The sequence below is a fragment of the Hydractinia symbiolongicarpus genome, chromosome 13 (assembly GCF_029227915.1).
Source record: "Hydractinia symbiolongicarpus strain clone_291-10 chromosome 13, HSymV2.1, whole genome shotgun sequence".
Lineage (NCBI taxonomy): Eukaryota > Metazoa > Cnidaria > Hydrozoa > Anthoathecata > Hydractiniidae > Hydractinia > Hydractinia symbiolongicarpus.
In genome coordinates this window covers 15,330,642-15,392,697 of record NC_079887.1, presented here as the reverse complement: position 1 = coordinate 15,392,697, position 62,056 = coordinate 15,330,642, and the positions used below count along the sequence as shown (strand labels likewise).

At 33.2% G+C, this 62,056-nt stretch overlaps 9 protein-coding genes across 16 annotated transcripts in view; 5 read left to right on the top strand and 4 right to left on the bottom strand.

Moving 5' to 3' along the window:
* The first annotated feature begins 3,211 nt into the window (after positions 1-3,211).
* LOC130623842 (uncharacterized) lies at positions 3,212-4,551 on the top strand. The gene is made up of 2 exons (XM_057439370.1): positions 3,212-3,600; positions 3,927-4,551. The coding sequence occupies exons 1-2, from the start codon at positions 3,251-3,253 to the stop codon at positions 4,009-4,011; spliced, it is 435 nt and encodes a 144-aa protein (XP_057295353.1). The 5' UTR covers positions 3,212-3,250; the 3' UTR covers positions 4,012-4,551.
* Positions 4,552-6,268: 1,717 nt separating this feature from the next.
* LOC130622894 (phospholipase A2 group XV-like) lies at positions 6,269-8,729 on the top strand. The gene is made up of 5 exons (XM_057438355.1): positions 6,269-6,427; positions 6,640-6,799; positions 7,117-7,328; positions 7,789-7,974; positions 8,128-8,729. The coding sequence occupies exons 1-5, from the start codon at positions 6,352-6,354 to the stop codon at positions 8,688-8,690; spliced, it is 1,197 nt and encodes a 398-aa protein (XP_057294338.1). The 5' UTR covers positions 6,269-6,351; the 3' UTR covers positions 8,691-8,729.
* A 5,661-nt stretch (positions 8,730-14,390) lies between these two features.
* LOC130623119 (uncharacterized) lies at positions 14,391-15,296 on the top strand. The gene has a single exon (XM_057438612.1). It carries the CDS (start codon positions 14,391-14,393, stop codon positions 15,294-15,296), a length of 906 nt encoding a protein of 301 aa, XP_057294595.1.
* A 3,975-nt stretch (positions 15,297-19,271) lies between these two features.
* On the top strand, positions 19,272-19,693 carry LOC130622895 (uncharacterized). The gene has a single exon (XM_057438356.1). The coding sequence runs from the start codon at positions 19,386-19,388 to the stop codon at positions 19,665-19,667; it is 282 nt and encodes a 93-aa protein (XP_057294339.1). The 5' UTR covers positions 19,272-19,385; the 3' UTR covers positions 19,668-19,693.
* A 1,703-nt stretch (positions 19,694-21,396) lies between these two features.
* On the bottom strand, positions 21,397-28,633 carry LOC130622891 (probable tRNA (uracil-O(2)-)-methyltransferase). Of its 2 annotated transcripts, none has more exons than XM_057438352.1 (12): positions 27,658-28,633; positions 27,124-27,229; positions 26,601-26,835; positions 26,445-26,513; positions 26,130-26,237; positions 25,551-25,622; positions 25,326-25,426; positions 24,363-24,423; positions 24,152-24,274; positions 23,395-23,707; positions 23,193-23,309; positions 21,397-21,693 (listed from the first exon to the last, which is right to left on the bottom strand). In XM_057438352.1, the coding sequence occupies exons 1-12, from the start codon at positions 28,115-28,117 to the stop codon at positions 21,488-21,490; spliced, it is 1,971 nt and encodes a 656-aa protein (XP_057294335.1). In that variant the 5' UTR covers positions 28,118-28,633; the 3' UTR covers positions 21,397-21,487. The 2 variants fall into 2 exon arrangements, with proteins under 2 accessions (XP_057294335.1, XP_057294336.1); XM_057438353.1 differs by having other exon boundaries at positions 27,850-28,633.
* A 152-nt stretch (positions 28,634-28,785) lies between these two features.
* On the bottom strand, positions 28,786-35,462 carry LOC130622893 (elongation factor Tu-like). Its single transcript, XM_057438354.1, has 11 exons — positions 35,308-35,462; positions 32,486-32,532; positions 32,372-32,405; positions 32,158-32,292; positions 31,102-31,268; positions 30,867-30,971; positions 30,713-30,784; positions 30,078-30,218; positions 29,640-29,832; positions 29,406-29,557; positions 28,786-29,227 (listed from the first exon to the last, which is right to left on the bottom strand). The coding sequence occupies exons 1-11, from the start codon at positions 35,342-35,344 to the stop codon at positions 28,967-28,969; spliced, it is 1,344 nt and encodes a 447-aa protein (XP_057294337.1). The 5' UTR covers positions 35,345-35,462; the 3' UTR covers positions 28,786-28,966.
* A 1,926-nt stretch (positions 35,463-37,388) lies between these two features.
* On the bottom strand, positions 37,389-41,750 carry LOC130623730 (uncharacterized). Its single transcript, XM_057439243.1, has 3 exons — positions 40,852-41,750; positions 39,432-40,177; positions 37,389-38,672 (listed from the first exon to the last, which is right to left on the bottom strand). The coding sequence occupies exons 1-3, from the start codon at positions 41,709-41,711 to the stop codon at positions 37,495-37,497; spliced, it is 2,784 nt and encodes a 927-aa protein (XP_057295226.1). The 5' UTR covers positions 41,712-41,750; the 3' UTR covers positions 37,389-37,494.
* Positions 41,751-45,369: 3,619 nt separating this feature from the next.
* Positions 45,370-58,065, top strand: LOC130623575 (ADP-ribose pyrophosphatase, mitochondrial-like). Of its 7 annotated transcripts, XM_057439075.1 has the most exons (10): positions 52,219-52,238; positions 53,163-53,262; positions 53,626-53,673; positions 54,026-54,076; positions 54,327-54,531; positions 55,366-55,464; positions 55,703-55,789; positions 55,952-56,063; positions 56,637-56,774; positions 57,273-58,065. In XM_057439075.1, the coding sequence occupies exons 2-10, from the start codon at positions 53,208-53,210 to the stop codon at positions 57,510-57,512; spliced, it is 1,035 nt and encodes a 344-aa protein (XP_057295058.1). In that variant the 5' UTR covers positions 52,219-52,238; positions 53,163-53,207; the 3' UTR covers positions 57,513-58,065. The 7 variants fall into 7 exon arrangements, with proteins under 7 accessions (XP_057295060.1, XP_057295061.1, XP_057295056.1 ...); XM_057439077.1 differs by lacking the exons at positions 52,219-52,238; positions 53,163-53,262 and adding an exon at positions 45,370-45,509; XM_057439078.1 differs by lacking the exons at positions 52,219-52,238; positions 53,163-53,262 and adding an exon at positions 45,414-45,436.
* Positions 58,066-60,573: 2,508 nt separating this feature from the next.
* LOC130623456 (tectonic-like complex member MKS1) overlaps positions 60,574-62,056 on the bottom strand; it is a 9,628-nt gene continuing 8,145 nt past the window's right edge. Inside the window, exons 7-8 of the mRNA XM_057438943.1 lie at positions 60,807-60,847; positions 60,574-60,732 (exon numbers count right to left, since the gene is read on the bottom strand). Of these exons, the coding sequence (XP_057294926.1) occupies positions 60,668-60,732; positions 60,807-60,847 (106 nt within the window). The 3' untranslated portion in view covers positions 60,574-60,667. The remainder of the gene's footprint in view (positions 60,733-60,806; positions 60,848-62,056) is intronic.

Sequence of the window (62,056 nt, the reverse complement as noted above, 5' to 3'; positions counted from 1 at the left end):
AAGCTACCATTTTGCGTGACAGACAGACAGACGTATACGGGTAATTTAATATAGATGTTTCGGAAGATGCAACATAAGTATCCATCCAGATTTTCAATTAACAGTTTTTTTCAACCTAGAATTAATTATACAATCACAAAGTTCTCTATAACTAGCAGAGGACCTAAATTGTGGAATACATTTCTTGATAAAGACATGAAAACTATTACATCACTTAACGAATTCAAACATAAACTAAAACATAAACTATTGACTACTGACAATCTATATTTATTTTAGAACACACGACAGTTACAACGTACGAGACATATAACACAACTCCTCATCATCTTCGATGCTAACCTTTTATATAGGTTGGGGGCTTGGTGATAAGGTTATTATAGCCTTCTTCTCGCTCCTGCCAATTTTTAACCACTTTAGCTAACCTTTTTAGCATATGCAATCATATCTTTAGATTATACGATATAATAGCTTAAGATTTTTATCTTATTTTTGCGGAAACTGTAAATTCTTTAACGGCAAAAAAATTTGCGAAAAATATTATTTTTAAAAAATGCAAAAAATATCATTTTTAATACATCCCTTTAAGGTAACTGTATAGATAATTGGAAAAGGAAATGGTTTTGGTGTTGCATAAAGGAAGAGTTACACTTGTGGAATAATGGAGAAATAAAAATAACTTTGCTTGTGTAACCTATTATTTTATTTAACATAATTATTTTTTTAGAAGTCAAAAATTTGAGTGCCCATTTTGCGTATTTTAAATTAAATTGAAAAAATCCAATATGGGAACGATTTTTTTCTTTATCTTGGAAAATATTTTATAATCTTAAAATATGTTCCGCCATGATAGACAAAACAACCTTAAAATATTGAAAAATTTTATTAAAATCGCACAAGTGTAACTCTGCCATTGGACAAAAGGCACACACATACCGTAACATATGAAAAAGCTAAACAAAACTTTGTTTTCTTCTGCAAAACTTGATTAGCTATGTCTTTTAATGTTGCTCTTCTTCAAATTGTTTGGCGGGACAAACGAGCTAGAGATCGTTTTAAATGTTAGAGTCTTGATGTGCGCGTATTAAATTCATTGTTGGTATTCCTTGTTCGATTCTAGTAATTATATATTCCGTTTTGTATCTGCATCTGCTGGCAATAGGATAATTCTTCTTTTAGCCTCTTCTTATTCATTATATAACCACAAAAGCGGTAGGGAACTAATATATTAAACACAATATTTGAAATTTTTAACTTCAAATTTTCCCCCAACAGATTTGTTTTAAATAAAAAACCTACAGAGACCTCGCAGCTGCAAGGGTGTTCTTAAAAAAGGAACACAACGGTCCATCCCAAAAGCTCTTGGAGATTAGGCTCTTGGAGATATCCCTTGTATTATTTTATACCAATTTCACTATTTAAAGATAAAACATTGTTCTTTCTAATTGTTCTCTTCGCCATAGTAACATTATTATATAAAAGAACATACAAAATCTACAATAATATAACGAAGCTTTTCGTTAATAAAACTTTTACATCGTCAGGTAAGTCACTTACCTGACGATGTAAAAGTTTTATTAACAAAAAGGTTTTGGCGGTTTTTTTCACCTAAATTTAATTTTTCGTTTTATATTAAAATTGTTGGTGTTTTTCCTAAAAATAAAGAATGGCTTTCAACGTCAAAAAAAGTACTTAAGAACTAATTTTACACCATAGTTTGCTAAAACAATTTTGAGAGATAACCATTCTGAGCATGCGCGTTGGCAATGTTTCTTCTCAAAAAATTTTCAACTCGCATTAGAAATCAAAAAAGGGAAGTATTTTTTGTCCAATCAGAAAGTGTAAAAATTATTATTCATGCAAAAATGTAAAAACAACTCCGAATAAATAGTTTGTCTGCTTTTGTTTTGTTACTTGTAAATAAATAGATCACATTCGTTTGACATTTACCAATTATTATTAAAAAGACATTTTTTGCCAAGAATTTTTTAAAGACATGAACGGAACAAGTTTTGAACACTCGCGTTTACCGCGATTGAATTATAGCTACTCTACTATTTTACATAAAACTTGCGATATTGTGTTGCGAGAAACAAAAGCTAAATTTACAAGCAATTATGTATTTATCAAAAGTTTAGCTACAAGTGAAAAAAAAATAACAACAAAAGGAATTAATTAGAAATTTTATTAACATGCATAACCTGTTATTAACACACGCACCCTTTTCGTTGAGATTTGGGATTAGTCAAAGTTACATAAAGCCTTCCTTTAACAATTTTATGTATTTTTGTTGATTAAATTAATTAAATTAAGATGCTTTTTCTTCTTTTTGGAATTAACACAGCCGAAATTTTTAGAGAGTTTTTAAGTTTATTTATTAATTTTTTTTTATTTCTATCATTATTATATTATTATTACTACTATCATTATTATATTATTATTACTACTATTATTATTATTATTATTGTTATTGTTATTGTTATTGTTATTGTTATTGTTATTGTTATTGTTATTGTTATTGTTATTGTTGTTATTGTTATTGTTATTGTTATTGTTATTGTTATTGTTATTGTTATTGTTATTGTTATTGTTATTGTTATTGTTATTATTATTATTATTATTATTATTATTATTATTATTATTATTATTATTATTATTATTATTATTATTATTATTATTATTATTATTATTATTATTATTATTATTATTATTATTATTATTATTATTATTATTATTATTATTATTATTATTATTATTATTATTATTATTATTATTATTATTATTATTATTATTATTATTATTATTATTATTATTATTATTATTATTATTATTATTATTAATTATTATTATTTTGGTTTCGTGTGGACTGATTTATCCGTAATAGGAAGACAGTTTACGGCTGGGAAAGTCCGTATCACTTTTCCACAGATTGAAAATTCGATATCAAGTTTTAATCGTTTTCAAAACCGCGAATCTCAATTCCTTTAACCAAGTGTTTTATTGATTACTGATAATCAATTACTGCTCTTAAGCCAATTTGCTTTTTATTATACATTTTTATTATATTATAACCAAACATTATGTTATTATTCTAATCTGAGAATCAAACACATTGTTTAGCGAATTTTCATTGAAAAGCATATTAGAAAGAGGAAATAGATAATATTTATTTAACAAGGGTAAATATAAAAACCATAAAGTATTATAAGAAGAGAATTGACGATTGCAGTAAAAAAAATTCCTTGTCGCGATGAATTTCTCAACAATACAATACAACTGCCAATTCACATCAAGTATTTGGCAACTCACTGGGAAAGGATATGTCATTCAGATTGTGCTCAGTGGCTTTGTCATGATAAATATTTCAATTTTTAACGTCATCTTTTTGCACGGTTTATGGAAAGCAAAAAAGAAAAAAACCACCTCAACAAAGCTGTTCATGATGCTGTCAATTGCAAATTTATGCTTAGGATGTGTCACATTGCCACTTGTTCTCGTGATGCACCATCTACCGCCTTGCTTGTGTGTCATGGCGTTATTTATATGCTCTATTCCACCCAACATGACTGCTGCAATAACAGTTGTTCTTGCTTGCCACAGGTATCTCGCCATCGTACGCAATTATGCTTTACGTCTATCAAGAAGCTGTGTCGCCATATTTATTCTGTCAATGACACTTTTGGTGGCAGAAGATAGTAGATATTTTTTAACCAGGATAAAACAATCTTTTTACTCCAATGGATACTCCTTTTATTTTAGTATCTCTGTAGGCACAGTAATTTTTTGGACTTCCGTGATAATGTACATTCATTTAATGTTCTTTGTAAAGGAGACACAAGCGAAAGTACGAACTGATACTAATAGTGCTTCTGTTAGAACACAACACACACGAGCTACATACACTGTTATATTTCTTCTTACTTCAGATTGCATATCGTACGGCGTATATATCATACTACGGTCTTACATCACATTCTTTTGGGACAAAGATATGGACTTAGATATGCTTAAGATCATGATATTTGCTGGGTACTACGTGCTGTGGTTGCATTCCCTCTGCAACACATGCATATTAATCGTAAGGAGCAACGAAATATGCTACTACTATAAAGGCTTGATGCAGCGAGGAAAAAAAGTTCATCCGATATGCAACAGCGTCGCCTATGCCGTAAGCATACAAAGAAGAGAAGGCAGAATTGGACACTTTTGATATGAATAAAATTGTTCGGAACGAAGGGTTTAACATTGACTAATGTTGTGTTTGTAGTCTTCCTAGTGGCTCTCCCCTCACAGCTCTTGGGGGTTTTCTCTGTGTGGCTTTCCCCAGTGTGCGTTCGCCATTGGCTTGTTTCTGTACATATACGCACAGTCACACAACTGGTGTGTCGATTGGGCGTAGGCGAACAGATGTGCAGTGAAGTCTTATCAACACGTGTTATCAGTGATATTGACACCTTTAAGGTTTGGGCTTATTTTTAGTATTTTGGTAATTTTGTGAACCTGGGAATATTGTGTTATTTGAGCAATTCAAGAAAGAAACGATATATTCGAGTTATTTTGTTTTACTCGGATCACTCTATTTCGTTAGAGACAAAAAACGCAACACTAATCTATTTTTACTTATTAATGCCAATTTTTCAAAGTTTTTAACTGCTAATAATTTGTGCAAATGAGGTCTTCTGCTACCTACTTGAATTATACTCAACACGTTCACATTATTCGAAAAACATTGAACCGTTTCATTTTTAAGATGAGAGCCTACAATACGAATCTTGCCATTAGATAGTCAGTCCTTGAGTTACCAACACGTTCTGTTTTCCTTACGATTTTCTTGTGCAATTCCTACTATATTTGCTAGCATTTGAAGCTGGGAATAGTCACATTGGCTAGGTGGAATCCAAAACTGGAAAAAATCAGAAGAACATTCTTGCAATAAATTTTCATGGCTTTGTTTTCACAGTGACTAACTAACGCAAATGGCTGGGGTATGAAACGTAGCACATCAATCAAATTCAATCATAAGAGAAGATAAACTGACAAAATTAAATTTATTTACTTTTTGAATGTGAGAAGTTTATCAAGTGCTCTAGGTTTAAGGGATTACGGTCCTAAGGGAGTATAAAGTTATTGACACTCCCTAAAATTATTACACTAAAATTAGTAAGGTCAAGGTAGAAAAACCTTCCCTTTTTATTTTTTTTACAACCATTTAAGGTTTCATACGAGATTCGACATTTAAAATTTTGGCAGCAAAAATATGGCAACTAAGCCACACAACAGCCATATCCACCAGCTTGTTTCTACACAGGAAAACATTTCTTATACAATGCTACAACGCGAATTTTATTCGCCTTAGACATATTTGCGGACATCGCAATTTTGGAACATTCCATTACCGCAAAAAAAAGAGTAATCAGAACACCATGAAGTAGTTGAGTATATGTCGATTATTCAACGTGTTGTAAAGCATCTTCGTATTGTAAAAACCTTCAATGCTGACTGATAGTTATGGTGTGCTGGTAACGGGGGAAGTGTCTGCAATTTTTTGTGTGTATCTAGGTATAAATACACAAGCATCTTCTTTTAAAGTTAAAGGTGAACAAACTTACTATATTAATTAAGAACGATTCGATTTGAACGATCAAGTGGGGTTCGAATCCACGCACTTTCTGGTTTCAAGTAACAGCTTTTCCAGAAAGTGATGTCTTAGACGGCTCGGCTATTAATTACCGGGGCAAATCGACCTACAATCAGTAACCAAAATATTGAAATAATGGCATTTTTTTCGGCCATTTAGCCGAGTTGCAATAACTTATTTTGATGCGAAGGTTAGGTAGAGAGCGTTTAAATTGCGCTTGTAGCATTTTTTAGCACGTGCGCTTTATGAAGTAACCAACCTAGGGGTTTTAAAGGAGCCGGGAATTCGAGCAGAATGACCATGCTGAGGCCAGCAACAATTAGCACTATAAACAATGACAAGTGAACTTTGGAAAGTTCAAATTGTGTGAACGTAGTATAGAAATAACATATAACCACTTGTCAATATAATTTTTAGGTTCAGATATTTTTAAATTATTTTGAGTGTAGAAGAAAACACAAGTGCATTCAGTCTCAGCTAAAATTTAAAGTTAGCCCGTCATCACATATTGTTTACAAAGTGCATGCAAAAACGTAACATTTCACGTTAAAAAAACTCATTGTTCAATTTCATTCATCATGTGTTCCCGTGCAGTAAAGCGAAAAGAAAAATATTATGACAGCTATGTACTAATCAAACAAAATTAAAGTAGCTAGATAAGTTATATAACATACACTACTTTAAATTCACAACAACTCAAGAAAATTGTGAGGATGGATGCCACTTTGGTGGGAATAATTCTTTTTAGCGCATTACAGACATGCAACGCACTTTCGCCTGTTGTGATAGGTAGGATTCACGAAATGAACAACTACAAAAAGATTGAGCGAATCAAAAAAACTTTTATTTCATGATTGGGTTCAAAAATAGACTTTTTTATTTTTGCTTTTTTGTTTTTGTTGTTCAATATGAATAATGTTCTGACCAAATGTAACATGAATTATGTTTTTTTTATTAGGAACTTTTTGTTAACCAAATGAATGAGAAAACTATATTTTTAGTTCCTGGCACCGGAGGAAACCAATTAGAAGCTAAACTTGTCAACAAACCCGCGAAGCCTGCGTTTTATTGTTACTCGTCAACTAGCTCCTATTTTCGGTTATGGCTTGACATCAAATCTTTGTTGCCGTATGCTCTGACATGTTGGGTGGATAACATAAGGTAAGATTAATATATTAAATGGTTGTAATCTAAGTTTTGCATAAGCGCTTTTTTCTGTTATCGTAAAAGATTATTGTAAAATTTAATTGTTGGACCATGGAAATATGTGAAGGGGTAGGTAACGGCATGGATGGGATTTTAATACTTGTTATTCGCATAGGAATATCTTCATCTCAAGATTGGGAAAACTTGATCTAGTTTACCTTAAAGATACTGTCCACTAATTTATTAGAAATTACTAACTTTATATTTAATGTAGTACACCGATAGCTTCTAATGTCTCTGAATTAAGAATAATTTCCGTTTTAAAATTTTAGGTTAGAATGGGACATGCAAAGTATGACAGTAAAGAATCCTCAAGGTGTATTGACTCGTGTCCCTGGATTTGGTGACACCTCGTCCATCGAGGCATTAGACAGTATGGGTTTAGTGAAGTATATGAAACCACTGGTAGATTACCTTGTTCGACTTGGTTACAGAAAAGGAAAAAATATACGAGGAGCTCCTTATGATTTCCGATACTCCCCTGGTAAGGCATTAAAACATTTAGGATTATACTAAACATTTAAATAAAAAATATTTTAATTACGCTGTCAAAATTTTTCTTTCCCGTAAGAAAAAAAGACAGTATGGCCTAACAAATGCTGATGTTAAGTCTACTGCATTTTAACAGACGCGAATTTTACAGTTCTACAGTTTAGAAAATTAGTATTTATTAAACTACCCACTTCATTAGGCAATACAATCTGAAGAAATTATTAATGATCAGACTGAGAATTAAGTTAGCATCTGAGAAATTTTTTTGCTAAAAATGTCTCAATTAATTAGCAAGAGACTTGATAAAAAATGTTCAGTTGTGAGATGTTATTTGATTGATATATTGTTGATACAGAAAAGATGTTAGGAAACAGCACACAATTTTGGACACCTTCGTTTATACGCTCATTCCTTTGTTCAGTCATTTCGTATACACTTTTTGTCTGTTACAGACTACCTCCCTTCAAACTACCACAACAAGCTGAAGAATCTGATCGAAGAAACCTACACTCACAATGGCAATGAAAAAGTGACATTGATCTCACACAGCTATGGGTGTCCTGTCACTCTTTACTTCTTGTCTCTCCAATCCACTGAATGGAAAACAAAGTATTTGAAACAATGGATTGCGTTGTCTGGTGAGTTGGGAGGATAAGAGCATTTATTTTTTAACTAAGTTTTGGCGAATTTACTTATTTACATATTTTAAAGAAAAATGGAATTGAAAACGATTGCATTTCAGTGGACAGATTCTTAACCTATTGAATTGATAATATTGATAATATTCTTAGGGGTATTTGGTGGCTCTAAACAGCTAGTACTCCTATACTCCAGTGGCTATCTGGAGGGCATACCACAAGTTATTATCGATAGATTGACAATTAGAGCAGAACAAAGATCAAGCACCAGTAACCTCTTCTTACTACCATCAGAAACGGTTTGGAAACAAGACAACATATTCGCCACAACACGAAAACGCTCTTACAAACTCTCCGACATGGATGATTTTCTCAAAGATATTGGTTTCCCTGAAGGAGTCGCGATGAAAAAACATATGATTAATACAACTCATCTCATGAACACCTCACCAGGGGTTCCAATACATTGTTTTCATGGTAACATAGCAGATTCGACAATAAGCAAATTAGTCTTCGATGATGATTTTCCAGATTCACCATCGCAGTTAATTTTGGGTCCTGGGGATGGCACGGTCAATCAAGAATCTCTCACGTTGTGCAGGAAGTTTACTTCGTTACAGCAACAGCCCGTGACAGTCAAGGAAGTGAGTGGAGCTAACCACAATGGAGTGATAGGACATACTGATGTTCTTGAGTCTATAAAGAAATTGCTTTAATATTTTACGACTTCTGATTTTTATGAAATAAGACAAAAACGAACATTAATAATTTTATTAATTTTGCAACCTCGTCCCAGGGCATCTTGTATTTTTTTTGACATCGGGACGGTGATACAAACATGGCCTTGGTACAGGCCTTTTCACGTAGCTAACCATTTTACAACCCAGAATCTGGGTTGTAATAATTATTACGATTTCTCTAGATAACCCAGGTTTTTCTTAGACCGTTAAGTAAGCAAAGGCCACGCAGCGTCAAGATTAAACTAGGATTTCTGGCGAGTGAAAAAGTGATGGCGTAACGCATACATTAGTGACATCACTTCGTCTATTCACATCACAGAACCAAGAGGTCAGCGGCAGGGTAATGTTCATGTACCGTCCCTGATGTCAAAAAAAATACAAAAAGCCCTGGGGACGAGGTTGTTACTTTGTTCTAGTCCTCTAATCTAAGAGTTGATGTTTTGTAAATTGATCCAACGAAATAATTTGCCGCAAGTATTCAAGCTAAATTCCCAAGATTATTCATCTGTTATCCAAAAGAAAGAATTTGTAATTATTAATTGTGATCAAATATTTATCCATCTTCAAACCTAAGAAACTTAAATGTGCGATGACCCCAAACCAGCCCTAATGATCCCAACCACCCTAAATGACCCCCAACCAGCCCTAATGATCCCAACCACCCTAAATGACCACCAACCACCCCAAAGACACTCCTAACCACCCCAAACAATCCGTTAAGACCCAGACACTTCAAACAGACTTTTCTTTCACCAAAAATCACTCGTAATGGCTCAAGACGGCAGCAATTTCAGTCCCCCTTCTTTTCCACACCTTTTTATGTGTTTATAGCCTTGATATATTCTTTAAATGGGTTACGAAACAATTTAATAATCTCAGTCCTAGCAATTTCTGAACAATGGGGTGTAATAAACGCATTCAGGATCATATGTAAAAATGTTTCTTCTTGGGATCTACATTTAAGTATAGGGGGGGAAGTAACCATTACGAAAATATATCTAACTTGCATTTCTCTTTAAATCTTAAAAATATACCATTGAAGCGATTTACAATGAGTTTTTTCTCAACATAATCATATATTAAATAAACAGCATAATATAACAGAAGACACAACTTTTAGGAAAGTAATAAACGCAAATTTAATTCACAAGATCAGTGTGGAATTCAAACATTTTTACAGTAAAGAAGATACTAGCATTGCATCTGAATTGTGCAATGATTTACATTAAGTAACTGTGCTGTATTTCTATTTTTTGACTGCAGATTAGGTGGGTGGGTGGGTTAGGTGGGTTTCCCCATAGCCCTGACAATTTGCTTGTGCATGAGCAATGACAAAAGAACGGTGCTGATTTTTGTAACAAGGGAGACAAAAAAAGCTCCCCTAAAAAGCAAAACGAATTCAAATTTATAAGGGAGCTTTTGAGCGATACCCAGAGTACTCAAAATTGCTTTACTAAATTATTGTTCTTAAAACAGTGGAGACAAATTGAGAAAAAACGCTAGTAGCAAAAAACAACTACTTAAAGTAAGAGCAAAAAACAACTACTTAAAGTAAGAACAGCATAACAGTGCAGGTTTTTCATCTAACCATGAAAAAAATATCTTAATGAAAAATATCGGAAGTAATATCAGAAATATATATCGGAATTAATATCGGAATTAATATCAGACATGACAATTTCTTAGCAAAGGAGGGGTTATGCTACTTTGCTTAAAGTTGTTACAGTTATTGGTAGTGACTCAGGAAAATGTGTTAACTACCGAATAATGTCAAGCCAGAATTATATGCCACCCTTTTGAGAACTCATAAATGCTTGATTAACCACAAAGGATCTACTGGATCCATAAAGAAAGCCAGTATTGTTGACTGTTTAAAGTTTCAAGACAAGTAACAACATTGATCATTTTTATGACTAATGGTAGCTAAAAAAAAATCTTTTTTTTTTCTGTGCATTGGTTATTATGGGTGAAGAAGCATATTCATGAAGCAACGAATCTCACACATTTAAATATTGATGGTATTCGCCGACCCTCAGAAGAATCGGGTACAAGTATAGGAAATCACGAAAAAAAGGACTTCTTAACGAAACGAGAAGTGGAAGTTTGCCCATGAAGCTGAAGCCTGTAGGTGGATTATATACAATAATAATAATAATGGCTATACTTCGACTCAAATTAAATAATACAAATTGGCTCTTCTTTCAAAATAACGTTTCATATGTGTGTATGCTTAGTGTGTAGCAGAGCGCCACCAGGATATACTCACAGGAGAGTACTTCTAATACTGACTGCATACTACTCTCCAACACTTACACAAATGTACAATCCCTATACAATACTAAACAGTTAACCACGGATTGTGGCGTTAACTAAGTTAAGACCCTACACCCTTTAAGTACTCAGAGTAAAAATTGCACTGAAATACGAACTACTTCTAAATAGCAAGATGGAATAACATATTGACATAGGGGCGGATTCACACATTGGAGAACTCGGCACTCGCCTAAGGAGAAATTTAGCCTCCCCGCGCTTTCTAGAATCGTTACAATTAGGTTCCGTTTTCACTTCGCTTTTTTATATTATTTTTTCTAGTGCTACGGTACCGATTTAATATTTTGTCCTATTTCATACTTTAGGCCATTTCCAAGTGACTCCATAGGCTACCGTAAAATTTGGTAAAGTTAGGTAAATTTACGGCAGCTTCTATAGGCCGACACAAAGTACACCTTACAAGGACAATTATTTATTTTAATCGTTGACCGTTACATATGACAATCTCGGCAAGGTAGGCTGAGATTTCCCTATTTCAATTCTGTCTGTTTATTTTTAGGGAACGCGTAAAGTCTGCTGTAAGAAGCAATAAATTCAACGATGTTAAATATTGCGCGCGAAAAAGAAGAAACATTACTGGAAAACATTTATTCTCTGTGTCGCCTGTGATTGCAGAAGAAAAGCAGTTTGGCAGAAAAGCAGGCTTTGACTTTACAAAAATAATAACATTAACTCGATGACTACGCTTTCAGGTACATCTGTTTACTTTTAATTCTATTCATGTTTTCTTGGGTATCTTTTCTTACTTAAGTAACAAGACATTTTATCACATCACAATAAATCGAATAGCTTGCCAGCTGGTTATTTTTTGTAGCTGGTAAAGGTGTAATGTATATAACAATTTGTTGACTTCGTAACAACTTTGTATGTTTCCTTTTGTAGATTCAAATCTTCTGGCAGTAGACACTTTCCAAACCATTTTTTAACATACCACAAGGCCAAGGAAGAGAACACTAGTTTTGGGAGGAAGACTTTGACAAGACTTTATGATGTTTTGGTGTAAAATCTCGAGCCTCGTATCAAAATAATACCTGGAAATGGTGCTAATTATATACAATTCGAATAAGAAATTGCTTTATTCAATGGGTGAAATAACAAAAGTTTTTCACATTTTCACTAAAGAAGATGTCTTGCCGATAGACTTGAAAAATGTTTGTGATTCTACCAACATGGCGAACATGACTTAGCATATATACTTATTACAACCCTATCCAGATTGACACAAAACGTTCAATAAGGTAGTTAACGATATGTACTCTTGAATGATTTTGTTTTGTTAAAAATTTAAATTATTTATACTAATGATCGCATAACAGCCAAAAGGTATTTTCAAGTTTGATTCAACATTTAAGAGTCTGAGCCAGAAATAGTTACCGAAAAATAAAAACAGTGTTTTTCTTGCTATTAGGCTAATAGGGCTAAACATTTTTTGACTGAATGTTGTGATTAATCAGTGTTCATTCTTTCGTTTTTGTAGGTTGTTGTGTTGTAAGGTTGTTTTTAATTGCTATATAATGTTGTCATTTTTATTTTATTGTATTTATCTGTTGTTGTTTATGTTGTTGTTACTATGATCTAAAATTACAAATAAACCTGTTTAAATATGTATTCTTATGATGTTGTTTTTTCCTTATTTTTCTTTCAGGCCTCCTCTTTCATCTTATTAAATGCTTTGAATAGATTAAATATGAAAATTTTTTATTAGTAATATATACTGCTTTACCGAATTGCAAGAATTATATATGTCTTTTTTACTGAATCTAGTTTCCGAAAATTTGTAGCCTTTAAGAGCTATTATATTCACCCATAACTTGCAATAAAAATTTCTGGATGTGGAAGGAAGAAGAAGTTTTGCTGGCTAGCTAATTTTAGCCTTAATTAATCTGAAAACATTATTTGGGTTTCATTTAAGAATTTTATGGTTTCTTTTTCAAATAATATGTAAGAAATGGACTTGTAAAGGTACTGTCTGCTGCATTTTGGAATTCTGAAATAGGTAAATAAGACAAAGCTTCTTTGACTTCGCCCAAGACCCCACTTGCGGGCTTACAGCGCTCGCGCTACGCAAAAATTGCGCGTTGGCTTCGCTTCGCAAATCCGCCTAAGGAGAAAAAAATCCTGTATCCGCCCCTGTAATAGCGATAATGCAAAATGGATACTATATTCATATGTACGGAGATATTAGAATGTATATAATATTCATTTCTCAAGGAAATGGATATAATAATAAATTTGAAACAAAGGGAGGTTCCTGTTTTGAGTACAAATCTGGCTGAAAAAAGTTCCAGAAACTGTTCTTTCTTTTGCGTTTGCTATTAGATTAGAATAGGTTGAATTCAAGTTAATTTTGTAAAAATGTAGTGTTGATTTATGTATGTTTTTGTTGGTTAGAGGTTTCTGCATAAAGAGCAATTAGATGTCCTGACTCTTAGTGGGTGTGGTGTGGCAATTGTAAACACAACTTCATCCCATATCTGCCCATTTTTTTTATTGTTTGCATATTTTTAACAGCAATGTTAGCTACCTATAGCTAGCTAGCTAGATAGCTAGCGACGTGATACATTCACAATGACTTCATTTAGGTAAGGCAGAAACACAGCTAGCAAGGGTGTAAATATAGTGTAAATAAGCCCTCTTAGCTAGCTAAACCGCAGTCACATTAGTAAGGGTTGACACAGGGAATAGTCAATTTTCCTTGTGTTCATATACAGAACTTTGTACACAGTGGCAACTCATCTATAGTTGACTGATGTAGGATAAATGATATAGCACTTACAGTAAAATTAGCTGCTCTATGATGATATGGTATGTACAGTAAAATTAGCTGCTCATACCACTGATTATACTGAAAAGATTTTATTTTATTTCTCACAAAGTATAGCCAGCATAGTCGTATACTAAACAGAGCACTACTCTGAGTTCAATATAGTTGCACATGAAGAACATTAGAAAAAGGCCTAAACTACGATCAATATCGAAGAAAAGTATGAAAATTTAAAACATCTAAAAAGCAAGGTTACATTTTTATTGCAATCAAAATGACCAACAATGATTATATTTATTAAACAATATATTTCGGAAATTTATTCCATCTTCAGGTCTAAAATATAAAAAAAATATTCAGTAAAAACTGTTAAAAACATTAAAATAATAAAGTTTTTTATCATACATATCATACATAGCATCATACACTGTACACAAATCAGAAAAAAGCTGATGGTAATTAAATCGTAATTACCCACGTCATAATTAAAATTTAATCACCAGCGGCCTGAATCTATATTCATCCTTTGTATTCAAAGATGGTTTCAATTGATTGATGAAAAGAGCCTCTAAAGTCATTAAATGATACGTTTCATTCAAATGACAAAAAAGTATCTAAAACTCAACAACTTGATAGCAGTTCCCTTCGACAAGGGCATCGGCATTTGTGTTATGAAAGTTGAAAGTTATAACAACAAAATGAACGACATCATTGGTTTACCCCAATTTAATAAACTTACATCTAAAAGGAAAAATGAGAAGAACCCTGTGTTCAAAGAAGAAGAAAGAATTACATCTGTCCTGAAAGAGTTAAAAGTGAAGGGAAAAATCAGTGAACAGCTTTATGATAAACTAAAGCCAATAGGAAGTCAACCACCTAGAATCTACGGACTTGCTAAAGTACACAAAAATAACACACCAATGAGACCAGTTTTATCGATGCCAGGTTCTCCATATTACAAACTAGCAAACCAGGTAGCAAAGTGGCTGTCAGTAGTAGATGAATGCAACATCAATTCTTCCACGAAACAAATATCCGATCTAATTACACATCTCCAACTTGCAGAAAATGAGGAACTTGTGAGTTTTGACGTCACATCCCTATATACAAATGTACCACTGAACGAAGCAATTGATGATTGTACCAGTCTTTTATATTCTGGAAAATACGAAAAACCTCCAGTAGATCGAGAAACTTTTCATAAATTAACCTTACTATGTAGTAGCAATGTAGTTATGTCGACTCATGATGGATATTACCAACAAGTCGATGGATTGGCAATGGGGAGCCCACCAGCTCCAATGCTTGCTAATGGTTGGCTCAGTAAATTTGACGATATTATCAAGGGAGATGCAGATTTATTCGCGAGATATATGGACGATATTATCAGAAATATCAACAAAGATAAGATCCAGGAAAAGTTGAATGAGATTAATAATATTCACCCATCACTAAAGTTTACTATCGAGCGTGAAAACAATGGATAAATTGCATTTCTAGACATGTCTATAAAAAGAACACACGGAAACCTTGTCTCAAAGTGGTATACAAAACCAACTGACACTGGTTTAACACTAAATTTCCACGCCCTTGCACCAAAACAATACAAGAGATCGGTTGTGTCTGGACTTGTACATAGAGTCTATAGAGCTTGTAGCAGTTGGGAAACATTTCATGAAAGTCTGAAAAAGGCTAAAGGAATTCTAGATAACAACCAATATCCCGCTGAATTCTATGACCCCATTATTTCAGACACATTGAGAAAAATCATTGAAAAGCCGATTCCACAAACTGATCAGGACGAAAAAGAAAAAAAAAAAGAAGAAGAGGAAACAGAAGAAAAATTGTTATTTATTCAGTATCGTGGTAAAGTTTCGGATAATTTCAAACGAACGCTTAACAACATCAAAGCTCCGTGCAGAATTATATTCACGCTGAATAAACTGAAAAGCTGTCTACCATCACTAAAGCCAACAGTCGAAAAATCTTTGAAAAGTGGCGTAGTATATAAATTTTCATGTCCAAGATGTTCGTCTTGCTATGTCGGTCAAACAAGCCGTCATTTGATATGTCGTTTCAAAGAACATCGACGAAATGGCCCGGTTGCGGATCATTGGAAAGAATGCGAACGTGAATTGTCGATTGATGACGTAACGATCTTGTGCTCAAACTCAAAATCAACGTATCATTTAATGACTTTAGAGGCTCTTTTCATCAATCAATTGAAACCATCTTTGAATACAAAGGATGAATATAGATTCAGGCCGCTGGTGATTAAATTTTAATTATGACGTGGGTAATTACGATTTAATTACCATCAGCTTTTTTCTGATTTGTGTACAGTGTATGATGCTATGTATGATATGTATGATAAAAAACTTTATTATTTTAATGTTTTTAACAGTTTTTACTGAATATGTTTTTTTATATTTTAGACCTGAAGATGGAATAAATTTCCGAAATATATTGTTTAATAAATATAATCATTGTTGGTCATTTTGATTGCAATATTACATGGAACCACAATGTTTCTGACTTATTCGTTACATTTTTACTTGTAGAATTGATGTCTTCTGTCAGATCACGATTTTTTTTAAATTTAAACATGAAGTAAAAAACAATCAAAAATTTTTATATTTTATTAACCGGTTTTGAAAAAAATTAATACCTTCATTACTAGTACATTTAAAAAGATATATTTGTTGATGGTCCCTTATTTTCCTTTCTTGCAGGGCTTTTACATCTTTAACCGTATTAGAAAAACCCGTGGTAGTTTATCTTCTGACTAAACTTTCTTTATAGAACTTAAAAACCAAAACCGAGATGGGACCAAAGAAAAAAGCTTAGAAGCTGAGTGACTATTTAGCTGTGCCTAGTCGCCACTTATTGTTAAAAATGCAAGAAAAGAAGGGCAGGGTTTTTAAAGATCCCAATATTCTTAAAGCAATCCACCAAGTAAAATTAGAGAGATCAATGGACAGTAGTGGCAAAGCTTCAACGCCTAATTCTGCTAACAGTTCTAATTCTTTCATTAATAGTACACCTTGTTTACCAAATTTAAAATTATCACAAAGGTATAAGCACAAAATTAACATGTAAATGTTGATAAAATATATATATTTTTTATTTAAGAAATATTTGTTCTATTGCGTATTGTGCGTACAACTTTATCTGAGTGTAGTATAGTATGAATATAATAGCCTTTTTATAAATATGTAATTTTATTTAAGTTAACAATCCTTGTTAACATCAAGCATGGTAGAGCTTCTAAATGAAAAGAAAAAAAAATGTGGCATTAAAGATATAAATAATTCCCTTTGTAACGCCAAGAAGTGAAACTTACAAATCTAAAAGATCAGTGAAATTAGTAAATAAAAGGGATAGTTGATGTGAATGGTAAGTTGGAATCTGTGAGAAGTATTGAAAGATATCCAGTTGTGGATGCTATTGATCAAAATAAAGACAGTTCTTCAGGATTGACAGTAATAGATGTTAAGGAAGGTAATTTTGCATTTAAACCTACGAAAAATGACTTGATAAAATAATGACATTTTGGCTGTTTAACCTCCAGGGGACGATGCTGAAAAGTTTTGGGTGATGCGTGTCGATAAATTAGCAAAGACATCTATTCATGGGAATTGGTTTAACCAAACTGAAAGGAATGGGTATGGATTGGGTGATAACTGTAAAATCACCTATAAAAATGAAATCCGCAAGGGTAAACCACTGGGGCATTTTTTTTGTGCGAACACGATGTATATAGATTAAGTTCTGCTCTGAGTTATATGATCACTAATGCTGTTGACAACGTATGAAATTCTATTGTAGTTCCTAGAAGTTTGATTAACTCTCAAATGTTTAAACTTTTTTTTCTTCAGATTTTGCACTCTGATAATTGATCATCCATTAGGTAGCACAGCCACCACCTCAGGCTCAGACAGACAATGGACATTACTACCATAGATTTCGATTTGCCCTTAACATTATCTTCACAATTTCGTATTGTTATAAGTTGTATATTAAGAACTGCCAGTACAGATTATTTTATATTTTTGCACAAATAATTTTTATATAGTTTCATTTATTTCTATTTTATGTAGAAATTAACTATAAGTTACACAAGAATCGACATATGGTTATAAAAAAATTGACCTATAAAGCAGCGTCTGGTGTTCTTCTCTCAGGAGCTATCAAACAGCAATCAGTGATATCCGATATTGGTTTATAGCTAACTAGCTAGCAACACACCACAACTACTTCACAACCCAGCCAGCCAGCCAGCCAACCAGCCAGCTGGCTGTAGTCCTTAAATTGGTAGCAACGAAAGAAGGGCAGTACAGGTCTCATTCAAACCATCCAGTTGATGGTGTACACAGCTCAATACGCCATCTTCCATTTTTCCAATAAACGGAGTGGTTAAAGTTGACGAACATAACAAAGAATAGCTGCTATCGGCTATTATGCCCATTTTCGCTAGAAATTACTATTATATTCATTTTATGAAGCAGTGCATATGGATATAATATCTATTTTGCTTTATTGTTTTTATATCCATTTTTCTTAGGTTAATATGTTGTGATATACAACATCAGTATTGACACAACTAAGAGACACTATGCTGAAATATCATAAAACACAAACAAACAAATTTAGACAAAAATATACACCTTTAAAAACGTCTATCCAGCCCAGAAACTAAACAACTGAAAGACAATTTCATAGACACACATTGTAAATGCTATATCAACATTCACTTGTTCTATATTCAAGAGACGAAATAGAAAAAGAAGTTGCAATTTTTTTAGAATTCACTGGTTAAAAACTCATCTTTTATGGATAAGGAGAAGCTTTTATGCTAAGAAGTGGAAAGCACGGAGATGTAAAAGAAAGCAGCAGAGCTATGTAACATGTTCACATAATCCCCCCTTGCCATGTCGAATGGAATGATTTATCAGCACAATATAAAAATTCAATTTAAAAAGTGTGCGTAATATTATTTTCTTAAGAAGTGTAGCCACAGGCTGCAATACTTTATGTAATTTTTTCTAAGGGAAGATTGATCCTATTGATGCAGTACCTATTGATGTACCACCGAATAAACGCACTGTTCTGAACCGAAAGTGTGCTTGCCATGCTTCACTGATTACGAAAAAATGCTCCAGAACATTAAGAAACAGTCCAACAGCAGTTATAAACCAGCTGACGGAAATCCACAGCGAGGAGTGGATGAAAAGACACATAGCGTACCTGTACGATTGCCAAAAAAATAGTAACGGACCAGATGGCTTGATGAATTTAGACAACGACTACGACATTGTGGAAGCTTTTCAGCTACTTCCTTGCGCTAGATGGTTTCTTTCAGCCTATATGCAGCCTAACGTCTACCGTCCGTTAAAGCGACAATTACATTAACAGTTGGCGAAGTATTGAAAATAGATTCAACAAAGAAAATTCTTCGAAACCTGGCAGGGAAGAACAGAAATTCAGCTAATTTGCAGACAAATGTTGGCAATGAATACGGTGCCATTTTAAAATCCGTATTGACTAGCTCGGAGTCAAATGATGCAATTTAATCAATGCCAAATGGTATTGCTGCTAGCTACGCCACTGCAAATGTGTTACGACCAACGTTGTTGTACACTGACCGAGATTGCTGCAATGAAAATGGTCTGTCAGAATATCAACAGTTATTCAGTGCCTGGAAAGACATGGAAGTTCGACTCGACATATGGCATTTCATGAGAAGACTTGCCCGTGGATGTACTTCTGAGTCACACCCACTGTACGGACCATTCATGGCAGGCTTATTTTCAGCAAAACTGATGCAAGCAAAAAAAAATAAGCTAAAAATTGCCTGAATTACTAATCCCTCTGAGGACGCAATAACAAGAGCATTGCGCAGAAAAGAAATGGCAACATTCTGCAACAGAAAAACAACAGGGAAACGGAAAAACAATAATAGGAAACAAACAGCTACTTGTACTTCTTTTTCTACTTCCATGCGCTAAATGATTCCTTGCTGCCTATACACTAGATATTTACCGACGTCTACCGTCCGCCAAAGCAATCATCATTACACCTACGTTTGGTGATGTACTAAATTGATTCCACAAAAGAAAATCCTTCTGAAATTGGCAGAGGAGAACAAAAACTCAACGAGTTGGCAGACAAACGCTGGCAATAATATGACGCTATTTCACAATCCGTATTGACAAGTTCGGAGTTAAAAGATGCGCTGCAAATGGATGACAACAGTTATTTCATGCTTGGAAAATGTTTAAAATTCGTCTTGATATATAGCATTTCTTGAAGAGACTCGCTGCGGATGTACTTCTAAGTGACACCCGCTTTATGGACCATCATTGGCTATCTTTGAATAGGATAGGAAAGATCTTACAAAACTGATGCAGGCGGGAAAAAAAATGAGTTAAAAAATATCCGGAATTAGTCATCCCTCTGAAGACGCAGTAACAAAAGCATCGCACAGAAAAGAGATGGCCATTTATTGTGAAAGAAAAACAAAGGGCACCGACGAAACAATAACTATTATTGAACTGGTGTTACTGATTCGTTAGGAGTACATTTCCCAACGAAAAAATGGTGAGCAGACAGACAGAAAAGAAACGTCGTTTAAAAAGCATCTAAGAACTGTTGGACTTTCCTCGTCGCGTACGTGAAAGTATCCCACTGGAATCCTTTCATAACCACCTAGGTAATTTTATTTCAGGTGCCAGAATATATACAAATAAATTGTATAGACAATATGCTTAGATAAAAAAAATTCTGCTACAGGTAATTTTACTGGCCACATTTTTGTATTACTTATTCTCAAATATTACTGTCCACAAACGAACACCACAAAAAATATGAGCCAGTAGACATACTCTTACATCCAATGCTTTTCAACTAAAATTAAAACTTTTATTTCGGTTTATTTGTGCTACAGCATTGAAACTTAAATCGTTTGTGCCTCAAAGAACAAGGGAAAAATCAAACTAAAAAATACTACTTTGGAATAAAAAGAAGAGGTTGTGGTATGAATTTAAAGCAGTTAACAATTCCAGTTTGTAGAAAGTTTGCCAATGCAAAATATGAAATCACACATTTTTTTTTAGCACCGTCTTTTGAAACTCAACCTCACAGCAAAAAAAGGTAGTAGTTATGGATCGTAAAAATGAGCCTTGTAATGAATTCTTTAAAACAATCCAAATGGTATTTAGCTTTGTAATAACTTTTGATACCACCTAGTAAGTTTATAAACGTAAAAGTATTGCTTTTGAGCCACTTTCCGTTTGAGCCACTAGCATTTACGACAAGCTGAAATAAAATGACTTGACCCACCCTTCAGTGTAATGTACTACCCACCCTTTTTTAAGTATATATAACGGCAGCAAAGCATTTTAGCAAGTGCTAATTAAACAAGAAATGCAACTGCAATAAACAATGCAACTGCCAAACTAGTGTTTGTTTGAAAAATCTATTATTATCATTGTTTTATATTTTATACTTTTGTTTTTTTGTTGTTTTTGCTCTTATCACTTTGGTGAAACTGATCAAATAAACAGTGTTACTTAAAAAAGCTTAGAAAATATTGTATTGTGTCTTCCGTTAGATCAGAGGCCTAAATTTCATCCATATAAATAAAAATAGTATATCATATTTAAAAGGAAAGTCATTTTCATCTTACACAATCAGCTTCACCGTGAGCATATTTACACTCAATTGTTGACAACACACAGCCCTGTGGATGATGAGTGTAGAACCAACAGCATTTCGTTTTGTATTTATCCTTTTTGTTATTTTGCGATTTTTGTAAGGACTTCTTTGAAGGTTTCATGTCTGTTGGGTTCCGGTAATCACGTAAACATACCGCACCACCAACAACTAGAAGTAAAATTAATCAGTTTTTTTTAGGACCTTATGTCGTATTGAGGTGGTGGGGGGAGGGAGGGTGGAGGCATAAAGTGCCCACGGTAATTTTAAAAGTTATTATTTTTGTTGTTGTTGTTAAGGTCACAAATTATAAGATATTGGTCAAAACCACCATAGTAAACGCTAAATTAAAAATGCTATAAATGCTGACCTAATGATGAGTATAAAAATTTCACAAGGTTTCATTTCTGTTAAGTTTTGCCATCTGTCGAATCTATTTTCCCCAATTTTCACATCTATTCTAATCCAATATATGAAATATATCAGATTTTTTCAGAATTTTGCTAAAACTTATCCATTTTAATGAACAAAAAGAATATATTTTAAAAACGCACAGGATAACATTTTTCATGCTAATGATAAACTAGCTATCACAAATCTGACACAATATTTTGTCTAATATTTTTGGGGTTATTCCAGACCTAAAGGGCTCGGAAAATAATAATAAAAACCATCAGAACTTAAAAATATCTATGTGTATTGGAGATGAATTAGGCATTGGAAATGAATTTTCACAATTTTTCCAACTTGAAGGCAAATGTCTTAAATACCCTAATGATACTAATTTTTGTGAACGTTAATTTACTTGTTTTTCGCAGATTTTAGCCATATTCGTGAAATTACAGACCTGCAAAATATTTGTCTGGATTCATCAAAAAGTAATAACAAAAAAAAAAAATTATCCGAAAAAAGAGGGGCAATTTTGAAGTAAAATTCTATGAACGGTTAATCAAAAAATCGATTTTCTTAAAAATATTTGATAGCCCTCTACGTCATTTTAGATATTGAATACCTGTAACATGTTTTTATTTTGATCAACAAATTATCTACCCACAAAAATCAGTACTCTAAAGGTACTTTTGGCTAAAATCTGTAACTGTAAAAAAGGTAATATGGTGGTTTAGCCTTAGTTGCATTTACTTTGATAAGTTTAGTATAATTAATGAGATAGGACCAATCACCCTCTTATACCCACGATTTTATAGGCATCCAATTTCTACTAATTATAACCTCAATAGTTGGAATAAATGTATTTTTTGTATAAATTTGGTGTTACGTGTTGCAACGTCATTTTGTTATGGTATTTTATTGAAAATACAAACACAGCCTTTTTATTTGGTGTCGACACTCAGCATTTTTCGACATAATTGCCACCGTATTTTAAAAATATATAGGCTTGCGTTAAAAATTGCTTGTGTGGGTAAAATAGAACACAAGCTGTCTGTATGACTTGTGTGATTGCTTCCTCAAGGAGCCTATCAAGTTTCTTCTACTAAAGCTTATAGTTGTTGATGTTGACAAGGTTCCACACTGGAGTAAAACAAGCACATGTAAAGCAAGCATGGAACTTTTAAATGTAACAACACCATAAAGCAACTTATAAAATCAGAACACAAAATACTTCAACATAAGTTTGTCTACTGGATATTGATGTGTAATACGAAGCTCACCTTTAAAAACATGTCTGTTATTTTTCAGCAACGTTTGTAAACCACCACATTGTGACTTTAGTTCTTTCAAAGTAGAACTATCAAACAAATTTGCTAATTCGTTAAGATGTATACAACCTGAAAAGAATAAATAATTTTCTGGCTAAAAACTTAACATTGAAAATTTTCTCCTAATACAGAATTGCACGACATAACAAATTACCTCCAATTTTCCAGTCCTTCCAAGAAACACCTTTTGAAGAAATCTTTGTACTGTTATATTTTTCTTTGATTTCACTTTCTTTTTGCAGCAAGTTCTCAAAGACTGTATTTATTATTATTGCTTTAACCTCAAAATCAACATGAGTGCAATTTTTGGGATCATTAAGCACAACTCTTGGTTTAAACAATTCTTTATCATTTCCATCGCAAGCGTTTATGTCATGTGAATGTGAAGAGAGAACTTTCGAAATAACTGTTTCAATATTGTCATAATCTTTCTGTACATATGTTCGTCCATACCCTATTTGACACACCTTAAAACAAACACGAGGAAAGTAACAAAAATAATAGAAATAAAGTAGATTACTAGAAAACATACCTTAATAATAGAGAACAAAAAAATACTAGATTACTAGAAAAAAATACCTTATTAGTTTAAATTTTATAAGTATTCATTTTTCCTAGGTATAAATCTTTGCGATTTTTGTGGATTTTAAAGTGAAAAAAAACTTTGAATAAAAAAATGGTAAACGCCGTCATATAAAAAAAGATGATGAATGTACGTGTGTGACTGCTTCATTAAGAAAAATGATTTTCTTTTCACATTAGTTGGTAACATGTTTCACCATCCACAAAAACCAACGCCCACAAAATGTTTTGCACACAATCATTCGCAAAACTTAATACCCACAAAATGTAATTTTTTCTGATCTGCTAAATTAACTTAGAACATACAGAAATTAAGTAACAAAATATACCCTTTTCGTTGATGGTATCCTAAGTGTATCTGCTTTGACAGTAAATCCTAAATCTAATCCAATATGAAGGATGTAGTCCAAGTAAGACTCATACTGAGGTTTCCTCTGGTCAACACGATGGAACTAAAATGGTAACATTCACATGAAACTGACTGTCAGCTAATTCATTTAGTTAATGCAAATTATGAAAAAATTAACATTGAACACTAACCTTTGTATGAAAATCAAAGAAACAGCATGGCAGCACAAAATATCTTGTACTATAAGATGACCTAACAAATAGATAAATATCTAACTTGATGTAGCTGGAAATGAAAGTCTCATATTTCAATGCAATGTGGAAAACCCCCCAGCAAAATTCAAGATTTAAATTTTTGCTGATTTGGTCCAAAATTTAAAAAATCTTTGTATATTCACAAAATTTGCGAAGTGTCTTTCTTTATAGCATTGAATTCATAGCATTCCGAATTTAGATTTAATTCTTGTTTATGTAACAAGGAAACATGTAAGGTTTGTCTCCACAAATTAAGGAAGTTATAGTTTTGTGTAAATGAAATCCATGACCACTCACACTTTTTATAAGAAAGTCTTGAGTACTTTTTTATTGGAGAGGGATAGTTCAGAGTAAAGAACTGGACTTGAAGATTAATGTTTCGAGAAAAAAAAAATGTTGGCATGGTGCTATTACACGCAGGCTGTAATATGACATTTTGCATTGGCTTGAAAGTAATAGGTGTCATTAAATTTTCATATCACTTCCATACATTTCAGAATGCGTTACACCAATCTCTAAAGCCACTATTTTATCTGCGATTTAAAAATGCATGACACTGTACTCTAAATATCAAGTGTATTTTTTTGGTTAACTTGGAATAGGAACGAAGTTACTTTTAAAAGTAATTACACACTAAAACCCAAATATTGCATGGGATTTTATTGCATTATCTTCTGGCTATTTTTGTACTTTTCGTAACATGATTGTAAATTGAGAAACTGAATTTATAATGAATGACATAATTTCCCTCTATCAATATTGTGTTTGCTTTTGATTCTGTTTTTGTACAGGATTAAGTTAAAACATGATCATGTTTACACCACAGTTCATAGTTCAAACTAAATTTAAGCACAAGCCAGTAACAAAGTAGAAAACAAGGTTTAGTAAACATAAATTTACCTTGATGCGATAACTGGAATCCATGGTGTAAGCTCATCAGAATGATTGCCAATTATCCAGTCTTCCTTCACTGTTAAGGCGTTAGGTTGAATAGCTTCTTCCTGATGTTTAAAAATACAAAAAAATATGAACTTTCTACAGAAAATCTATTTGAATTTATTAAAGAACATGTCTCTATTTTGTGTATAACACCTCATTGTGCTTTGATATACATAATGTGTCCACCTGCAAAGTTGTTGCATCACCATACAAACTCCATATTTTTCTTTTTGATATGTCAATCCCACGACCAGGATGCTACAAATAATAAATATGAACGGCAATTTATAACACGCAGACATCAATATTTCCCAATTAAGGTCAGTATTCGACATTTGTAGGCAAAGTGCTGCTATGACAACTGTTGTCATTTAGGATTTAAAACAGCTAATTTCGCCAGTTAATTACAAATTTTAACATTAAGGTAATTTCGCTTTTATTGTAAACATTAGAAATACTTCAAGAAATGCATCAAGTTTTGGGTGCATGTGTGTATTTACACTTTAACCATTCCAATCGCAATTTTATTGATGTGCCTTAATATCAAGGTTTAAAAAAATTGAACTTTATTTGGCCAAATGCTACATTTGGCTGTCCATATCATTCAATTTATGTAGAAAATTTGTCTTGCAACGGCTCATATATTCCTCCCTTTTGAGTATTTATATTCTTATAAGCATTATGCTCATAGTGCAACAATAACAAAAAGAAAATTACAAAGAAATCTCCTGCTTTAGGAATTCATAAACTTTAGGTATCACCTACACCCTCCTTTGACAGCAAGTGCACCAACAAACCATTACCACATCCTAAATCAACAAATGATTGCATAGTTGATATGTTTTTCTCCATTCGCTCCTGTTTCCAAAGAATCTGTAGAAAAAAACACGCTAATATCATCAAAATATACAGCTAGCTTTGCACAAGCTGACAATATTGCCTCAACATTTAGCCGTAGCTATATAGGAATATTGCTTTTTAAACTTTCATGCCTTAAACTGTTGACAACTAGCAATATTCCAACTCTACTGATTAACAAAGAGCTGGTGGCATGCTTACACTTATGACAAAAATTCTTACCAATAAATAGGTAGCCAGAGCTATATCTTCATACACAAATTTCAAAGGATCAGTACTTTCGGGCCAGATCTAACCAAGAATAGCAAATATTACTAATTGAACAAAATAGAATTCCAGCCAAATGCCAACTTACAACATACAAAACAGATCACATACTTGAATAAAATATGGTCCATATTTTTGCTTAAGTTCTGCGTACAAATGCGTGTATTCTTCGATATTTACCAATGCCAGAGACTGTCCCTTTCTTAAAGGCGTATCAGAGGAGAAAGAGGATTCTGCCCATGCTTTTAACTTTGTAATGAAAGTTTCTTTGAGCCAAGATGCCGATACAACCAATGCACTTTGTGATGGGTCATTATTAAAATCTTTGTGTGTGTAATAATCTAACCTAGGTTGAATATTCCAATAATTAATGGAGTACAGTAACCATCACGATATTAGCTTGTCAGATACATAAACCGGGACACAAGACCTTTAAATGATAACTGCATAATGTCCTCAACTTGACTTCTAACTAAGCTAAAACTTTCTAGTGAATTTGGCACGCTAAATGCTTTTCCATATATTTTCTAGGAAATCTCAAGCGTTTTGTATTAAGCATAATATTGATTAAAAATTATGTGTATATTGAATACATATATTGGTACGTTTTTAAAATAAAAAATGCACTACAAACCTTAAATTTCTAGCGTTAAATTGTATACAATATGTTTTGTGGCACAACAACTCCAAACTTCTAGTGGTGCAAATAGGCATAAAAGAAACAGATGCAACTGCAGAATCTAAAATTAAAAGAAAAATTATTTAATTTTAAAATATACATAAATTATATGCATATATACTAAATGCATATTGCAAGCTAAGATGCATTTGCAGGATCTAAAATTAAAATATTAAAAGATTACGAAGTTGAAGGAAAGCTAGAATTCTTAATCAAGACTAATAATCTAAAGGTCCGAAAAAACAATAAGTTAAAGATCAGATTAATTTGTTTGCATGCTAGGAACAACTTGCACAAAAGTTTAATTTCATCTCTGCCAAATAATAGTTAACATTTCTTCTATTTTCTTAAATTTGCAGCATCATAATTTTTCCTCATTAACAAATTCATAAATTAAAAACTTTTCAGTTGAGCAGTGTAAAAAGGAAAATCTTTTTTTGCTGCAGCAGTGTGGTGTTAGTCACTAATTTTATAAAAAGAACACACCACCTGTGCAGGTTAAAACTATAACTTCATACGTAGCAAAATGCCGGCCAATGTGACGCGGCAATAACCTTCTAAACAAGATTTTCAGTTTAACAATACTCCCAGTTGACAGGAAACGTATGCAAGAATTCAAGTATATAAAGATGTCACTTTGTAATGTGGAGAGATTTAGTAATCCAGATGCATTATTCTCACTCAAAGTTTCGGTCAAATCTATTCCACTTTGTGTGTTGTCTATGTTTGCTGGTTTGACAAGTTCAATTGATTCAGAAATATGTCTGGTTATATCTGCTACCAAGTCTTCTTGAATATTGTTTATAGTAACTTCTTCTTTCCATAACTCAACACAACCAGCAAGTCTTCTGTTAACAACATGTGGCTTAACACACCAAACGTCGACAGCATCAATCAGATCACTAATTTTGCAGGAAACATTTATTGATCCAAGCAGTGGAAAATCCATTATTAGCTAACCTGTAGTAAGAAAAACATATTACTACGTTTAGACCATGTTTTGTAATAGCATTAGCATAGTTTAGCATTATTTGCTAATCCGGGTTTCCAACCTAAGGTGGGCAACCACAAATATTCACACCTTACCATGTAACTCAATACATAAGTGTTGTGCTAGATTTATTTGGACTTGTCACTCAATATTTTGAAAATATATCTCATATGCAGTTTTTGCTAGCTCAATGTAGAGCTGAATTAGATTGATAATTTAAAAGATTTTTTCTTAAGAAAAGCATACTTAAAGTCATCTATTATATTTGATGGTTTTGTTTATTGTCAAGTATGTTCAGTTTCCTCAGAAAATTATTTCCACATCCCTGATTGTGTTGAAAACTACAAAATGACTATGAATAATTATCCTAAAGTTTAAAAGCTTTAAATGTGTTTTATTGGGCAATTATTAATAGCAAATTTATAAACCACAAAGAAAATCAGGCTTATACCCAGATAAAAAAAACACAAGAACTACATATAAAGTCAGCGTACATTGCAAATATTGCAACATCATGTAAAACTGTTAGAAGTCAAATTACCAAAGAATGATAGTGTCATTAAAATATAAGACCAGATTATAATGAGATTCGTAAAAACATGGAAAAGCAAAGGAGGAATAAAATATCTGCAGTATAGTACCTTCAATTTTACAAAATATACCAATAAAAATAAATCTAGTGCAAAAAAATGAGAGGTTTTACATTGTCAACTAACAAAACAGATTTCAGCATTTTTAAAACAATTTTTTAGTTGTTGTTTAACTTGATCTGTTGTTATATTTTTGCCAAGATAAGCAATTCACAATTTACTCTAAAATTTCCGTCACTACACCAGTACCAACTGTCCGGCTACCTTCTCGCATTGTAAAACGAAGTCCCTGTTCTAAAGGCACAGCATGCATGAGAGTTAATGTAAAACTTGCATCCTCTCCTGGCATAACAAATTCTTTTCCTTCATCTAATGTAATTATCGATGCTACGTCACCCGTTCGAACATACATTTGCGGAGTGTAGTTGGAAACGAATGGCTTGTGTCGCCCACCTTCTTCTTTTTTTAATATATAAACCTAGAGAACGAAAATAAATGTAAAAAGCTAGATTGCTGTTGTTTCCAAAAGGATTCGTTAAAAAGGATTCGTTAAAAAGCATTGCAAACTATTAAAATATACTGTGCAAACAATTTCTGAACTATTGTAACAAGCATACATATTATCCAATAACAAACAAAGGACAAAATATGTGTACCTGAGCTCTGCATTTCACACATGCTTTCGCAGTGCCTGGAGCACATAACACCATGCCCCTTCTCACATCCTCCCGTTTGACACCACGTATTAATGCCCCTAAATTGTCACCAGCTTGTCCTTGGTCCAAAGATTTGTGGAACATTTCCAAACCTGGTAATAAGTAATGCAAAATATCAAGGACTTATAATGGCTTGATGAAAGCCATATGTTAAATATATCGAATTATTCTCACCTGTAGCAGTTGTTTTGATGACGTCTTTGCCATGACCAATCAATTCAACCTCGTCTCCTTTCTTAATCACACCTCGCTCAATGCTTCCAGAAATGACTGTGCCTCGACCAGGTATAGAAAAACTATCTTCCACTGGCATTAAAAATGGCTTGTCTAGATCACGCACAGGTAAGGGAATATGATCATCCACTGCCTAAATTGTAACAACAATAGTAAATCACAAGTAGCAGCTTTTTTTTTTTATTTATATAAGCTTTTGGCAATTGCCAACATAAATTCACACTAGTCAAACTTCTGCCTTTATTTTACCAACTGTAACAAAGCTAGATTCCTGACTTAATCCAGTAAAATAGTTTCATGTAAATTATACTTTTGCTTATGTAAAAAAAGCTTTCAAACCTACTTGGTGATTAATAGTTAGATTCAAATGTAACTCACAGCAATTAATTCCTTGATTTTTTCCAACCCCATCTCAGGATTTTTATTTTCCAAAGCACACAGAGCAGAGCCATATATAACCGGAGTTTCGTCACCGTCATAGCCATACTCTGTTAACAACTCCCGAATTTCCATTTCAACCTAAAATTATAAATTTCGAAGTTTAAAATAAGATACTCTTGAATGAGTTATATGCCTATGGATTTAGATTTAACTTTCAGTGACAAGATCAATGTTTGCTCAAAGACAACTGACCATGAAATTCTGGTGCACCTCAGCAATACAGAAAAGTGAAAGAACAGTCACTACTTAAAATTTCCCATTCTTATACACAAGCCAATTATTGCAGGAAATATCTGTTGATATTAATATGTTGTCTCCATAATATAGACTGTAAACAATAGTGAATGTTCTTGGTGGGGCCTCAAGTGGTTGTGCAGTTGTGTTGATATCCAGTTGTGTTGTTGTGTTACGGATCAAGTTGTGTTGTTGTGTTCCTGCTGGTTGTGTTTGTGATACCGCTGAGTAATCAAGTGAGACAATCAAAGTAAGTCATTATTGTTACTTAACAATATCAATAACATTAACAAAGCTTTAGTGAAACTATATAATTAAAACACACACTATATACTCACTAATTCCATCAGCTCTTCATCATCCACCATATCAGCTTTATTTATAAAAACACATAAATTCTTTACACCAACCTATATGAACAATGAGAGATAAACAAACAAGTTGAAATCTCAACTTAAGCGTATACAAACACATTATTTATTAAGTTCCTGCCTGATTAGCTAACAGCAAATGTTCTCTTGTTTGTGGCATCTGCCCATCAGTAGCAGCTACAACAAGTATGGCTCCGTCCATCTGTGCAGCTCCTGTTATCATGTTCTAAATAAAATAAATAGCTACAATAGAATCTTAACATCAGTACAATATAGGCAATATCACATAACTTATTTTAAATAAAAACTAGTTTAAACATTTATAATTACAAAAAGATGACTCCAACAAAACGTACCTTAATGTAATCTGCATGACCAGGGCAATCGATGTGTCCGTAGTGACGATTCTCAGTTTCATATTCAACATGTGCAGCATTTATAGTAATTCCCCGTGCCCTTTCCTCTGGAGCGTTGTCAATGTCAGCATAATTTTTAAATTTAGCACCACCAGCTTCAGCAAGAACTAAAAGGTTAAGGTTAAAAAGGTGTAAGTAAAATAAGCTAACAGCAAAATGTTTCTTAACAAATTGCAGTTATCCTGGTTTTTCATCAAGAACAGGTTAGGTTTTTTTTGCTCAGATATAGCTTTCTGTCCCACTCTAAAAATCTAAAAAACCTAATTCTATACTTTCTTCATTTTAAATAATTTAAATTGCCCTTAAAATCATAAAAAGATGATATGAATAATAATAAAAAAATTATTCTTTTTCATTCTTTTCATTATCAAAGTCACCAGTCATAATTTTTTCCATCCATAAAATATGCAGGAAAAAAGTGGACATTGCATGCAATGGTTAGCAAGTTACAGTGGTTAGCAACAACATATCAAGGTAATAATTCTTCACCCAGGAAAATACAAGGTTTTTTTGGTCCAGTAATGAGAATGAGGTTGAAAATTTTACTAGTACAGGTGAACTAATGAAATTGGTTTTATTCTATTCTGTAAAATATGCAAGGCAGTCAATTCATAAATCTTATCTACATTGGACCTGAAAACCATATTAAAGTACAGTAATGCGTCGAATAAACGCCCGGGCTGTTTATAAATTTTTTTGACATTTTTGGGGGACGTCTATTCGAGGAGGGCGTTTAATAGAAGGAGGCGTTTATTCGAAGCATTATGGTATATAATTCCAACTTTTTAATGTTTGATGCATTGATAAGGCTTCTCATCTAGTATGTAAAAAAACCTCACATATAACAGAAAAACTTTCAATGCTTGGTGCATTAATAACTGTGATAAAAAATATATCTCCACAATATGATAATATTTTCCCCAAGTTTTCTGAGACAAATGAAATTTTTGTTCAGTCATTTTCACATAGGTCTTTGCAGAAAAATATTTGTTTTACCTTTGGTTATAGCTGCAGTTAAGGTAGTTTTGCCATGATCAACGTGACCAATGGTACCAATATTTACATGTGGTTTGTCTCTGGAAAATGTCTTTTTTGCACTTGCTTCAGCTGCATATGACCGGTTTTGAAAATCTATAATATATAGATATAACAAATATTTACAATCAATGCACATAGAACAAAATACAAAAATATCAAATAAAATTCTTACTATTTAAACCTTGTGCAAGAAGGACTTGTTGTGCCTAAACATGTTTTTAAACAATAATTAAACATTCAGAGCTCACTTTTTACATTCACATTTGAAAAAAGTTTGCTTACTCACCCTCAGTAACTTGCTTGAATACAACCCCTTCAAGCCACGACAAACTCCTGTATAAAGAAGTTACAATTATTCATTTATGTTTAATACACAAATCTACTAAAAACAAACACTATTTTGTTATCAGGCCAGAGTAGGTCAGGGTAGTATTGGTCATCATTGGGTACATAAACAAGGTAACACAAAATGAGCTTAGGCCACTTACGATTTTTATCCATGTCAATTTGTTGCAAATGCATTCATTATTCATATATATAATATATATAATATAATATATAATAATGAAGTGTTGTGATATAAAATAACAACTACACACACAAAAACAGACCCCATAACTTACAATGACCCCGTAACTACGACGACCCCATAACTTGGCATCTGCATGCACATCCCTTAACAGGTCTAAAATTACGGATGACAGAAAACGTCAAAATTTGCTATTACTCAAATTGCCATTTGTTATGACATCATAATTTGTGCAGCATAATCAAATCTAAAAGTCATTATATGCAAATATTTTAAAAACTAAAAGAGCTTTATAAAAAATTTTTCACAATTATTTTATACCTCAGATTCTCTTTAAGGAAAGTAATCCAAACTTATTTCTTGTGAGTCAAGTAACTCCAGGGTATATATACATATCTTACTTGACAAGTGTTAAGAAACTTGCTTAAAAAATAAACTTCTTTTACAAATATCTAATCATGCGTGTACATTATATATATAAAGCAGTTGTTTGACTTGGTTTTTTAATTATTACAAATAAAAATCTATGTAGCACATGGTAATTTTGACTGCTGTTAAAGTTAACTTTTCGTTTTTACTTCAACGACAGCAATTTTTTAAAATGGAACTAAAAAGGTATTTCTCATGAGTTTTTTATGTTTTAATGTTATTGCTTTTATTTTTGTGTGTTTTGTTATTTGTTTATTTGTTTGTTTCTGTTTGTTTGGATGTTGTATGGTAGTATTATTATTATTTTAGCTTTGAGTTGAGCAGTAACTTTTTCTGTTTTCTTGGTTTCTATTTCTTTTAAAATTTTATAGACTTGTGCTCTTATCTTGCATTTAACTACTTTTCTTCTTCTTATACTTTTAAGATACAGACCTTGTGAGGTTTTTTATCCATTTCGGAAGCAGGAGTAGCAATCAAGCAGGTCAAACTTGATACCAATACCACCTTCATAGCTTACAAAAAAGACAAAAAGTTTGGATGATCTGGTAATTTTTGAATGTTCTTTCAAACTAGGTTTTTATAAAAAAATACCTATCAATGTGTTGCAATATTTTTCTAGCCTACAACTTCTTGACTTATAAAATGCTTTTTGAGGAGAAGAAAACTCATCATGGCGAGAAGCAATCATCATTTCATCATCATTCTCGGCATAACGTCTGTTTTCCATGCTAGCATGGATTGGACGGGGTATATTAATGACCCTCTTCCAATCTGATTTAGTAGACTGTGTTAGATCTAAACTTAACTTCCTCTGTATCAAGTCTGTCCTTATAACCTCCTGCCAAGTCTTTCTGGGTCTGCCTCTGGGCTTTGCCACCGGAACTATCAAGTCTCTACACTTTCTTACCCAATTATCCCCCTCCATTCTTTCCAAGTGCCCCTATCAATTCAATCTTCTTATCTGGATAACATCTTTAATTCTACAGATACTTAGCCTGCTTCTTAGCTCATCTGAAATCTTTCTGTCTCTCAGACTGCCGTTACACATCCAACTAACCATTCTTGTATCATTCCTTTTCAAACGGTCAAGATCTTGCTGCTTCACTTCCAATGTCTCACTACCGTACAGCATAACACTTCTTACACATGCCTCATACAACCTACCTTTAAACTCAATTGACAAGACTCTGCTAGTCAACAAAGGAAGTAACTCTTTGAACTTTTTCCATGCAGAACCTATCCTGCAAGTAAGACTTCTTCCAACACCCCCTTCACTGCCCAACATATCACCTAAGTAACAGAAGTTCTTAACTATCTCTAATGAGCCACTGTTGTACATCATTGAAGCTGGAAATACTTCATTCTCTATAATCTCACCTTTGCAACGCTTGCATTCAAACTGAATGTCAGCTGCAATGCTACTAATCATGACTTTAGATTTTGCTGTGTTCACCCTTAGCCCTTTCTCTTCTAGTCCTTTCTTCCACTTCTCAAACTTTTCAATTAAGCAACTAAAATTTAATGGAATTCCTTTTATAATCATGGGCAATGAATTACAAGATTGCACTGATGGCGTGAACCATCAAATATCTAAGAGTCAAATGTCGACATCGGAAAATTTAGAGAGTAAAGTATGTTTTTTTTTTTTGTTTTTTGTTGCTTTCATGACTTATTGTCTACAAAAACGATTGACTGAGAAGTCATCTTGTTAGCTTTCTCGAAGGCGGAATGATGCAAAAATTTCCTACTCTAACAATTTTGTGACGAATTGTACTATAGGATTTGCCGTGCTGCTAATTATGCACGTATATGATCAATATATATGTTTTGGACTACTGTCAGGATTGGGTTTTGGGTAGAGAGTGTCCCCATTTCTTGTCTTTGCACCACTAAAGAAATCGACTGCTTTTAAAGGTGTTTAGCAATCTCCTTTAATTCAAAACAAACTGGATATGTCTGTGATATCAGGCAAAGTGCTGAAACAAAAAATAGCTCTAGTCAACTAGCTTTAGACCAAAAATCTGTCACACCAAAATTTCCACACACAAAAAAAGTAAATGGTTCATCTTTGGTCACTTGCTCTGACAAGCGTTTGAAATTAGCCATAGAAACAATAAGATTTACATAAGATGAATAAATTAAAATTATACCATTTCTTGCTACAGCAATCTTCAAAATTCCCTGCATATTCTGCGACAGATGAGAAGAATTCTAGGACTCACTGCTTCCTCCCTCCTGTTTTTTGTAGCTGCACACATGGACCGTTCCGCACAAAGCGGTAACACATACAAACTTGGCTCAGGGTTTGTTGCTTGCCGCCAAAGCGGCTTAGCGCTCACTTTTTACGGAACAATGTTTGGCTGGCCTTAATGTGGAAAAGGCTAGAACGCATGGGGACGAAGTAGCAATACAAAAGCTAAGCGCTCAAAGAGTTGCTTGCTAATTTGTGACTAAGTCCATAGTGTCACACAGTAACTTTGCTAAGTTGTGTGTAGATAATTTCAGCACTAAAAGTTTTTTTTTAACTTTTTTATAGTTGCTAAAGCTTAGTACTAAAAAGTTGCTTTAAAAATTAGGCATCCTGGCACCATCACCAACTGCTTATTAGAGGTTTGTTATAAAAAAAGTGTACCTTGTATTCCTCACGCGGGATTAGTGTCTCATGCACGCAAATCAGATTAGTATTATTTTCAACGAAAGAAGTTCAGGTCGCGGAATTATGATGCGTTAAAAGCATTATTGTTTGTTATTTAAAAAAAGTTAAACTTTCGTTTGAACTTATTCTCTAAGTTATTAAACTATTTGTGGATACGCTGGGACCATTCTTAACCTCAGAGCTCTATAAGCGTAGAAAGTAGTACTTTCGAGGTTTTATCTGAAAGAGCTCTGGGGACGAAAATGCCTGGAGACAATAAACTTATTGACTTCACATTAGGTCTTAACGCAACTTGGCAAAATAACATAACAGATGTCAGAGCAGCAAACGACAGAGGAATATTTGAGGAAAATGCAGTCATCAAAAGTACACCGACAGCCAAGGTTCACGAACATGGCATATGACTTTTGTGTATTTTATTGTAATTGTATATTTACACTACCCCACGTATGAGTTATTAAAAAGAAAACCAGACTTGAAGGCAGACTATATACGGGTGGGCCGAGACTACCTTCAACCAGCATTTTTAGAAATTGGGGCCGAAACATGGCTACAGAAATTCTCTTAGTGTTAAAAATCTCGTTTTCACTGTTCTTAAGGCAAAAGTTTACAGAACATGACGAACTTTAAGCTGTTTGACATTTTATGAAAATTTTCCGGGAAAAGGAACTGTTAAGCTGGTAATTTCCACTTCATAATACCGCATACATTTTATTACAGCTAATATTTTTCAACCTGTTGTTTCCGTGCACAACGCAAAAAATTCAATTTAATTCTACTTTGCCTAGAACGGACAAGAAAATTTTGTATCCCACGCGATGTAAACATTTTGAGTACGCATGCTCAGAAGCAGCCTGTAACTCATTGGTCGAAATTGTAAAGTATATACGTTATGCATATCCAACACTCATGAAAATTTAAAAATGATTTTTACTTTTGAAAGGAATAGCGCAAGCAAAAACCCCTACATATGCGTGCATGCTTATGCCGACGTTCAAAAAAGCTTAAAGGGATTTTCCTGCCCCATTCAGGGTTCCTTTTCCATAATGCTCCATTTTACTGTTTCATTTCCTCATTTTCTGATAACACGTTAATCAAGGTTTTGACAAATCAAGTCCGTACAAACTTCGTTTCCAGGGCTCTTATCTTAACCGCTGTCCCAATATTAAAAAAGGCTTTTGAGAAAGTCGTAACAAATACTATTTTTGTGTCCCAGTAAATTGTGTATTCATGCAGATGCATAACTATCGAATGAAAGAAAAATACAACAAATTGCTGAGCAGATCATGTAAAGAAATTCGAAAAGCCATCTTTCGATTACTGCTTTTTGTATACTTTCCTATGTTCCCAGCATCTCCCAGTATCCAAAAATCTAATTGGATTAATCCACATTGTGGTGTCATGAGACACGAAGTTGTGGAATATTGTTTTAGTTACTTTGCTTATCCAATCCCTATTGCATCAAAAATGGTAGTCACATTCTCCGTTGTTAGAAAAACTCTGTCTTATGTCTGTTTTTTATAACAAAAAGGATAACACGGCCTGGGGACAGGGTTGCAGCAAACACAACAAAACTTGACCCGCACACATCTTAGATATTTTTTAGAAGAACGAGCAATGTGTTAGATTTTTTTTAAAAATATATACATATTTTAGTTTGAACAGAAGAAAATATACCGCATCAATACACCGGTAAACCGTTTAGTAGCGACTGAAGTTTACCTGCTTCGTTGCGCAGTCGTTTGCTTTCTGCATTATTTCCCTGCATTAGGTGTGCTACAGCGAGTACAGTTAATGTGCGCACAACCTCTGGGTGGTTTTCACCATGTAAATTGCGATGGGCAGAGAGAGCTAAGTCAAGTATTTTCTTTCCGTACAGCGGCATACCCATTGAAACGTACGAGTGACCAAGATCGGTTAAAGAGCTAGCGAAATCCGAGCCAAAGTCTTTGCTTTTTGCTTCGTCGGCAAGGTCAGGAGGCACTGCTTGTTTCAACATTAACGACCTCTCTATCGTTTCCTTACTCTCGGATTTCAAGTTCAAAGCAGCGTATACGATCCCCAGCAAACCGAGTAATTTGCCGAACTCCAAGCATCGCTTATACTCGCCACATTTTCTTCGGTCCGCCTCGTAAATTTCGACGGCCTCAAGAAGTAGTAACTTGGATTTTTCGTACTCGCCAAAAGAGTTATGTATCTCTGCCAGTTTACCCATTGTTTTAGCCACGTCTAACTGGTTCACGGTTGACGAAATCTTTTGTAGTTGCAGCACATGCTCCAGAACGTGTTGACTTCTCGTGTAATCTTTATATAAATCAAAGTAACATTTTGCCATGGTTTGCAAACTCTGCGTGTACTGTGGAGGGTGTATCAATTCCTCCGGCTGGTTGTTGACTATATATTCGAGATGCATTAGCAAGTACCTTTTGACCGATCTCCCTTCCACGTTCTCTTTTGACAAGTCAATCTCCTCGCATAGAGCTGTCACAACACGAGAGATGTGGTCTTGAAGATATCTCAACTTATCCTCGGATTTGGGTAACCAAAATTCTTCTTTTCTATTCGAGAACGGAGATGTAAAGAACACAGGCGAGATGTCTATACCAAGATTATACCGAAACAAGTATGTCTCGGCTGGAACATTGTTGGCTTGATTTATAACATGACCAGACGCAAGGCGATGCTTTTGCAAGACCGTTTGCTCGTCAAACGCGTTGAACCGCTTGTACCATGGGAAATTATTGTACTTTGTTCGACATTCTAAGAGGTGTTCGGCCTCTCTTCGATATATAGATGATGACGCAAAATGTTGTCTAGCCACGTTGTAAACCAAAGGATGCATACTCACTGACTTCACACCTACAGAAGAAAGTTAGTAAGAGAATGAAGATTAAGAATCGAGTGCATCTTATAATTATTCGAATGTCGTCACAAATGACGCGCTTTGGAAAACAATATTATTTTGCAAAAGTAGGAAAAAGCAGTGAATCGAAAAATTTAAACCTAAAGAAATTAAAATATACGCAATAGCTTATTTATACTCATTTTTGTGTATGCGCGAATTTAGTACGCGAATTTTGCAAAAATTAATGCTTGCAACAAAATCCTTTCTTTCCAAGAAACAAACCGATTAAGGAAAGGTGTTTAAATCGTCATAATTTCTTTTTTTCTCCGTTTTTCATACTTTTAAGAAAATCAGGTATAAACTGGATAATTCCACATTTTGCGTCGAGAAACACCCATCTATCATTTGTCTAAAACCTAAATTTTACTACAGCATTTTAATCTGAACCAACGCGAAACAACTTAACGAAACATAAAATTTTTTTTTCTTTAATTCTAGGAATCTGATGTTGTCCTTTTTTCAGAAATAATCTGGAGAAATTAGCGTAAGGTGTAAGAAGCAATAAAAAAACCTAGTGGAATTGAAAAAGAAAACGTAACCGACAATGCTGAAATCTCAAACAGTCAGTTGCTTAGACTGGCATTATCTGCAAAAATTTATGTTTCTATGTAAAATTTAAAAGAATATACGAACTTTGCCACCGCCATTAGCTCAATTTAAGTAAGTCACCTAAGTCGAACAGCTCGTTTTGTAGCCCCTTTAAAATCACTTACTTCCAGGTTCCAGCACGCTAGTACAAAGCAAATCACATTTGCGAAACATGTCCAATCCATCAGGCTTCTCAGGTAAAGCTGGTAGCTCGCCATAGACAAGATTGTAAATATCTTTTGCTGTGTTTACAACAGTCATAAACAAATCCTCAGCTTTTCGTATATACTCTGCCAGGTTTTTGTTTGACCAGGCCTTGCCTTTTGGTTCAAACTCGTCGACCTTGTTCTTAACAGCCTCCAGATCACTCTTTTGTTTACTGAAATACTCAGACATCCCACCAGATGCTTGAACTAGTGGAGGCAACATATAATATGGCATTCGAAGAAATCGAGTTAAAACACTCTGTGGTAAAGCGTCTCCTGGCTTCAATGTTGACATAAAATCAAACCCATGATAAAGATACTGATCGTTGTCAAGCATAGACTTCATAACCATAGCAACAACGGTTTCAATGGTAACCAAGGTCATTCCTGAGGGCGTTGCAATAAAATCATGCAAATGCTGATTGGCGGAAATGACACCTTTTAAGTTTGATGCAACAGATTCGGACACTTCACTTGCAGCTTTCTCAATGCTGACTGTTTCTTTTCGTGATAGATTCTCTTTCAGTAAGACTCCAACGCTAACAACGGCGAGAGGGTTTAGGGTGACAAAATTGAGCAAGTGTTTTATCGAATCGGATGTAGCAACTGTTTGGTCAAGGTTTGCTACTTGCTGTATTAGCTGGCAGCCATCTTCTAAAGTCAAACTAAAGAAAAATAAAAAAAATATTATAATAACAAACTCTAAGTTTCAAGATTAATTTTCATGGCAACCGTTCTGCAGTGAAGTTGGAGATAGTATGTCAATACTGTCCATTTCATGAGCATACATGCTTTTTTGGCAGAGTACACTCACTAGAGACAGGAGAAGCATGCGTTAGTACATGCATACCCCTTCTCACACACATTCGAATTAATTAAGGCATGCCAAACGTACCAAATGCAAAGTGCCACATTTTATAAGTGGTAGACCACTGTAGCAGAATGAAAAAATCTTCCTGGAAATGCCTGCCGGGAGATCTGCAAAATATTTCCCTGGCCAACCTTATAAAAACAGCGTCTTCGTATGATTACCTTGATTTTGATTAGAAAAATTTGTGTCACTAAAATTCCTAACAAACTCTTTAAAAAGAATGCAGTTGATTTAAAATAAAAACACTTGATATAAAAATATGCAGTATACGATTTAGTGTTTAATGTCGTGTGATAAAAGAAATTCTGAAAAAGAAAAAAAATATAACGATTCCAACAATTTACACAACACAATCGGAAGAACCCTATCAGGAACCAATGACAACATTGGGTAATGGCATTATTTTTTTAGGATGTCAGCAATCTAAAATTTAGCTAGAACTGCAAAATCAAAAACACACATTCTCACCTCTTTTGAATTGCGTAACCGTTCTCTTCTTTTAATTGTAACAAACTGTTTACAGATCCATCATGTATCATAACCATGGTTCCTGCACTCCATTCTTTGTTGTCATCTCCAAACCACTTGTTTATCACATCAAAAATTGTTTTGGAAGAAGAGCTTAGCATGTTATCAAAGACCATGACCCATTTTGAATGCTTTTGTAACGCATCTTGTATACATTGTAACAAAGCATCGCATTGTGTCTCAAATGGGGCTGTCGCGAAACTAACATCTGCATCTGTCATCAGTTCTTGTAATTGCGAAGGTTTAATCTTTAACTTTGCAGCGAACGCCTTTAATGATGTCAAAAAGGAATCTTCCGTGTCACACTGTAGAAAAACAGTAACATGAGATTTTGGAAAGCTGAATATTGAGTTTTGTTGCTTGTTTTGAAGGTGTTGCAAGAACTCATGAACAAGCATTGTTTTTCCACTTGCTGAAGGGCCATGCACTGATAATTTTTTGATTTTCATAGGTTTTAATAATCCTGACAGAGCTTCATATTTTCGACACAATTCCTGAACTTCTGATTCTCTTTTAACTCTTGCATGTCTGGGAAGTGGTGGTAGAATTTCAATGTCTATGCGAGTCTTTTTGTAGGTTTTTGTTCCATAATAAGCCATCCATGATAGAAATGCTGTGGTACCAATGAACCAATACTTAAAGTTTGGTCCATTCCATGTTTCTTTGAATTTATCCTTAAATGTTACTTTCTTTGGAGGCAATATTTCTACATTTTGTATAGGTTTGGTTGAATAGCAGGATAACAAAATAGGATAATATCTTTCACGTGGTACATAGTGTTTTAGTTTGCATGATAACATTCTCTTGAAATAAATAACTTAATTAGATTATATAATTAGATATAAACATTATGTGGACATTTGAGAATTAAAATAGTGAAATATATAAACAAGATTATACAATGATAGACATTTTAGAATTAAAATAGTGAAATATATAAACAAGATTATACAATGATAGACATTTTAGAATTAAAATACTGAAATGTATACACAATTTTATGCTAAATTTTTATTATGCCAATCAGTTGCTTAAAGGGAACCCAAGGTATAAAATGATGTTGGACTTATATTACAGAGCTTAAAAAATTTGTTAACAACTCTTTTTGAATTTTTTAAAAAACTCTTTTTGTTCTCACTATATAAGTAAAAAGCTTAATATATTTGCAACATTACAAATGATATATTTGAATAAATTAGAGATGTAGGTGAAATCATAGAAGAACAACTGAAAATACTTAATAGATTTACAATGCCACATATAGGCTGCTCCGTTTCTTGCAAAATTTGGACTAAAAACTTTTCAAAAAAAATTAACAACTTTTAATTTATACATTTATTTACAAGATAAAAATTAAAATTAAATATGTACAAAATTCCGAGTTATGTACATATTTTGCTGGGATCGCTTTAAAATTTTCAAGAAATACTGGTTTACATGTCGGCAAGTAGAAACCAGTTCCCTTCTTTTATTTAATAGTTTCAAGTTAAATGTGATGATACGGTACTATACTACTACAATGGGACTTGTTTTATTCTTTCGTATATAAGACATTGTTTTTCATGTTAGTGTACGTCTGATAAATGAATATTAGCTCTATACTTTTAGTACTGAGCACCCTTTTAATAGATATCCTTTTCAAGATATCAACTTTTAATTTACAAGAAGGTATTTTCTATGCACCCTTGCACCATCAATTAGAAAAAGTGAATTCTGGGTGTAAAATTTAAGACATTTTGTAAATATTGGCACATGGATGTAAAAAAATACTGTTGTGAATCAAAAATTGTCTCAATCCTGTAACCTATCAGTTGACAAAGTATGAAGTTAGAATTTTTTTTAAAATAAATAAAGAAATCATGATTAAAATTCTATGTGGTCATATTCTTATAAGGTATAAATTTTAAAATAGATAAAAGTGGCACTCTTTTTTCATGAGAATAGACAGTGGCATTTACGGCAGAAAATCTACATGTCCCTTTAATTTAAAAATATCATATTGTAATTGTGTAAAGTAAATAAACTTTTTTTCAAAAATACTTTTTGGGTAGTACTAAACCATGCAATCATTGTCTCATAATAGGTCACAATCAGTTATCACAACAAAAATGATTTTCTCCCTACTGAAAACTGGTCTTTAACAGCAGTAAATAAATAAAACAAAGAAAGATGGTGAAGGCATAAGGCACACTATTAATTCTTATGACATTTGTCAATTATTGCTAAACGGATTGATGTTTTAGCAACAATTCACTCTGGTTAATTAAAAAATCGGCTTACCCCAATTAGGGGTAGAAATTGATGCAGTGTTTAGGGAAGGGGTTAAGAGTTTTATTGAAAGATCAGATAATTATGTGCTTTAATTTTGGCACTAACCAGTTCAGATGGAAACTGTCCCAAAAGATTGACACAGAATGGTTTCTAATAGCGATAATTTTTAAATGTAAATAACTAATAAAAACAAGGCTTCTTCAATGCAAGGTCTCGAAGCAAATCTTCTGGTTATGATATTCTCTTGCTAATAACTAAATAACATGGAAACGAGACTAGCTATTAGTTTCCCCCGGAAGATTCTCATGTTAAATTCCTCCTTATGAAGTTGGATTTACAAAGATCACATAAGATGAAAATGAGGCTATAGCTGTGTAAGAGGCTCACTATGTCACACCCTGTACAGTCAAACCTTCATAGCTATAAAAAATTGGTTCAATTTTAATTGCACATGTGGCAACCATTCTATAGGAACAGCACCATACAACTGACCCAACTTTTCTTAAAATTGAACAATTTCACACAGTGCCTCAGTTTCGCAAATGTATCTGGTCTGCAAATTTTTATACAAACTTAAATATGGAAGAATTATGCGTTGTAAAAGGTAAAGGTGAAACTTTTTATAACAACTGGGTACTAAAATCGGTATGTTAATCCAAAAGCTAATGTACCACACCAAAATTAAATATGATATATAAATATATTTTATATAATGTAAAATTAAATATATATATGCTCCAAATATCAAAATTATAGCTACTTCAACCACTACCCAAAATGCTACTTCAATTATCATGTCTTCTTAACGCGGCATAGCTTATGGCGCTGTAGCTCAGTGGTTATACTTCTTGCACTTTGTGCAGGAGATCGGTTTCAATCACCCTTACCCACATTTCAATATGGGCGAGTGAATGTTACAATAACAGATATTATGATACAGATGTGACATTGCTAGCTAGTAGCTCTAAATTTCCAGATGAACTCCAACGATATATACTGTTAAAACAACAAAAATCTGCTGTTCTTTTTGGTCCTTGCTGAAAGAGGTTAAGTCAACATCAAGGAAGACAAAGTTGGATATTTCACAATACATTACACAAAACTTGTTCTATTTTCCAATGAATGACTACTGTACAAATATGTCAAAAAACCTAAGGACTTGAACAGGTAACAACCAGTCTTCACAGCACGACCAAAGAACCAGCAGCGAACGAGTAGTCTACGAGTGACCAGAGAGCCAACAAAGAACTGACAGAACATGAACACTGGGTAAGTAGAAAACATGGGGTGCCCCAATTGGGGTAGTGTTTGGGATGGTAGTTTTATTCTACGGACCGGATTATACATTCTCCTTTGCCGCTGAAGATTTTTGCTGATGGAAACCGTCTTATTAATTAAATGGTTTCTCATATTTAAGAAGAACTTTAACTACTTTGCTTATCACTAACATAAATCTCTTTTATTAGCGATAATTTTAAGGTTCTTACAGCAAGGTTTATACAGGAAATCTTCTGGTTTGTGTTTTTTTGTCAAAGGCCAGATAACATGGAAACGAGGCTAGCAATTGGTTTTTAATGTAAATAGCTTATAAAGGTTCTTAGGTTATATTAAACTATTACCATGTACTTTCAAAACCTTTATAGCTTTAAAAATTGATTGTATTATCTGGCAACCATTCTAGCTATAGGAACCGCACTGCACAACATCTGTCCATTTTTTGTAAAAGTGATTAAATTTACACAGCGGCTCAGTTTTGCAAAGGAATTAATCTGCAAATTATTATTATATGTTAAATTTAAATATGGCGTTGTAAACTAAAAGCCGTTGTATTGCAGTAAATTTGAATCTATAATGTGTATTTACAAAATATTATACAAAATATACGCTAAACATCAAAATTTTGGCTACTCCAACCAAACCAACAAAGCGTCAGACATGTGGAAAATTTTTGGGATTAATAAGCTCAGGTCGATCAATGTACACCATAGTCTTAGGTTTCCGCATTTCAAAACAACCTGTACTTAGTTAGAAGTCTTAAGTAGAGTGAGAATGGCGAACACCTGGGAGTTGATTTACTACAAGCAACAACCTGTAGTCGCTCTCCTTTTTTGTACGCCATTCTCACTTTATTAAAGTCTGTCCGGAACATAAAATAGCCGCACAACAAAGACAAAAAAGAATGATGGAAAAACAGCAATAATGATGTCATGTTTTTAAAATTTACATTTTCGCAGTTTTTAAGACAACACGACCTGTAAATAATACCTTGTTTTTCCAATTTGTTACTCGGAATAATATTTATATTCTTAGGAAGACATATCTTCACAGTAAGTTGAAGGACGTCTTCTCACAAAAGTGTACCCATATCCCCATGACCCATAAAGTTCTGACATAGAAGAGTGTAAATAATCAATGTAATGTGGTAGTTAGGCTATTTAGCTATATTTTATGTTGAAATCCTCAGAAAATAATAATAGTGTCAAACTATTCACTCATAGTGTAGCTAACACTTTTTTAACTTCCCAATATTTGCAGTTGTTTACATTAAAAGGCTGCAATTAAACACAACTCTCGACAACTCAAACACTGGATAATTTAAACTTTCTTTATTATCTTTCATTAAGTACTAGCCTGTGGCCTTTTGGTTCACCCTTGTTTTATTTACCTCATTCCGTGTGTCTTGCTACTGCTGTTATAATTTATTATATTAAAGAATTTCTGAGTCTCTTAAACTTTCATTATATTATATATAACAACACTTAAATTGATCCCTGGATAACTTATTCGTTTAACTTATGTGATATGGTAAATTCTCTGTCTTTTGTCAAATAGTTTTAGTTTTGGGTTGACAATGTATATTTTGTAAGGCAGGTGTCACAAATATGTGGTGTTAGAGTCATTTAAGTCCAAAAAATAGGGTTGGTCGGTCAGCAATTAAAAAAGTTGAAAAAATCATGTTCAATACGTGTATATAATGTATATATATATATATATATATAATTATATATATTATATATGTATATAATGTGTATATAACACTAGTATATAATGATCACATGCACACCTTGCTTAATTGGAGCTTCTGCATGCCAATTTTAAACTAGCTTTCAGCACCCTAACTGCCCGGAATTTTAAAACGAATCCCAATAATAGTGATTGGTATTGGCTGTCATAAAAAGCATGTTTTTCTACTATATGTTTTTTTAAAATTTTAAGTGAAGTTTTGAAAGGAAAATGATAGAATGTAAAATCACACAAAAAACAGCTTTTAGATGGGGTTATAACCTTTCCAATTTGATATTATTGCCCCATCATTATAATGCAGAATCATTATTTTTGTATCTAACATAATGTTAGATACAAAAATACCTTAAGTTGTGATTTGATATCATGATAAAATTTAAGCAACATCAAAATTCTGAGGTACTATGTACTGCAGTTGATCTAAGTGTGTCATTTCAGAAATATGTGTGAAAGCAGTGATTGGATTGGATTCAACTCTCCTCAGAAATATTTTGTTGTTGTGACAGTGCTCCCTTAGTGCATCGGGCTATATTACTACCAATCCTTGCCTACATAATAACCTTAATAATAGGATTCTTTTTTTCATCACTACCACAGAATCATGTTTGTTAGGTGATTTGATTCTTGTTAGTAAATGTTAACTACCGCAGAATTATGTTTGCTAGGTGATTGGATTCTCGTTAGCAGATGTTAACTAAAGTAACTTAAAATTATATGTGGTTTTATCTGTAACTTTTATGGTTAAATTTTTTTATGTAATAGTAATATTGTTTTGTGAATTAAAAATATTTTTGAACAGTAGGCGGACCAGTTGCTAATTTTGTTATAAGTCTCCTTAATCTAATTTTAAGGTTAGGACTTACATTGGTTAGGGACAAATATAAGTCCCAACCTTAAAAAGAATTTTCCCAAAAAAAGGCATCAGATATGTCTAATAAAAACACTGTTTAGTGGTTGACCAATCATGTTCTCAACTACACTGCATTTACACAGTCAAGTGGTACTTTGTCGTTTTGCAGTCAATTGAGTTTAATCTAATCACTGTTAATGAATGTCAATGAAACTTCAGTTCTCTCACTGTTGGCAAAAAAAAATTCATTTTATTATATTTTGCCATTGTTTAGTGCACTTGTTGACTTGGGCCATTAGCCAGAATTTTTTTAGTAAGTGTCATTTCTAATATTTTTTATGATTTTTGATTATTTTGCATTTCCTTTTGTTTGCACTACCTTTTTCCACTTCTCATTCCGATTCTGTCAGTCTACTTTGTTTCAAAATTTCCATTTGCCAGTAGTTTATTTAGCTTTTTCTCATTCTCTGTATATATCTCTGTTTTTAGGCGATTCCAATTTAATTAGTTGATCTACGGGCAAAGTCGATAGTAACTTACGGTCAGTCAGCAAAATAAAAATAATTTTATCGAGAATGTATGGTCCGGACAACAAAAAAATAATAAAAAATAGCAACGGAGGAGGGTGTTCTAAAACAATTTTTTTCTATGTATTTTCGAATCTATATTATAATACCTGTATACGTCTGTCTGTCTTCTACGTAAAATGGTATATAGCTTAGCTGCGCAATAGCGAGAAGCACGCAATGCGGTATAAAAAGGACGGGCAAGCCCGTGGATTTTCCATGGCCTATCGACTAGTAATAATAATTTGTCTCACTAAAAAAATATGTAACTAGTTCTCAAGGTGAAAAGATAAAAATACTTGCATGATCAAAAACTTGTTTTTAAAAGTTATGCAGCAAGAATTTTTCTTGTGTTGTTTTGAAAGTTCTAAAGCAAGAATTATTCTTGTGCTGTTTTAAAAGTTGTACAGAATATACTTGTATTGTTTTGAAATATATACAGCAAGTTATACTTGCGCTGTTTCGAAACTTATACACCAAGTTATTCTTCTCCTACTTAAAATAATAAAACAAACAATTTTATTGTTCTTTGCACAGTTTTATAGGAAAATCTAAACTTAAGTGCAATTTCTTTTTCCGGACTATGGTTGTTTAGTTGAGAATATTTAAAGTCTTTCGCAGCGTTAAAATTATTTTTTTGTAAATTCATAACGGGGGAGGGTGTTACGACAAGCGTATTCTATCTTGTTTTAATTATTTTTCCTAAATGATATCAACTGTATTACAGTTTAGCTAGCATAATTTTAAATATATATGCTAATCATAACAAAGGAGGGTGTTACGACAATAATCTATCTTGTTTTTCAATTGTATTATAACTATTTTAGCGAAAGTAACCAATTTTTGTTATAAATCACAAAAAATTTAAACTTCTGTTTAACCACGTAACTATTTTAGTGATTACAAAGTTAGCGCACCACGCATTTTAGTTTTATTGCAACAAATTACCTTGAACAAAGAATTAACTTTCAGTGGCCTTATCAATGGTGGTCCTAAAGTAATGTTATTGATTCACCTTGTTTAGTATAATTGTAGATGGACATTTAACCAACCAAAAATAACATTGATATCTTCTATTCTCATTATATTTCTTTAAAACTTTTTTGCTTAATATTATTATTTGTTTGTTTTCGAGAAAGTTAGGGTCGGTCACGCCCGTAGAACAACTAATTAAATTGGAGTCGTCTTAGTGATTAAATAACGATCTGTTGAAAGTCCAGCTATAGTCATCGAGTTGTTGCCCCAAGCCCCTACAAGCTGTAAATATGTTTTCTTATTAAGTGACCACCAAGTATATTTCGACTTTTAATAAAGTCATCATCAGGTAAATTCCAAAATGATAGTAAAACCAGTTAATACAGATTAAAACAAAAATATTTCCAATATAACTTAACTATATTGAAATGATATTAAGATTTTCTCAAAAGAGTGTGACTTTTAAAGTGTTGTTAAGACTTTGAATATATAATGGAACTATATTGGGATTGAAAATTAATGGTGAATGGTGACCTTTTATTAATGTGCAGTTATCCTTGGAAAAGCTGAAATTAATAGTTTATACCAAACACCAAAATCTAAAGGTAGTAAAGTTCATTTAGTGGTAGGCTAAGTTAAATTAAGAAATAGTTTTTCAGACAGCAAATGAAAACAAAAAAGGAAGTCAAAATGCATCAATGTAAGTATCTTTGCACATACAGTCTTTTTAATTGCTTGCCTGCTTTATTAACTACTTTTAGACATTAATGTTGTCAATTTCTAAGTGCTGATGTGGATTAGACGGGCTGACATACTAAGTTTGATTTAATTTTTGCGGATGATAAATATGTATATGCACCTTAAAACTTCTGTTCTTTCTTCTTTATTACCTTTTTCATATATACAGTTAGAGCCGTGAGAGTCCAAGGTAGTGCCATACATGCCATTCTTTCTCATGTATATATATATATTTGTGGCGCCATAGCTTAGTGGTTATAGCTCTCATACTCTGTGCGGGAGACCAGGGTTCAGTTCCTCTTGACGGCGATTCAACATGGACGAGTGAATGTTACCATAACCCCGGGTTAACCCAAGCCATGTGAGGGAAATTGGGAAGATGGCACACTGTGTGGGCCGTTGGATGTTGCCAGGAGTTGTCTAGTAGAGCCCGGGCCCTAATTGGGTCTGTGTAGCACAAAATGAGCATTAAATACTCTAGGAATCTCCATCTAAGCCATGGCCCCTCCTGGAAGTAATAGACAGGGTACATCCCTTGATATTTGTAAGGCTAGCCATGTAAAATATACACATCTATCTAGCTATATAATATATATCTAGCATAATACTATCAGAGAAACAATAATTTAAAAATTTTATCATTATTGAGAAAAAATATATAATGTAGATCAAGCCATAAATTGATGCTTATAATCTAGATTTGACTAAAATAAGCCAGTGCAAATGTCTTTCTGCAAGGTACACAGACATAAAAATGCCCTCCCCATCGATATGTTTTGTAAGTGCAGTTATCTTTTACAGAAATATAATTGTAAAAGGTTTGTTAAATCAGGTTATTGTGATGTTAAATATAGTTTGTATTCACATTATATTGCTCCTCCATTGTTTTGTTGTATATTTTTTCTTAATATATGTTTAATTTTTTTTCTATGTAGATATATATATATACTATATATATCAAAGTCATTTTGGGTGAATGCATCCTATGTTGAGTGTATATTTATTAAGAAGCAAAGTTCTATAAAAATGAATACTGAACCAATCAAAAAGTGTCCAAAAATTGATTTTCGCAGTAAGTGTATGGAATTTCCAATTAAGTATATATGAAACTTTTAGATGTTTATCTTTCTACCTGATATGACATGTTTTGACATGTCAGTTGTTTTTCAATTGTCTTTGAGTATTTGTTGACACTTTCTCGTGTCATGTTTTGATTTGTTTTGATTTGTTTGACTCAAGACATAATTATTTTGCAATACATGAAAGCTGTAAGCATTTAATTGGACATGGGCAATTTGTTTGGTTGTAAGCCAACTAAACAGGGTGGAACAAAAGAATATAAAGGTATATGTACTTATAATTATTTTTAACAAAGGGATTAAGCTGAAACATATATGTATTTGCTGAAACAAAACCTTGGGTATTTACAGTTTGTACAGCTGACTATTATGACTACATTTTGTACTTCCTTTTACTTGAACTCAAAATGTCTGAGTTATACTAAATCACAAAAAATCATACAAGTTGAGTCTAGGATAATTCATTATAAGAAGATTAATCCTTTTTAAATACAGCTTATAGTTTTATTTAAAAAGTCTAATTTTGGATTTTGTAGGCACTCATTTGCTTATACTTTTTAAGATTCTAAAATTTACTGCTGTCATTTCCATATTTCAGCATGTTGCTTGTTTACATTGGAGAAAGGAATAATTCATATTAGGCGCATGAGTTCTTAAAAGCATTCCAGCTAAACATGACACTATATGCTATGACACTATATATGTAACAAGACGAATGGCTATAAAGCAAAAAATACTTTCACAAAAATGTGTGTATTTTCAAGTACATAAAAAATGTCTGAAACAAAATTATAACCTTTTATCAAGATATCAAGGGTATAAGATCACACAGCAAAACAATTTAATATTGCACAACTTTACAAGATATTGTATGAATGTCATAAGTGCAGGATGGTCGGATGGAAATCTGTGGAAGTAAATATCTGTAAAGCAAATATGTATTTTAAAGCAAATCTTTAAAAACGTTTTTGAGTTTTTATCCCATATACCATACAAAAATATCATTATTAGCACAAGGAACCCATAAATAATATATTTCAGCAAATTTAATCAATTTCTAAATTGATTATCTTAACTGCAGTGTATGGTGTATCGCTTTTAAACTTGTATCAAAACTGTTTTGTGTTTTTGAAAAATACAGAGTTCTATAAATAATGAATGAATTTGGAGTTTTCTAATTTTGTGAAGAGAAAACCAGTTGCTGCAACAAAATGATATCAAGTAGTTTGTAAAACACAAGAATACTTTACTATTTTATTAATTTACAGTTACTAGGTTACCATTAGTTAATGATATCAATAAGACTGTCAATTTTTAAGGTTATGTTATTCTTAAGTGATTGGATAAATTTTCAGTATAAAAAACACCTTAAAAGAAAATGTGTATTTAAGAATTTAAAGCGTGTGTAAAGTGGTTATCCCCTATAAATTTGTGACGTAATGACTTACATAAATCTGACAAAAATCTGTGTTGTTGAAGTGTGACGTTTTAAAATTATATAAACGTCACATGACACCGAGATGTTTAATTAAAAGTTTTTAATCATGTTGAATTTGACCCAGGTTTGTTGATCAGCTATTTATCTTCAACAATGCATGTTTCCATCTTGCATACCTAATTTAGTATTGTCTTCATGTCATGCTGAAACAAGCAAAAGCAAAAAGACAAATTTAGTTTCACATGAAACTTGCAGCTTTAGCTTTGTGTTGTGAGCTTCTATATAAGAGCTTTACTTTGTGCTTGTATGTCAGTTCTGAAAGAGTAGAGGGGTAGAGCTAAATATCAAGAGAAATACGTGAACCATGACTGTCGCCAAATTTGAAGGTATGCAAAATTGACTTTTCTGGCATAGTCACCTTGTTTTCCTATTTTAAGTTTTAAGGGGTGTTTTCCTGAACCAATTTTTAATGTCTTGTAAAGCTATATACAATTATATCAGTAAAACATTGGATAACATGACACAGACGAGTTGTTATCTCATTGAAAAAAACATAAGTACAGGTGTCCTCAGACATTGGTCTGTCGTACATATTTTCTGCATTGATATTTTGTGCATTTTTGTCCACCCATTAATACTCAGTCAAGGTTATTTATTTAAGCACAACAGATTAGAAAAAATAACCCAATTGTATGGGAAATTTTGGGACATATAACTATATAAATATATCTTTTTTTTTTCAATGTGTTTTCTTTGATATTTTTAAAATTTAACAAGAAACCATAAATAAAAGAAAAAATAAGTGAAGAGGAGAGTAGTGATAGGGTGTTGATTTCTTTTGCTAAAATCATCATTTATGTAGTTACACAAGTATAACCACATCATTTAACTTTAAACCTGTCAATCTGTTACCTTCACCATGTTATTTGATTTTATTATTTGTTAGGCATGTAATGATACGAAACTATAATAGTTTGAACAGGAAATGTTGTATGTCGGATGTGTGCAAAATTATTATGTAGTGAGGTAGTTCCTGTTTCCTGGAGACAATTTCTATGGTGTTTTTTCGCCAGTTTTAAATGCTGTAAAAGGTTATATTTTTTCGTGGTTTGTAATTTCTAAATTTTGTAAGAAATTCATTCATTATTATATTTTTCAGTTCAAGAAAGATAAATTCAGAAAAGATGTATTTTCTACTTTGTAAACATGCGTATGAAAATCGTCACTTCCTTAAAGCCTAATTAATTGTGAACAAAGGCAAAGCAGCAATTAACACCATTTTTCTTCATATTTTTTCATTCTAATTTTAGTTTGCAAGAACTAACAAACAATAACCACTTAATAATAATTCACACATGGACTTGTTACGGTGCTGTTGCCCTTGTAGAAAATCGAGAGCTAAAAATTATGGTCAGTTGCGCTGTGGTTATTTCCTTTCTTCATTTCTTCTTTCTTCATCATGTCTTTCTGTTCTGTTTTACATTTATTGACACTCGACAAATAAATTTTCCATTATCAAAACTTAAAAGATAAATAAATATAGAACCATAAATTTGGCAAAGAATACCCAGTCCCTTACTTTGTTCACTTGCCCTCTTTAAGAAGCTATTTTGCGAAGTTGTAATTAACGACCCAGCTACCATTTTGGTCACGAAAACATAGCAGCTTTGTAATTTTTATCATTCATTTTGTTTTATATAAATCCCTAATTAGAAATCCTGATATAAGTGTGTGGAGAGGCTTTGCTTTGACCGTTAGGTTTTGTTGTTATAGAAGCTGCACCAGATCATTCTGAAGAAGATGCGCCTGTAAACAAAGAAGGTAATTTATATTTATTTACCTGTGTTTTTTATTTGTTGCAATCGTAAAACTGGTGTAAAAAATCAATAGCCAACGAAAACGGTCTTTTTGATTTATTTCTTTATATATCTATTTTATTTTTGTGTTTACAAATTTTTCAGAATTTTGGCTTTTTAAAGCACACTAAAGGGTATTAACGAAAGCAAAATGTTGCGGGCTTTTTCCAGAATATTTTATGCAATGAAAAAATTTCGAGCATTTTATGCATTTGTTTTGGCGTGTTTTTACTGGTTAATTTTCTTATAAAAAACACACCTGAAAAGTATTTTTTGTTTTTGTGGGAGTACATTTACGACATGATTTGCTCTTATAGAATCTGCTTCTCCTGAAGCTGCACCAATGCACGAAGAAGCCCAATCAAATGGTAATTCGTTATTCCTTATTAATGTTGTTGTTTCATGAGTTACTGAAGATTCATTGGTTTCTTTTTTATAACGTCAGCAAGAATTAGAATTCGAAATGCTTTATGTTTCATTTAGTGCTATATCTTTTAAGACACGTTCAGTTTACCTTCAGTTTGCATTCAGCAACGTTTAAGGTCCCGTCCACATTATCAAAAAGCTTAAGCGCAAACAGTGCATGCTACATGGTGAACTTCTGTTGTTTCTTTTTAGGCCAATCACCTGTTAAAGAAACCACGCCTGTGATAACACATGTGAAAGCGCGAACAGGGAAGTATCCAGGCTCGGATGTTGAACGATTCCACGTCCCTGACGATAAGGTACCTTGGACCGTCGAGTTTCAAGATTATAGTCCGGTGGAGTATACAGTCCCAAAGATATTGAATGATAAACCGGAATGGGCTGATCCGGATACAAGGTACAGTTGTGACTTTCAGTGATCTCACAACTGTAATGTTTATGTTGATGTAGGAATCTTTTTACTTAGGTTCACTTCAAATGCAAAGTTAGTTGACATGTAGGTTTTTAAATTAGGTGATGCACAAAAACAAGTGTGGCCTAAATGTAAGCTTCAGGCTTCACGAGATCACGTTTTACGAGTTGGTTTACGAATTTGTCTGTTTTTTCAGCTTTTCAGATGTAAGCGGCGTTCTTAATTGGTTGTGATTACGATCATTGCAGTTCCGGCCTCTTTGCTAACATATTATGTCTGGGGTTATTTTTCTAAACTAGGTCTTCCCTTTTCACATGCTCAGGGGAGCTATATTTTTTAACGTTTTCAATAAAACTCTCAAAGACTTCTACCCCCCTTTGCACCAATAAAGTTATGTATTAACAAGGGTGTTATGGCCGCAGGAAATTTTTTCTCAGTGAGCTTTTGAAATGTGAAACAAACTTGCACGATAATGTGCGTGATTTATAGAATTTATAGAAATGGAAACCTGGAACAGATTGCATGGTTATCTGAATGAAATCAAGTTGGAATGCGAACAATCCGAAAGCGAAAAAATAGCATTCAAAATTATAATTAAAATCGTTAATTAGTTTACTAAAGAAAGAAACAGCCATTAACTGCTATTGTAATTTGAGTACACGCAGAAGATTGTTTTTAAACCTACGCGTATAGAAACATAAACTTTCGCGATTAAGCCGATATAATGGACGACATACTTTTTGCTTGCTGTAAAAGTTTTGCAATGGTTTTCTGTGACTTCTTTTTTTTATTGCATTTTTACATTGTATTTTTTTGTAGTGACGATGCGTTCGAAGTTATCAAGTTTAACGAGGTGGATAAAAATATACGTAGAATCAGTCACATGGGAAAATATGATATTTTCGATGGCAAGCCGCGGTAAGATTTGTTACACCTGCGTGATTTTTTTCTGTTTTGTGTGAAGCGAACTATAGTTATCTGTGTTTTAATTGAGATTCATCCTGAAAAAGTGGTAAATACTAGCCTGGAGCTGTTTTTTAGCCTAGTGCATGACATTTTCTTTTATAATCCGATTCACATGTGTGAATGTTCTCTCCGATGTTAAGTTTGCGATTTTGTTAATATTAACGTTTACCTTTTCTTGTTTTTTATTTAGAAATCCTGTAGGCCGTACAGGAATCTCCGGTAGAGGCCTTCTTGGCAAGTGGGGACCAAATCATGCGGCTGACCCGCTTGTCACTCGGTATGAATTTAGCGTAAATATTTACTTACTTTGAGCACTTAAAAACTCTACATTAGTTCCACTTCTGGGGACGAGCCAGGAACAATCAAGGGATTTTTTATTTTTGGGATTTTGTATTCTTGAAAAATGGCGTGTAGTCGACGCACCACTGTTGTTGTTTAGATGGAAGCGCAACAGTGACGGAGAACAGCTAAAACACGAAACAGACAACAAACCGATTTTGGAATTTGTGTCGATACAACGACGCGATAATCAGGAATGGGCTATACCGGGGGTAGGTTCTAATTTCGTTGTCCTCTTGTTGATATGAATGGGTTATACTTGGGTAGATTCATTTTTCGTTGTCCTCTTCTACATATGAATGGGCTATACCGGGGGTAAGTTCCTTTTTTATCGTCTTGTTAATATGAATGTGCTGTACCAGAGGTATAAGTGCTTTTACTAACTGTCTTTCTTTTTAATTACGCATATACCATTTTTTTTAATGAAATGCGAAATTAATAAATGGTTTTGTAAATAAAGCCTCTTATCTGATGATTATTAAATTGTTACCTTAAAAGAATTGTTCTGGAGTTTCCTTCCTTACTCCCTCACAATATCTGTCAGAAAAAGCCAAAATACCAATTGTTAGCTATAACTTGTGACCATTCCTATTTAATTCAACAACTAGAGACTCGTGTAAAAAAAATTCCTTTTCTTTTTAAAAAACCTTTAAAACCTGAAGCATTTTTTTCTTGCGAAGTTAGGCTGGGGTCAAACTCATTGATAATACTATTTTAATATTAGTTGGAACTTCAATAGCAGACATTTAACATTATTCTGGCGACCTTGTATTACTTCTTTGCAGGGTATGGTCGACAATGGTGAACAAGTGTCTTTGACTCTCAAACGTGAATTCGGTGAAGAAGCGATGAATTCCATAGAAGAGAGCGAGCGGGAGTGTACGAAAAAACTTATAGATGAGTTGTTTACGCATGGAGAAGTAGTAAGTTTGTTGGTTTTGTTTTTTATTGTTTGTTAAGAACCGCGTATCGCGTTCAAATAAACATGTTCCAGGTGGGCCAGCCATACTGGATTTCCTATTCTACACTATACCGTATTTCTGCAATAAACATATTTAATATATTTTTGTACCGCATTGCGTGCGTCTCACTACTTGCGGTACCATTTTGCGAGACAGACAGACAGACGTATACGGGTATTATAATATAGAATAGCTGTTAGTCCGTGGAAAAATCCACGGGGTCGCCCGTCCTTTATATATCGAATTTCGTGTTTACGTAACAGGCAGACAAACAGACGCACGAAAAGACAATATAATAAACGCCCAAGTATTAATTGAATAGATTGGGCATGTGAAAATGGCAAACTCGTGGAAAAAAATCAATTTGTTTTTTAAAAAGAAAAAAAGAAATTCTCGCGGAATAAAATATTTTTAGCGAATGTTTGTATGTTCACGTCACGTTATTAAATTTTTCTTTAGATTTACCAAGGTTACGTTGACGATCCGCGAAACACGGATAATTCTTGGATGGAAACCGTCGCCGTCAACTTTCACGACGACGACGGCACCACTGTCGGAAAAATACCGTTAGAAGCCGGCGACGATGCTAAAGCCGTGCGCTGGTTGGCTGTTGACAAAGAGGTAAAGTTGTATGCCAGCCATATGGATTTCGTGAAGGCAACATGCGAGAAACGAGGAGCGTACTTCCCCACTTTATAACTACAAATTAAATTTTTGAATTATTTATTCTTACACAATTTTTTTTTTTCAATTCTTAGATTCATATTGTAATTACATTATTGTAAAAACCTAAAGAGAAACAGAGTAAAGGAAGGGGGATATTTGAGTAAGGACACGAAAAGTTCAGAATATATCAAAAGTCGAAAATTTTTTCCTTACGATAATCAAAGTGCTCCAGTCGTAGTTTCTTTTGTTTTAAAATTCTCCAATAGGCGGATAATTTGAGTTTGAATGATTTTGAATATTTTGATTGGTTGATGGAATTCATTTCAAGCCAATCAGAACCTTTAATTATTCCGCTTTGGTGCCCGGAATATTTTGCTAGAGTGGAGATGAGCCTTAACGGAGGATTTATATCGGTTTTGTTGCCTGTACCTCCATGGTTTTTTCTTTAAGTAGTTCTTGACAGATCCAGTTTTTTGGCGAACAAATATCTAGTGGATTGTTGTAGGTCTTGTGACTATTTCGAGGTTATAATGTTATTTAATGTTTTTATTTGTTTTTATTAATATATATAAAAACTGTACCTTGACTTCGCTGCTACACTTATTCCATAGTGTGCAAAAAAGGAAAATGTTCCAACCATGCTTGTTATACTCATTTCCAATATTACAAGGACATGAGTATCAAGAAAGCAAATAGCATAGCATAGTTGTTCTTTCTTCCGCCAACACAACCTCTAGACTTTTCTATGACTCGACCAGAAATATTCTACGTTTTTCCAAGACTGTTTTTCTTTTGATGCTGCCTTTTCAAATATGAGCTGACTTCTAACTACAAACAATATATCTGTAGACTTATGTTTGGTTAAGTTTTAAATGCTAAGCATTACGTGAAGCCTAAAAAAATGTTGTGAACTTTTTTTTATTTTTTTGTTTCGTAAGCAGTTTTTCTTGACAACAATCTACAGTTTAAATTTTTTTTTATACCGCAGTATCACACTTACGGCAGTATCGCTTCCTATTTAAAATATAAAGGCTTTATTATGAATTGATAAAATATTTATGTTTTGCCCACTATAGTTGCGAGTTTAAGATCTTCAAGTGCCAATTCTCATTTCCTTGTTTCTTTAAACTTTTCTTAAGTGTTTTTAACTAACAGAAACATTAAGCATAACCTAAGCATATTTCGAGCCTGAAAGAGTACTTTCCATAACCCTCATTAAGCCTCATTTGGAATTTCAATACACTATAATGGTTCTATGCTCTTCAAATAAGGATGTTCAGATAGAATATCGAATTATCATGACAAAACTGAATTTTTAAGCAATATATTATTTTGGTTAAATTTTATTTTTATTTGAAGAAAATAATTATTTTGAAAACAAGGCTCGGCTATATGAAGGATTTGAACGTAACTTTGAGCTCGGAATTGACACACTTAACGAACATAAATATTTACGAAATTAGGTAATTTGTTCTACCTTTTGCTAAAGAACTTAGGGATAAGAATTACTTTTATGATCGGCCTCTTTAATTGAGTTTGGCATATTTAGGAAATTCGGGAAAAGTCTATTGCTTATAAAAAATATGTATGTTAAGGTAGGGGAAAACTAAAACAAGAATTTTTGCAGCCATTTGAAAGATTTTTTGTGGAGGTTCTTACGTTTCGCTTTTTAAAATGATAAAACAAAGTAATTCATTTCATGACTTTCCAGGCTGTGTGACTTACAAAGCCTGTCGAAAAGGTTGTCAATAAATACAGTGTTCGCTTCTTCAATCTACGACAGGCACGCAATTTGAACTTGTTTACTTGTCGTTAGTTTCTACCTCCCAAAATGTGCTAATTATTGCTGACATCAGCATGTTGATATTTCTCAAATTTTGGGGAACAGAAGTGTTAGAAAGTGTGACTAGAACGAATAAACGCTGCAACCTAACCGACGCATCTCGCAAATTGATGCTTTGTTCTTTGCAAAATGGCCGAAAATGTTCTACCAATAAATGACAAAGTTATGGCGATAACAATTAACGTGAATCGGGCTGCTTTAGCCATCTGAAAGTTAAAATTTGGCTGATCAAACCTTTTTCAAATATTGTTTTGATTTTATATTGCGATTACTGCACTGCAAATCTTCTGGACATAACAGTTTATTCCAGCAAAGAAATTTCCCAAAGTCCTTCGAGACTAACTTCGAAGGTTTATCTCAAGAGCTCTGTGGTCAAGAATACGATAAAATAAAAAAGTAATTTTGAGTCGCAATAAAGTAACTCTCGTGATTTTTTATATCGTGTTTCTCGCAACAAACACGGATGAAGATATGTAATTTTGCTATGTGAAGTACAAGCAGTATTGTATGTGTTAAAAAAAATTTTCAACAAGATGCTATTTCTACACTCAAGATATTCGCATTTCAACCGCCAACCATTGAAAAATTTGCAATTCGCATGCTCAAACCAAAAAATCTCAAAAAATCGATCGCCGAATAGCCAGGAATCCCAGCATAATATTTCTCACCACCAGGAAATCGGAATAGTTGGGTAAAATTACGCTGGGTCTCAAACGATTTTTCTGGGTCTGAATACTGACCGCGCTTTTTTGATTGGTTAATTCTATTTTTCTTTGCCACGTAGTAAATATTTGGAAATTCTTTGTTTTGCACGCGAATAGCCTCGCTCACCCGAACATATATAATTAATTCTTGTATTATTTAAGAGTGTAAGATGTGACCACGCCAACTTTGTGCTCATTAGGTAATTGTAATTCGGGGTTTTCTATGAGGTGGATTTGAATTTTAAGGATTTGCAGCGACAATTGTTTGCGTCTAGGCTTTCGCTTGAGAGAAACTGGATTTGATATCCTCGAAGAAAGCTTAGTTAACTAGGCTTATCGCTGAAGAAAATTCGATAAATGGAAACTAGGCTAAACTCTGTTCGTTTGTTTGATTGATTTTTAGGCCTATCTATGAATTCGTCTGCGTTTTTTTTAAAGTAACTTTTCAGCTGACACCACAAGGCGATTAAATAATTTGATTTCTTAAATTTCATCATGTTTGAACCTGCATTTCAGTCATATAAAAGGGAAAGTATCACATCGAAAGTAATCCAAATAAGTTATTCACAATATAAATATATGTACATCTAATGATAAAAAACTTTAAAATATTTTGTGTAAAAATAATCCAATAACGACTTTCATGTTATGACCGGTAACGTCGAACGTGCAGTCATCATTCGTTTTCGTGCTCGATGGAACGCATCTGCAAAAATGAAGTATGAAATGTAAAATGTGATCAAAATGAGGAATGAAATCATTTAAATGGGGACGACCTACCTAACACTTGCGTGAGAGAATCAACGGCTGCAGCAAACCCACTAGAAAGAAACAAAGAAATTAAAAGTTAGAATGTCTACTTCTCTATAGACCACTACACTGACTGGTAAAGCTAAGAACAGTGGGCATTATTGAAATATTGGCTACTACATTTTGTACGTGATTTACAATATTTCGTTTAATGTAAAACGAACATAAGTAAAAATTTAGCAGGACGGGGTGAATGCAGTAACATCGAGTTTATAACAATTTTATTTTGAAATACGAAATTAAGCTAAATTAAAAAAAACAAAAAACATTTGGAGCGAACTTAAAGTAATCGTATCTTGGATACGAACATGTTTTTGGAATGCAACGTACACAAAAAAACTCAAGGGTGGGTTTTCATGACCGAGAAACACCGTGTTTTTAGCGTGAATTTAACTTACAAACGCTAAGTATACGCTTTCAGCCTGTGTAAGTGGTTTTATACCTTCAGCAGCAGTAACAAGACTACTGTCTATCTACACATTTTTTTGCTCAATATTTTAAGCTGAGAGTAACCAAAATCTCAGGCCTGTGTTTCTTGAATCATGTTTCTCATAAACAAAACACAGTATACCTAAGAGACAACTGTTGAACTTAAAACGACTATGATGTATTTGCAAACATTTGTTAAATAACAAAAGTCAAACGAATATGGTGTAATCTCCTAGGTACAATTCATGTCTTCACACGCAGGACAAGCACAGAGGATTTTTTTAATTTAGTCACATTTCCGCGAGATTACAATACTTTCTCATAGCAGACACTTATGTACAACGGATTTTTTCACAGAGACAGATGAAATGCCGTCCAACTCTGAGAGCAAAACCTCTATAGCGTAAACCTTTCAGCGGTCACCTCTCTGTAGCGGTCGTCGATTCAAGGTCCAAATTCAGGAACCTCAATATAGCGGACACGTCTAAAAACTGTTTTACATTTTTGTTCAAGAGTTCTCTCACTCTATTTTATTATTCAGACAGTTTAGGCTATTAAAAATCAAATATCGCGTGGGTGTCTTGTGTCTTTTTACTTGTCGGAAAAAAAGATCGCGTAATATACTAATCCTCGGAGGTAGATTTTCGTGAATGATAAAAGTTTCCCAGGTATCAATTATCGTGAATGATGTAAAAGTTTCCCAGGTATCAATTATCGTGAATGATGTAAAAATTTCCTTAATAGCCTTTTTTTAATAAACATATTCACTGAAGTATACTTCTTATAATTAT

Excerpts from the sequence above, each read along its gene's own strand:
- LOC130623842 (XM_057439370.1), top strand. The coding sequence starts at position 3,251 with ATGAATTTCTCAACAATACAATACAACTGCCAATTCACATCAAGTATT. Across the intron at positions 3,601-3,926 it reads GTTGTTCTTGCTTGCCACAG|ATTGCATATCGTACGGCGTA; the intron begins GTATCTCGCCAT and ends TTCTTACTTCAG.
- LOC130623730 (XM_057439243.1), bottom strand. The coding sequence starts at position 41,711 with ATGTTATCATGCAAACTAAAACACTATGTACCACGTGAAAGATATTAT. Across the intron at positions 40,178-40,851 it reads GGTTACGCAATTCAAAAGAG|TTTGACTTTAGAAGATGGCT; the intron begins GTGAGAATGTGT and ends ATTTTTCTTTAG. Across the intron at positions 38,673-39,431 it reads TAGCGTGCTGGAACCTGGAA|GTGTGAAGTCAGTGAGTATG; the intron begins GTAAGTGATTTT and ends TTTCTTCTGTAG.
- LOC130623575 (XM_057439073.1), top strand. The coding sequence starts at position 47,258 with ATGTCAATGAAACTTCAGTTCTCTCACTGTTGGCAAAAAAAAATTCAT. Across the intron at positions 54,532-55,365 it reads TGGGCTGATCCGGATACAAG|TGACGATGCGTTCGAAGTTA; the intron begins GTACAGTTGTGA and ends ATTTTTTTGTAG. Across the intron at positions 55,790-55,951 it reads GCTGACCCGCTTGTCACTCG|ATGGAAGCGCAACAGTGACG; the intron begins GTATGAATTTAG and ends GTTGTTGTTTAG.
- LOC130623119 (XM_057438612.1), top strand. The coding sequence starts at position 14,391 with ATGATACGTTTCATTCAAATGACAAAAAAGTATCTAAAACTCAACAAC.
- LOC130622891 (XM_057438352.1), bottom strand. The coding sequence starts at position 28,117 with ATGGATTTTCCACTGCTTGGATCAATAAATGTTTCCTGCAAAATTAGT. Across the intron at positions 27,230-27,657 it reads TATAGTTTTAACCTGCACAG|ATTCTGCAGTTGCATCTGTT; the intron begins GTGGTGTGTTCT and ends TTTTAATTTTAG. Across the intron at positions 24,424-25,325 it reads ATTCCAGTTATCGCATCAAG|GTCATCTTATAGTACAAGAT; the intron begins GTAAATTTATGT and ends TCTATTTGTTAG.
- LOC130622895 (XM_057438356.1), top strand. The coding sequence starts at position 19,386 with ATGCCAAATGGTATTGCTGCTAGCTACGCCACTGCAAATGTGTTACGA.
- LOC130622894 (XM_057438355.1), top strand. The coding sequence starts at position 6,352 with ATGGATGCCACTTTGGTGGGAATAATTCTTTTTAGCGCATTACAGACA. Across the intron at positions 6,428-6,639 it reads ACTTTCGCCTGTTGTGATAG|TTCCTGGCACCGGAGGAAAC; the intron begins GTAGGATTCACG and ends CTATATTTTTAG. Across the intron at positions 6,800-7,116 it reads TGTTGGGTGGATAACATAAG|GTTAGAATGGGACATGCAAA; the intron begins GTAAGATTAATA and ends TTAAAATTTTAG.
- LOC130622893 (XM_057438354.1), bottom strand. The coding sequence starts at position 35,344 with ATGCAGGGAATTTTGAAGATTGCTGTAGCAAGAAATG. Across the intron at positions 32,406-32,485 it reads ATTCAAGCAAGTTACTGAGG|GCACAACAAGTCCTTCTTGC; the intron begins GTGAGTAAGCAA and ends AAACATGTTTAG. Across the intron at positions 29,833-30,077 it reads AAATCAAGGAATTAATTGCT|GCAGTGGATGATCATATTCC; the intron begins GTGAGTTACATT and ends GTTACAATTTAG.